General features: G+C 36.1%; 3 protein-coding genes and 1 long non-coding RNA gene across 5 annotated transcripts; 1 reads left to right on the top strand and 3 right to left on the bottom strand.

Annotated features, from left to right (window-relative positions):
- The first annotated feature begins 31128 nt into the window (after positions 1-31128).
- LOC104096770 (glycosyltransferase BC10) lies at positions 31129-35559 on the top strand. Its single transcript, XM_009603189.4, has 2 exons — positions 31129-32282; positions 34629-35559. The coding sequence occupies exons 1-2, from the start codon at positions 31716-31718 to the stop codon at positions 35268-35270; spliced, it is 1209 nt and encodes a 402-aa protein (XP_009601484.1). The 5' UTR covers positions 31129-31715; the 3' UTR covers positions 35271-35559.
- Positions 35560-35814: 255 nt separating this feature from the next.
- On the bottom strand, positions 35815-37786 carry LOC138894454 (uncharacterized). Its single transcript, XR_011409097.1, has 2 exons — positions 36574-37786; positions 35815-36206 (listed from the first exon to the last, which is right to left on the bottom strand). It is a non-coding gene; the product is annotated as an uncharacterized lncRNA (long non-coding RNA).
- Positions 37787-38098: 312 nt separating this feature from the next.
- On the bottom strand, positions 38099-41778 carry LOC104096769 (pentatricopeptide repeat-containing protein At1g10270). The gene is made up of 2 exons (XM_009603188.4): positions 39864-41778; positions 38099-39599 (listed from the first exon to the last, which is right to left on the bottom strand). The coding sequence occupies exons 1-2, from the start codon at positions 41656-41658 to the stop codon at positions 38431-38433; spliced, it is 2964 nt and encodes a 987-aa protein (XP_009601483.1). The 5' UTR covers positions 41659-41778; the 3' UTR covers positions 38099-38430.
- A 2485-nt stretch (positions 41779-44263) lies between these two features.
- LOC104096768 (uncharacterized) lies at positions 44264-52103 on the bottom strand. Of its 2 annotated transcripts, none has more exons than XM_033656284.2 (16): positions 51644-52103; positions 50000-50113; positions 49521-49580; positions 48363-48428; positions 48188-48283; positions 47513-47596; positions 47305-47423; positions 47124-47225; positions 46758-46874; positions 46301-46369; positions 46056-46122; positions 45625-45678; positions 45445-45537; positions 45257-45316; positions 45129-45167; positions 44264-44708 (listed from the first exon to the last, which is right to left on the bottom strand). In XM_033656284.2, the coding sequence occupies exons 1-16, from the start codon at positions 51659-51661 to the stop codon at positions 44580-44582; spliced, it is 1287 nt and encodes a 428-aa protein (XP_033512175.1). In that variant the 5' UTR covers positions 51662-52103; the 3' UTR covers positions 44264-44579. The 2 variants fall into 2 exon arrangements, with proteins under 2 accessions (XP_033512175.1, XP_009601481.1); XM_009603186.4 differs by lacking the exon at positions 51644-52103 and adding an exon at positions 51384-51583.
- Positions 52104-72089: the final 19986 nt, after the last annotated feature.

Raw genomic sequence — 72089 nt, 5'->3', positions numbered from 1 at the left:
GTCACTACTGCTCAGTCTTTATTTATTGTTGTTACTTACTGAATTGGCATACTCACGTTACTCCTTGCACCTTGTGTGCAGATCCAGGTATAGCTGGACACGGTAGCGGCTGTTGACTATTCCGGTTGCAGATTTTCTCAGGGATAGTAAGGTAGCTGCTTGGCGATCACAGCCCTGCTCTTCTCCCTCTTATCTTCCTTTAGCTGTATTTAGCTATTTATTAGACTATGTTAATCTCAATATTATCAAACAAGTTGTAGTAGATGCTCATGACTAGTGACACCCCGATGTCGGGCTTTTCTTTTCCGCACTTTTGTTTTGATTTGAACTCCTTTACGAAGGTTTTTATGTTAAATGGCCTTGAGATTATCTTTGAAATAAAAATATCGGTTTGTTTTGGAATATGAGTCGGCTAGCCTAGTTCCACGATAGGCGCCATCACAACAGGGTTAGTTTGGGTCGTGACAAGTTGTTACATCCTCCCCCTCTTAAAACATACGTTCGTCCTCGAACGTGCCAAGAATTATTTTGAGGACATTAAATTTCTGAGTGTATTATTACACCCATACTCGCGGTTGATTCTACGTCACCAAAATTTAGCATGGGTCTGACAACACCATCTTTCCTCATTTATAAACTTTAAAGCCAACTTCTTACACTCCAATTAATTTCAAAAGACCTTATTATCACATCAACGCATGGTATTAGTTTCAACAAGCTATAGGAACTTGTTCCTACGCACACATCAACGTATGCCCATAACCACATCTCTGGTCATAATAGTTGTTTATAATTAATTCCAGCATCTTCAATTAATCTCATATTAACTAAAATCTTATTTCAAACTTTCGCAACACTGACAGCAACACACGGGGCATGAAGACCTCATAATTATTTATCCGAATCAACGAGTCGCATTTAACACCACATGGGCACTCACCTTATAGGCTAAAACGTAATGTTTACAGCACGAATATGGATAAATATGCACAGAAATATATAAAAGAATTATCAAATAGGCCTAACAGGCATGACTCCCCATTAATACTATAGTTCAAATTAAATTTCACAAAGGGAGAATTTAAACTCATAAATTTTTCACCACAAGGACCTCGTCCTTATATAACTTTCATCGCGACTTGTAGCCTAGTTTAAATATTTCACATCATATAAAAATGCTAGGATCTCGTCCTCAGTGCTGAATCACAAGTATTTTGCACATCATGCCAACTGAATTTTTCAATTTCCTTTCTTTCTTCTTTTCAATAAATTCCGTAAATAATTTTCACAACATATAATGAACCCCCATACCGGTAGGGCATATAATTCATAAAATTGAACTCAATTATTCCGAAATCATATCAAAACCAACTGTAGAGAGTAATAAAAAGTCACTTTTGGACATATAGTCCTCAATGGTATACAAAATAAAAATGATAGACGCGGGCTAGCCTCATCAAATTTCCCAACAAGGATAACATATAAGTGATTCACAAAATTACGAAGCTCACCCATAAGCGGAGCATAATAGGAGGACTCGCCTCAATATTCAGAACCAAATCAAATTGAGAAAAACTATTCTTTTATAACAGATCAGGATTATACCTGTAACGACACCATCTGGTGTAGTGGCTTCAGCCACACCATAGCAAATATATCAACGGGCTGGGCCTCCCCCTTTAGGGCACCCTTTACCAGCCTGTCCTCCACCTCTAACTGGTTGTGCACGTGGAGTATTAACTGGAATAAAACTTGTAGCTTGAGTGTTATGATGATATCTACCTCTCCCAAGTCTGGGACAATTTCTCTTAATGTGTCTAATATCACCACACTCATAACAACCCCTCTGCGGGTTCGATTGCTCACACTGAGTCTGTGCCGGATAACTGGAATAACCATTATAGGAACCCCGTGTAGGTGGTGCATTAAAAGAACTTACTGGAACACCCCGAGTATTCTGAAATTGTTTCCATGACCCCGTTGATACTGAAATGTAGAATTATTAAGGACGCGGGAATACCGCAAGTCCCAGCATCATCCCATACAAATCTCAGCTCTTAATCATATGCAAGTTTTGGAGAACCTTTCAATACCACATAAATACATCTCAGGACAAAACTCATATAACACATGACCCCGCAATCTGATTGTTGATAGTGGACTCCCTTCACTTGGCGTGAAGCCATAGGACACAATCCGATGATCCACAATACTAATCTTCACCGCTCGTACGACACCTGTCATAAGACACCTCAAGTCATTTATTTGGTGCATGTCATCCTCATGACAGTTAAACTCGCTTCCTCCAGTGCCTTGACTGCTAGTATATACCCTCACTAAATGAAAATCCCATACGAACCACATAGTCTCTAATACCACCAACTATCTTTAGAACTACATCCACCTCGTGACCCTACCACGATTGTGACGATTAGGCAACTAATTAAACCTTCTTAAGATCGTACTTATCAACCAGATGTCAGAACTTGCTGCACCCCCATGTGCACAACTGAATGATCTCTCAATACTTCCGCATCCTCGATCTGGACGACACGTGGTAACAATGGTTGAGCAACCCTGGCTCCCTTATAACCCCTTTGTAGTATCACGAACCATTGACGCATAGTTGATACTGAGTGCGCAAATTCATGCACGAGTGGATGCAAAAGAACATAAGATATGTGCTTCAAGCTGAATAAATACCGCACGATAAGGAATGAAAGAAGTGAAATTTTTTCCTACTAGCTCTGTAGCCTCTCGAAGATAAGTATAGACGTCTCCGTACCGATCCGCAAGACTCTATTAAACTCGTTAGTGACTCGTAGAACCTATGAACCTAGAGCTCTGATACCAACTTATCACGACCCAATATCCTACCACAGGCGTCGTGATGGCACTTAGTCTTTAAGATTAGGTAAGCCGATTACAATTACAATTCAAGCCCTTTTTTTTTATATCTAAAGATATAATTTAATACACGTGTCGAAACCAACAACGGAAATAACTTGAAAAACCTCCCAAGACTGGTAATACTGAGTCACGAACTCTAACTGAATTTATGAAATGATCTCAAGGATCGAATATACACTACTGTTCGAATAATAATTAACAGTACAATAAAATGAAAAGACTCTAAGCCACTGCGACAACCAAGCAGCTCTACCTTGAATCCTTGCGATCAACACACTAACTCTGCCCGAGCCCGATATCTCCAGTACCTGGCTCTGCACAAAGATGTGAGGAAGTGTAGTATGAGTACACCACGGTCGGTACCCAGTAAGTATCAAGACTAACCTCGGCGGAGTAGTGACGAGGTACAGTCAAGACACTCACTAATCAATTAACCTGTGCAGTGTAGCAGTATATAATAATAATAATAATAATAATAATAATAATAATAATAATAATAATAATAATAATAATAATAATAATAATAATAATAATAATAATAATAATAATAATAATAATAATAATAATAATAATGATAATAATAATAATAATAATAATAATAATAATAATAATAATAATAATAATAATAATAATCATAATAATAATAATAATAATAATAATAATAATAATAATAATAATAATAATAATAATAATAATAATAATAATAATAATAATAATAGAAACAAATGGCAATGATGCCAACAAGAATAAATAAATAATGTAAACAATAAGGAAACAGGAACACCATAAATATTGCTCAAACGAATAAGGAATACAAACACATCCAATCAATCAAATCCCTCAAATATACGTCTTTTCAATGTAAGTACTTCAAGTATAAGTCTTTCAAATATAAATTTTTCAATAAAAATTCTTAAAATATAACCTTGTCAAATAAATATATATTTTGAATATACTCCCTTCAAATAAATTTCTTTCAACGATAATTCTTTCAAATAATATTTTTGGAATATAATTCCTTCAAATAAAAGTCACCTTGTGACACCTCATTTCATAATCATAAAAATATGGGTCTCAACCCACTTTCATATCTCCACGGCACCTTGTGCCCATATTTCCATCACAACTGCATGGACAACTCACGTGTCAATAATATCAATGTATATAAGATCCACATGATCAATTTATTTTCACTAAAGTGAGTTTATAATTTTTTTTAATCAAGTAAGAAATCAACAAAGAAATGAATTTATTTTAGAAATCATTTGGGTGAAGAAAATAACATTGCACTTAAATTAAAGCATCAGATAAACTACTGATTTGGATGTAAAACTATTTAATTAAAAATATAATAATAATTATTTTTATTTAAATCAACTCAATCATTGAAAATCAGTAAGAAATACCATAAATATACTTCTTCAGAGTCTCGTGCTAAAAAGCCAAAGTCAACACAATACAACTATGAGCACAAAACACATAATAATAAAGTGAACTAGTACATCACAGAAGAAGACAAGAATTTAAATATTAAATGAAATAAAATCACCCAAGACAAGAACATAAATAAAAAAATATCAACAGGGCACTCCCGAGGTACCGCCTCGTAGTCCCAAATCATAAATAAATTGACAATATCTCATTTCTTTATATCATCACGGGAGCCTTCACATTTAATTTTAAAGAAATTATTTTTTCCAAAATAGCATCCCGCGTTTTAGCCACCCTTATCACACTGCATGACTTCTAGTAGTTCCCCTACTAGCCATGCATTTCAAGCCACTGTTATCTCACCGCATGCGTTTCAACACCCTGACCTTATATCACCGCACGCATATCAATATCACAATATTTCACAAATCGCACCTCAAATGCCCAAATATCACAGCATAATACAACTTGCACCTCAAGTGCTCACATATCACAACATATCACAAATTGCACATCAAATGCTCAAATATTACAAAATATTATAAATTGCACATCAAGTGCTCAAATATTACAACATATCACAAATTGCACATCAAGTGCTCAAATTTACAACATATCACAAATTGCACAGCAAGTGCTCAAATATTACAACATATCACAAATTGCACATAAAGTGCTCAAATATTACAACTTTCCACAAAAATCAACAATACATTATTTTTCCACAATAAGGAGCCCATGGTTCGACCATAATATGCACAAAATCTTAACAAATATATCTGGGAGTGAACAACTCAACAAAATAATATTTCATATAAAAATCAAGGTGGCAATCACACCAAATCATCATATAAAAACAAATCCAACAAAACAAGGATTTAGGTAAGACAATTAAAGGATTTAATAAGTCTCAATAATTTCTAATTTAATACATAAAGGCGTCTAAGGATTTTAACCAATGTAATTTGCACATATAAACCAAGTACGTACTCGTTACCTCTCGTACATGATTTTCAATTACACAAATTGCACATAACACTCAATGCCTAAGAGAAATTTCCCTCACTCAAAGTTAGGCAAGATACTTACCTTTTTGAAGTTAGGTCGATATTCCAAAATAGCCTTCTTGCTTGAATTGACCTCCGGACAACTCAAATCTAACCAAATTAATTCAAATCAGTGAATACTAATTATAAGAATTAATTCCATATGAAAATACTAATTTTCCAACAAAATCTGAAATTTAACTCAAACATTGCCCGTGGGGCCCACATCTCGGAATCCGACGAAACTCATAAAATCCGACAACCCATTCAATTAAGAGTCCACCCATACCAATTTTATTAAATTCCGATAACAACTCAACCTCCAAATCTAAAATTTTCGTTCTTGAAAAGTTTTGCACAAATCTTGATTTCTTCCCTTTAAATCTGAAATAAATGATGAATATAACCATGTATTTATGAAATATAATCACTTTTGGATATAGGACACTTACCCAAGTCGAAGTCGTGAAGAAATACTCAAAATCGCCCAAGAACTTTGCTCCAAAAATCCAAAAACGAAATGAAGGAAATGACCATTTTTGGTCCTTAAGTTTCTGCCCATCCGTCACTAAAAGTCCATTTTCCGTCACTAAAAGTCCATTTTTCGTGACTAAACATCCACACCAGAACGTGCTTGCACCAGCAGTTATTTGTTTCACTAAAAAGACTCTAACTCCATCATACGAACTCAGAATTCGACGATTCTTATTCCTATGAGTCACAAATAATAATACGAACATAGTCGTTCAATCGAAACTCAATTCGAAGCTCATGTGCTCAATATGATACCAATTTCGCTCGTTAAACAATTAACTCATGTTTTGCGCTAAAAACCCAATCGTGACTTGATAAAATTAGACCAAACTTTCCAGATCACTCCTATAATTCATTATCAAAATCCTGAAAGTCTCGAAATCAAATTTCGATCTCTAGAACTAAAAATGGACCTTTGGATCATTACATGCTTATGCTAAAAACATCAAACTCTTCCAAAACTCTTCCCCAATAGCCTGTAATATATTAACCATAACTTCTTATACTTAACTCCAACTGCCAAACGGTTTAAATTTCTGCAAACTAGATACAAAGGGATACAACTTTTATGTTTTGCTCATCGCCCAACTCCTTATAGATTGCGAGATATAAGCTTCCAAAGTCAGCCCTGTGCAGCATAAATTTCTGGCGATGCACACTGCTGTAGCCAAAAAATGCAGTACCAGCTTCAGTCAATCGACTATAACCTTTTGTACAAATATCCTAATAATAAATGGTTTATCATTCTAGAAACTAGAATCAAAGGACTACAACTTTCATGTTTTGATAATTTCCAGATTCCTTATATATTTCGAGATATAAGCTTTCAAAGTAGGCTCCACGCATCAGAAATTTCTAGCAAAACTGTTTTACTAGCCTTCATCCAGTCGACCATAACCTTCTATACAAATGTCCAAATGATGAATGATTTAACTTTTTGGAAACTAGAATCAAAGAGCTACAACTTTGATGTTTTGAAACTTTTTAGATTCATTATAACTTTCAAGATATAAGCTTCCAAAATTGGCTCTACGATTGTACCAGTTATTGTCCAAAAACAGCTTCTGCAGCAGAAAAATTCTAGCAGCTCCTTTTGTGCGAAATCCATTCTGTTAACCTTCCGAAATCCACCGAGGCCCTCGGGACCTTAACCAAATATACAAACATGTTCCAAAATACAATACGGACTTAGTTGAGGCTTAAAACCATGCCGAACAACGTCGAAATTACGAATCGCGCATCAAATCGAATTATGAGTTTTCAAATATTCCAACTTCTATATTTTGCGCAGAAACGTATCAAATCAATTCCGATTGACCTCAAATTTTGAACAAAAGTCATAAATGATATAACAGATCTATAAAAATTTTCAGGACTGGATTCCGACACCGATATCAAAAAGTCAACTCCCCGGTCAAACTTCCCAAAAATTCAACTTTCGCCATTTCAAGCAAAATTTCACTACGGACTTCCAAAAAAATTTCCGGATACGCTCCTAAGTCCAAAATCACCATACGGAGCTATTGGAACCATCAAAATTCTATTTTAGGGTCGTTTATACATAATTCACCATCTGGTCAATTATTTCAACTTAAGCTTCCAAAACAAGAATTGTTCTTTTAATTAAATCCCGAATCATCCGAAAACCAAACTTGGCCACCCTCGCAAGTCATAATACACATTTCAAAGTTCCTCGAGACCTTAAGCCACCGAATGGAACGTAAATTCTTAAAATGACAAGTCGGGTTATTACAGGGAAGTTATACTCACCACATTCGTAGAAGGGGTTGTCAAGGATACGAAGTTCCAAGTGATAGATGCGGACACGGCGTATAATATAATTCTAGGAAGACCATGGATTCATGATATAGATGTTGTCCCATCCACATTATATCAAGTTATCAAATTTTCTTCTTAGTAAGGAATCCGTCAAATCCGTGGAGATCAGCAAGCTTCAAGAAGTATCAATTCAGTGGTGATTGCAAGCACAGTAACCAATGATGCATACGCAAAATATAAACTACAGAATTCGGTTGAGGGCGCTGTTACAAAGATCTCAACTGAAGACATGCCAGGAAAAACTGATGTTGATTCGAGATCCGATGTTATTCAAGAGCCAGAAAAAAATGAAAATATTAAGACAACTACTGAAGAGCTCGAAGCTGTAGTGCTATTTGTACACTGGCCAGATAGAAAAGTTTACATCAGAGCGAATTTAAGCCCAGAAATGAAATGTAAGTTTATTGAATTTTTACAAGCTAACGCGGATTGCTTTGCTTGGTCGCACTCAGATATGATAGGTATACCACCGGAGGTGATGACCCACAAGCTGAATAACGATATGTCGTACCCATCTGTCAAGCAGAAGCAAAGGAAGCAGGGATCCTTTAAAAATCAAGTGATCCAAGATGAGGTCCAAAATCTTTTAAAAATTGGGTCAATACGAGAGGTAAAATACCCTGACTAGTTAGCTAATACTGTGGTAGTTCCCAAAAAGAATGGAAAATGACGAGTTTGTGTAGATTATACTGATTTAAATAAGACTTGTCCTAAAGATTTATTCTTTTTACCGCATATAGATCAACTAATTGATTCTACCGCAGGACATGAACTTTTGAGTTTTTTAGATACATACTCAGGATATAATCAAATAAAAATAGACCCTCTAGATGAAAAAAAAATTGTTTATCACAGATAGGGGGCCTATTATTATAAAGTTATGTCATTTGGCTTGAAAAACGTTGGAGCCATATATCAAAGATTGGTGACTAAAATGTTTCAAGAATATTTGGGGAAAACAATGGAAGTCTACATTAACGATATGCTTGTCAAATCAGCACAGGCGGGAGATCATTTTCAATACTTGTCAGACACTTTTGAGATTCTCCGCAAATATAATATGAAGCTAAATCCGGAAAAATGTCCTTTTGGCATGGCTTCAGGTAAGTTTTTAGACTTTCTTGTTTCTAACAGGGGTGTTGAAGTGAACCATGCGCATATCAAATCTATCGAGGAAATACCATAATACTCACGAGCAATAAAGAAGTGCAGAGATTAACAAGCAGGATAACAGTCATGGGGAGGTTTATATCAAAATCGTCAGAGAGGAGTTTTAAATTCTTTTCAGTATTGAAAAAACAAAATCATTTTGAATGGACTTATGAGTGCCAATAAGCCCTCAAGTACCTAAAGTCGTATTTGTCAAATCCGCCTTTGCTAGCCAAACCAAAAAACAGTGAAAGGCTTCTCATCTATCTCGTTGTGTCAGAAGTGGCGGTAAGTGAGGTGTTGGTCCGAGAGGATATAGGTAAACAATCCCCAATTTATTATGTTAGTAAATATTTATTAGATGCGGATACACGGTATCCACACTTGGAAAAGCTTTCTTTAGCATTAATTATGGCATCTAGAAAGTTAAGACCTTATTTTCAATGTCATCCTATTTCTATGATAACTGCTTTCCCCCCTGAGGAATCTACTTCATAAACAGGAATTATCAGGTAGATTAGCTAAATGGGCAATATAACTCAGCAAGAATGATATCATATATCAGCCCAGAACTGCAATAAAATTGTAGGTTTTAGCATATTTTGTAGCGGATTTTAGCACGAATTTAGTTCCTAAAGCAGAAAATAAACTACAAGTATTTACCGGAGCTAATATGGGGACTTGGACACTATTTACCGATGGTTCTTCAAACATTAAAGGAGCGGGTTTAGGAATTATTCTGATTCCACCTTCAGGGGAAGTCATAAGACAAGCAATAAAATATTATCCAATTACTAACAATGAGGCAGAGTACGAAGTTGTGATTGTAGGTTTGGAATTGGCACGATAACTTGGTATAGAACAAATTATGATCAAAAGTGACTCGCAGTTGGTAGTTAACTAGATGCAGGGGACTTATGTGGAAAGAGAAACACGAATGCAACAATACCTGGAAAAGGTACGGGAATTGCTTAGACAATTTCAGATATGGAAGGCCGTGCAAATACCCAGGGAAGAGAATGCAGAAACAGATGCGTTGGCAAATCTCGCGTCTGTCGCAGATATAATAAATGCAGAAAATGCCATCATTATACATTTGTTCCATTTGGCACTCGATCAAGACAAGAGTGAGGTAAACTTTAATAATCTAACTTGGGATTGGAGAAACGAATTTATGAACTTTTTGCAGTATGGTATCTTTCCTGAGGATAAGAAAATATTACAATTGCTTCGACAAAAAGCCATTTGGTATTGCTTAATTCGCCGAAATTTATATCGAAAGATGTTTGGCGGACCTTTAGCACGTTACCTCAGTCCATCATAAACAGAGTATGTGATAAGAGAAGTACATGAGGGGCACTACGACACTCACATCGGGGGAAGATCATTGGTAAAGACGTTAATAAGAGCAGGATATTATTGGCCAAATATGGAAGAAGAAGCAGAAAAATTTGTAGCCAGGTGCGATAAATGTCAACGATATGCCAATAATATGCACCGCCCAGCAGAGCTGTTGCATTCAGTTATTTCACCATGACCCTTCATGAAATGGAGCATGGATATTGTAGGACCTTTGCCTCAAGCTAAAGAAAAGGTATGTTTTCTATTAGTTTTAACAGATTATTTTTCTAAATGGGTAGAAGCAGGTGCTTTCAAACAAGTACGGTAAAAAGAAGTGAGGGATTTTATTTGGCTAAACATTATATGTCGATTTAGGGTTCCAAAGGAAATCGTGTCTGATAATGGCCCGCAGTTCATAGGCACGAAAATCACAGAATTCTTTTGAAGTTGGCAGATTAAACAGATTACATTCGCACCTTACCACCCTGCGGCCAACGAACAAGTTGAATCGACAAATAAAGTTATTATCAATAACTTGAAGAAGAGGTTAGAAGAATCAAAAGTCAAATGGCCAGAAGCATTATCGGGGTGTTGTGGGCTTATCGAACAACAACAAAAACAAGTACGGGTGAGACTCCATTTTCACTTGTATATGGTGCAGAAGCTCTGATTTTGGTAGAGATAGGTGAACCAAGTACAAGGTACACATATACTACTGAGGAAGCAAATAAGGAGGAGATGCGATTAAATTTGGATTTATTAAAAGAAAGGAGAGAAGTAGCATTAATTCGAATGACAACTCAAAAACAGATGATTGAACGATCTTACAATAGGAAAGTTAATTTGAGATACTTCAAGATTGGGGACTTTGTCCTCAAGAAGATGTTTCAGTCGACAAAAGCGGCCAATGCAGGAAAATTAATCCCAAATTGGGAAGGCCCATACATGGTTCGGGGCATCGATGGAAAAGGAGCATAAGAGTTGGAAACCATGGATGGCAAGGTGCTACCATTGAACTGGAATGCAGTTCATTTGAAGAAATATTATTTCTAGACAAGGAAAATACCCACGGTCAGGTATCACACAAGTTCAATTTTATTTTGTTCTTTTGAATTTTACTAACCATTTTAGATGATAGGAAAAAAGCTGCCCCTTACCAAATAATGATATTAAACCCGAAAGGCACGTGGAATACTGAATTATTTACGGGGTAGGTTGCAACATTTCTGATGGAAAAAGGGTTATGCAGTCATCATCTAAATAATTATCTACGAGTCCCGTTCGTATTTTCCTTTTTAGGGAATGAACCAAAAGAAATGAGTGATCCAGTGTTCGGAATTTCATACTTTAAAGCTCCAACACTGGGGGGACTATGCATATAGAAGGAAGCAAAAAATCTTGAAGAAATAGTTCAGTATGAATCAAAAACCTTGAAGAAACCTTGAAAATTTTTAGAAGGAGTTAGAACTCGCGAAAAGGATGCAAGATATTCCATATTCCCACGAGTTTTAGGTTAAGGCGGATAATTTAGTCACGGAATAATAGACCCAAATTTATATTTGTAAATCTGCACAAATTCAAACAGTTATGAATGTGTTGTATGAACAACTATGGGAATGACGTATGAAATCTATTTGAAAGTTCAACACATAAAACTTCTTCAAATTATTTCTCTTTTCATGTCTACTTCATGCTTCGTATACTTGCACCAATATGAAGATGAGACGTCATCTTCATCAGTGTCGTTAACATAAAAGGGCTCTCTTTTATAAAAACCCGTGTTTATCAAAGTCACGGACTGTTAAGGCATTTTTAAATGCAAGAAAAAATGCTCAAATATTAAAAAGGCAAAGAGTGTAATATGCGGCAAAAGCAGTCGAAACTTTATATATTAACCTTGAAAAACATGGGTGATAATTTGTCATCAAATCCCAAAAAGACAGGAGCAGCCAAAAACAAATATTCCAAAAAGTTGTTAAATTAAGGGAAAAACAGCATTAGGGAGTTCCAAATAAAAGCCAACAAAAAAGTAAAGCTAAGGAAAAAGCTAAGGAGCGTAATCAACAGGAGCATCATCGACGGGAGAAGAAGGATTAACTTGGGAAGAAGAGGCTTGAACATCAGCTCTGCCAGGAGCAAGTCCATCTCCATTACCCTTGGAACCTTGGTCTTCAGGTGAGGAAAAGCTTTAACGTTGCTGAGTTTTATGAATTACTTCTTTAGCCCTAGCAATCTCAGCAGTAAGGTCAAAACCCTCATGGTTGGCTTCAATTAAAGTCTTGAGGCGAGTGTTCAGGAAAGCCCAGCTACCATCCAGTGATAACTTATCCTCGAGGGCCTCATAATCCTTCTCCCACTGCTCAATCTCAGCTCTCAGCTCTTCTTTTTCTGCTTCTGAGGCTTCATATGATGTCTTCAAAGGGGCGAGAGAACTTTCCAAGAACTGAATTTTATCTGTAGAGGTGTGGAGATCTTTCTGAGCTTGAGTAAGTGTCTGAACCAATTCACCCGCATAAACCTCTTTTTGATTAAGCATTTCTTTCAAACCCCTTATCTCTTCAGTAGCCTTGGAAAGTTGTTCAGCAAAAGAGGATTCCAGTATGTCCTTATCCTTCTCGGCCTGACTGGAAGAAACTTTTTCAATCGCTAACTCAGCGGAAACCATCCTCATTTGTTGCTCCAAAGCATTCTTCTCTTCTGCAAGAACTTCCTTTTCCAGTTGAAGACCTTCGAATTGTTCTTTCCAGTTATCAGCCTCGGTACGCAATTCAGCAATTTACTGGCCAGTCTAAGAAACTCTTTTCATAAGCTTTGTGCCAATCAAATTAATCAACAAAAAACGTAGGGGATAAGGAAGAATTATGGATGAGTAAAAAGAAGGAAGTGTAATTAAACTTATACCTTCAAAGAGGAATGAACAATGTCGTTCATTAAAGTCAGTGAGTTATGGATTTCTAACTTCTTCTTCTCCACGGGGCCTAGTAGTGGCTTCAACCACACATAGGCTTGACCAGATTTTCTTAATAAATTCCCGCCTTCAGGGACCTCAATTACAACTCTTTTCATCTCTTTTTTGCGGCTAGAAGGTTCGGCTTCTACATGAGAAGCAGCCACGGGAGTAACAACCGGAGTAACATCAGGTAAAGACACACGGGGGTTAATGGTAGATGGAACTGGAAGGGAAGCAAGAGAAAATTTTTCAGAAACAGTCCCAAAAGCTTCTTCACCCTCGAAGCCTCGAGCGAACAATCTATCAACAGAACTAGATAGAGGATTAGTAACATCTTCATCAGAAATCACTAAAGAAGCATTTTCTGACTCACACTCATCTATGAGTCTGAAAGGAATTGAACTTGATGGAAGGTCATGAGAGGCATGAGTTTCATCATCACAAACCTTGCATCTTCTGACGCGCGGTTTTCTCACCAAAGAGCCTTTTTCTAACTCCTCTTCATCATCAGAGCCACGACCGTCATTAGTTTTCCTTTTGGAGGAACGAGCACTCAAAATCCGTTCCTGGGAAAGACTCACAGAAAGCCTGGTTGATGGAACAGATGCGGGACTAATGCCACGAATAACAAACCCTAATAAAAAAGGGAGGATGAGAAATTTCTGTATGAACAAGTAAGAGAAAAAGAAGAATTATGAAGGTAAAAAGTACCGTGCGTTTTCACTTTCCAACCGAAATTTTGAGAAAGAAATTTCCAAGATCTTTTGTCCATAGGAGAAGCAGTTAACATCTTTTCTACCCAAGCATGGAAGTCGAAAATATCATCAAAGACTTCCATGGTTGCTGAAAAATGGGTACGTGATTACATGAAATAATTCAAGACGTATAAAAACAAAAAAAAAGAAAAAAACTTGCGTGCAAAGTTTTATTTTTCTGGCATATTTTCTTCACCCACTAATCCACTAGTGGGGGAAGCAACAAAGAGGGTGTACCAACCACGGTCTCGGTCATCCTCGGGGCTAACTAATAGTCTTTTACTTCTAGCCACGAGAGAAAAATTCCTTCACGAAATTACTTGGAGGAATAAAGATGAAGCAAGTGTCGAAAGGTAAAAAGGACGGAAACCAAATCCGATAAATAACGAAGGCACGCTACAACCCTCCACATGATGGTGCCAATTTGGCCAAGACACACATTGAAGTAACAACAAAACTCAATTATTACTAGATCAATAGGAGGCTTAAACCCTAAAGTAAAAGGGTAGGTATAAACAAAAGAGAAACCGGCATGATAAAAGGTGATTCTTTGGTTGGCACTAGGGACTAAAACTAGGAAATCCAGTTTCCAATGACATTCTCGTCAAACTAAGGAAAGAAGACCGGCGGTGATTAAACTCGGGTAAAGTTTAGCAGGGTTGAGGGAAGCTATAGAAGAGACTTGATTTCTCATGGTCTCATGGTCTGTTACAAAAGAAAACTCTTGAGGAACAATCTCAGCAACTGTAGGTTCACGCACGAGTTCATTTAGATCCCTATTTCTAGAAGAAGATCTAGGGTTTAGAGGAGCCCTAGGTCTAGCAGAAGATGGCCTAACAAAACTACTTTGAGAAGAAGAACCACAATTAGATAATGAACCAAGGCTACGAAGTCTATCGCCTCTCCTACTTCTAGTAGGTATGGTGGAAGGAGCAAGTTCATCAACGATCACAACTTTGTGAGGGTCTGGTGTCGACGAAGACATGATTATCAAAGGAAATACAGAAGAAAGGGTACAGAGATACGAAGAAGGATTGAGGTAATCTATATTGAAGAAGGAAGACTTCAAGAAATCAAAAAGAATAAAGTATTTATAAGAAGATACAATCGTCGTTAAAATTGCTCATTATGAAGCGTCATAATGGAACCGTCACTTCGTGACTGACGCAGCCGCAGAAAAAACTCTAAAAAGCACTGAGAAACTGCAGATCCAATCGTAAAAAGCCACGTGTCATGGACATTAAATGGATGTGACATACGTCGCATCAATTCTGAAGGAGATATGATGATATTCGAGAAACGGCTGCAAGGAATTCCCACCACAAAAACTTACCACTTCCCGAATATTCAGTTGAGAATATTCATAAAGTGGGGGGACTATCTATATTGGTGGAAAAAAGACATGACACGTGGACAATCAGTAAGCTGACGGGGAATGACATATGGAGCATCGATATAGCGACAAGTGGCACTCTCAATTAGGTGAATTAAGGATGCACGAAAGGCACAGGAGAAACACCCATGGGGTAACGTAGAGAAAAGAACCGGACCTGACAGTTGTCAAGAAAGAAACATGAACGAAATGAATGAAGGTTGCAAAGAAGGGAAGATACATGAACCAGAAGTAAATAAGGAAGGAGAATCGGAGCAGTTACAAGAAATCTTTAGTTATAAATGTGTCAGTTACGGTTACCTATGGTAACGGACAATTAATAAAATTAATGTCATTAGTGATCCCAAATTAGGTATGGGAACCATTATAATTATATGCTCATATATAAGGGCAGAAATTCCATTTGTAAGGGCAAGTTACGATTATTATTGAAATACATATTATTATTCTTTGCTTTACTCTTCAAGTTTTAAGCCTTGATTTTGGGAAGTGATTGTCAGTTCATCTCCTTTTTTTTTATCAATCGTTTTCATTCTTTGATATATTTTTTCTAAAATTGTTGGGAAAGTGAAGTAAATCTTTGTTATTAGTAACCCGTTTTCTTCTAAATATTGACTTTGACCGAGAAATCTATTTTTGGTTAAATATTATCCATGTAAGAGAAGTATTTACTAAGACTCCAAATGGTTTAAGAAATTAGCAGGCCCACCAAAAGCATAAATTCAAACAATAATGGACATCTATGCCTTGTGGTGAATATAGAACTGTAGAAGAAACTCTGGACATCTATGATACCTCTCTTTATTAAAACATTTTAAAGAAAATTATAAGAGAGTATAAACTTTTTAAAGAGTTCCTAAATGGCTAAATTATCAAACTATCAAGGAGCAGAAGAATGACAGTTGACTAAACTTTTTTACTGATGGTTTCCTCCTCCTTTCTTTTAAAACCGATAATGGAACAACCAATGTGACCTTAGAAACCTGTTTCAGCCGTTCTTTTACCAAATTCCCGAATATGAAGTGTAGAATATGGGTTCTGTACTAACAAAAAATGAGTGCTCTTAGTTTAGTTGTCGTCTTACTTATGCAAATTAATATTGGAATTCACATCCAGCAAAGGAAAAAAGGAAAAATCAACTTTTCAAAAGGACACCATCTCATCAATCATAATGACACTACAGATAGGCCTTTGAAATAATGTTTTATAATTCTCAGCAACCATAGTAAATGAAACGTCAAAACTAAATAGATGTAAGTATTTACTAATATCAATTAATCTCATGCGGTTAAAGCAAAAGTTGTTTCAAGTAATTTAACAGAAACTGGCTCATTGCTTTACCGGTAAATATGTAAATATGAAACACTGAGACAGCAAAAAACTTGGATAACCACCATATCATCCTCCATAGTTCTTCATGATCAATCTCCACTGCCTAGTGAGACTGTACCATTCATCAGAGAACTCAAAAAAGTTTTCTTTTACAGTAATCTAAAATCCCAAAATAAGGTAACTACTTCATGCAGGTGGACAACATAAATATAATAAGAATTGTGATGAAATAAGCAAATCTAAGCTATATTATATTTCAATCATATCAATTCAGAAGTCAGGCGAACAAGCCAAATCTCAACTATAGATACTTAAGAAAACATACATTTTACATCTTTTTTATTGTTTGGATGGTTCTAGCTTCATCCCTGCATTGGAATATTCAGATATCACAATTATTGTTTTTATTTCTACCTCAGTCGAACTTAGAGGGCTTGGCTTTCTATTTTGTTCCTCTCGCTAAAATGTATTCCTTTTCGATGTAGTTGCATGTATGCTGTTAGAATCTTTCCAAGATGATTTTCCAATTGAATTCGAAAGATTTTGTGAGAAAATATGTCTTGGACATGTTTAATGGAAAAGAGTTATTTCTGGAAGCAATTCTTAGAGCTAAAGTACTCAGTAAAATGAAGATGATATGAAAGTTTATAAAGATGATATGTTGCATGCTAAAATTGATTCACTCGTAGCTCACATAGCTTCAGAATATATGTAAAATACAACGATACAAATAAATAATTGGTCTATGTACCTTGACACAGATTGTGTCAAATATGTCCTCTGATGTCATGGACAGTATCTTTTCAGCTAGATCACCATAAATTACTGCAGTTGTCGAGCCACTATCATCAGTAAGATCAATTTGGTAGGTGCACCTACAATCAAAGCGAAATTAAATTTTTTACATATATGATATATTTTACTAAAAGAAAACTATTAAGCACGGCAAAAACATAATATCGAGGAACTATGTTGTCCCACATTTACAGTTTGTGCAATCAAATGCCCTTCTTTCCTTTGTTCACAATTTCTGTTTGCAAACTGAATATTCAAGCACATAAAACTTCTACATATCCTCTTATATATATTGATAGTTCTGGCTCAATGTGGAAAATTCCAATTTGTTAGGGGAAAAAAGTAAATGTTAATTATCGTGTTTTATTACTAAAAACTTGCATACGCCTAGATATAATACCAAACTTATAGCAGTTTGTGCTAGAATTTCTGCAATAGGGATAACTTGTGGCTGAACGGGAATCACTATGAGAGAGGTGGATGACTTTGAGACGCTTCTTGATGCATAACTTGAAAGCATGTCTTTGTTTTTTTTTTTTTCCCTATCAGCAGAACAAATAGAGTATTTAATATGTTGTATAAATGCAAATTAAAGTTAGAGAGTAATACTAAAAATCGTATACCAATTGATCAACTCCAACGCCCGTGGATAAGAATAATATATCTGTATTGTTTAGTTGAACCTAGTCTGAAGTGATAAACCTGCATATGCCACAATGTTTGTGTAAGGTTGTACGTTAAAAAAAATGTATGAGGAATAGTTTGAGAACACTGATATACCCTGATAAAGAGATTTTCCCATACTTTTTCCAAGTGTTACAGTATATCCTTCATTTTTTTCGATTTTCTCCTGAAGTTCATTTCCTTTAACATCTGCAAAGCCCTCCCCTATAGTGAGCGGGAACTGCTTTTTCCAGACAGTTTAGAAAATATAATACTAAATTATTGAATATCTATTATAAGGATATATGTATATCTTAGAAAAGTAAAGTTGGGGTATATATAATGTAAAAATATTGTACTGACTGATTGTCCGTGATGGTAATCTCCCGACACCTTTTGGGACTCGACCTGAGTATTTTGAATGGCCACAACGGACAATGATGATAGTAGCAAACCTGTTGTTGTATGTGAAAGTTGTTGGTATTTTAAGTTTGTGTAGCTTAAAGTGGGTGAATAAGAAATGGAGGAAAAATGAAATATTTGAGTTTCCCTCCTTGGCAAAGCGACATTGTCCCATATTGGAGGAAGAAAAGGCTTTTAATGGGTATATATATAATTGCTCTTCTTCTAGCTCTTAAAAAGTTAAGAAGAAGGCAAGCCTCGCGCCGTCATCGTCGTCGCTCGCTCGGCTCCGGCTATTCTGATCTTCTTCTTCTTCTTCTGCACAAAAATTTCAGTGTGTTTTACAGCCTTCGAGTGGCTCACTGTTCACCGGCGTTTTTGGTACCAACACTCCGGTGAGTTAAATCGTTCTATCCTGGGAGGATATATTCCAGCACCTCGGGTACTTGAGGGGAATAATTTCCTTAAGGACACACTGTGTATTCAATGGGCTCGATTTATTCCTATACTGTTTTTCCAGAATTTATTTTGTTAAACAAGTATTACTAACTTTCTGTTTTGTTTATATATTTCAGAAAGTTTAATTGTTTATTACAGCAATACATATTTTTAACAAAAGTAAGGAAATTATTTTATTATATTCTGTATTTTGTTTGTGGAGATTAAAACCTGTGTGGTTTTCTACTCCTTCTGAATTTTACTATTCTGATTTGAAGATATAAAAAACTTCATCACAGTATTGAAATTCATAAAACGATTTGAAGAACATAAAAACTTCATCATTTTCTGTGAAACAATATATAAAAAATTTCGGTTTTATTTATTATACATACTATTTTTTTTGTTAATAACAGTATTTGTATTTGTTCTGGTTTTGCCATTAATTAAATTCTTCTGTTGTTTACAGTGAGAAATGGTAATTGATAACGAAAATTCTTCTGCGACTGTTGTGGCAACGACGATAGCCTCGTCAAGCCGGACTGTTGTTCCACCGGCAGAAAAACCGAGGAAATTTTCCGGAGCCAACTTTAAAGGATGGCAGCAAAGGGTGTTCTTCTGACTTACCACACTTGGTATGCAGAAATTCACTAGTGAAGAACCTCCAGTGCCTGCTGCGGACATGCCGGACAACGAAAAATCCATGATTGTTGAGGCGTGGAAGCAGGCAGATTTTCTTTGCAAAGGCTATATCTTAAGCGCTTTAGAGGATGACTTGTACAATGTGTACAGTGCGATGAATACTTCGAAAGAATTATGGGACGCACTTGAGAAGAAGTACAAGACTGAAAATGCATGCTTGAAGAAGTTCGTGGTTGCCAAAGTTTCTAGACTATAAAATGATAGACAGCAAAACTGTTGGAACCCAAGTTCAGGAGCTTCAACTTATTTTTCATGACTTTATTGCTGAAGGTATGGTCGTAAATGAAGCATTTCAAGTGGCTGCAATGATTGAAAAATTGCCTCCTTCGTGGAGAGATTTCAAGAACTATCTTAAGCACAAACGCAAAGAAATAAAGTTGGAAGATCTTATGATTCGTCTCAAGATTGAGGAAGACAACAAAACAGCCGAGAAGAAGTCTCGTGGAAATTCAACGATCATGGGAGCTAATATCGTTGAGGAGACTACTCCAAAAAGTAAGAAGAGAAAGAGGTCTTCTGGACAGACTAAGGAGCAGAACAAAAAGAAATTTAAGGGCAACTGCTACAATTGTGGAAAAATCGGTCATAAAGCCCCTGATTGTCGTCTACCGAAAAAGTATAAGAAGAAGGGACATGCCAACATAGTAGAGAAGAATGATGACATTGATGATCTATGTGCAATACTTTCGGAATGCAACCTAGTTGAAAATCCGAAAGAGTAGTGGATTGACTCTGGAGCCACTCGACATGTTTGTGCTGTCAAGGAAGCATTTGCGACTTACTCTACTGCTGGTCTCGAAGAAGAGCTTTCCATGGGAAATACTGCAACGGCCAAGATTGAAGGTTATGGGAAGATATTCCTGAAGATGACTTCCGGCAAGGTGTTAACCCTCAACAACATTCTTCATGTTCCTACTATTAGGAAGAATTTAGTTTCTACTTCTTTGCTTGTTAAGAATGGATTCAAATGTGTATTTATTTCTAATAAAGTTGTTGTAAGCAAGAATGAAATGTATGTTGGAAAGGGCTACCTCACAGAGGGCCTCTTCAAACTAAATGTAATGGTTGTTGACAGTATGAATAAAATTTCAGCTTCTTCTTATTTATTGGAGTCAAATAATTTATGGCATATTCGTTTAGGACATGTCAATTACAAAACCTTGCGAAAGTTAATTAATTTAGAAGTATTGCCTAAATTCGAGTGTAATAAATCAAAATATCAAATATGTATTGAGTCTAAGTTTATAAAACATCCGTATAAGTCTATTAAAAGGAATTCAAATCCTTTAGACTTAATTCATACTGACATTTGTGATATGAAATCGACACCATCACGAGGTGGGAAAAAGTATTTTATTACTTTTATTGACGATTGCACTCGATATTGTTATGTTTATTTGCTTAATAGTAAGGATGAAGCAATTGAAGTATTTAAGCAATACAAGAATGAAGTGGAGAACAATTGAATAAAAAGATCAAAATGGTTAGAAGTAATAGGGGTGGAGAATATGAATCTCTATTTGCATAAATATGTTCGGAATATGGAATTGTCCATTAAACTACTGCACCTTACACACCTCAATCCAATAGAATTGCGGAAAGGAAAAATCATACATTAAAGGAAATGATGAATTCTTTATTAATAAGTTCCGGATTACCCCAGAGTTTGTGGGGTGAAGCTATCCTTACAGCTAACCGAATACTCAACAGAGTACCCCACAGCAAAATGCAATCTATTCCATATGAAAAATGGAAAGGAAGAAAACCCAACTTGAAATATTTCAAAGTGTGGGGATGTCTAGCAAAGGTACAAGTTCCTTTATCTAAAAGGGTTAAAATTGGACCAAAAAATATTGATTGCGTTTTCATTGGATATGCTACAAACAGTAAAGCATGTCGGTTTTTTGGTTCATAAATCCGATTATCCCGAAATTCACATTAATACGGTAATGGAACCAGATAATGCTGAATTCTTTGAAAGCATCTATCCGTATAAAACTGAATGTGAGTCGTTAAGTGAAAGACCTAAACGACCTTGGGAAGAACCAAAGGAAAATACTCCAAGTATAGAAGATCCAAGGCGTAGCAAACGTCAAAGAACATCTACTTCCTTTGGACCAGATTTTGTGACATTCTTGCTTGAAAATGAGCCTCAAACTTTTAAAGCAGCTATGTCATCTTCTGATTCAGCGTTTTGGAAAGAGGCAGTCAATAGTGAGATTCAATCAATTTTGGATAACCATACATGGGAATTGGTAGATCTTCCTCCGGAAAATAAGCCTTTAGGTTTGAAATGGATCTTTAAACGGAAAGTGAAAGCTGATGGTACTATTGACAAATATAAGGCAAGACTTGTTGTCAAAGAATATAGACAAAAGGAAGGCCTTGATTACTTTGACACTTACTCGCCAGTAACGAGGATAACATCTATTAGGGTGTTAGTGGCACTAGCGGCCGTGTATGGTCTTTAAATCCATCAAATGGATGTTAAAACAGCTTTCTTAAATGGAGAATTAAAGGAAGAGATTTACATGGAACAACCTCAGGGTTTTGTAGTTCCTGATAAAGAAAAGAAAGTATGCAAACTTATTAAGTCGCTTTATGGACTTAAACAAGCACCCAAACAATGGCATACCAAATTTGATCAAACAATATTAGCAAGTGGGTTTAAAATTAACGAGTGCGACAAATGTGTTTACATTAAAAATACTCCAGGTCATGAAGTCATTGTTTGTTTATATGTTGATGACATGTTGATAATGAGCAAAAACATGGCAGATATAAATGCTACTAAGCGGATGTTGGCTAGCAAATTCGATATGAAAGACTTAGGAGTTGCTGATGAGATGTTAGGAATCAGAATTCACAAGACTCCACAAGGTCTAGCATTATCACAGTCTCACTACATTGAAAAGGTACTTGACAAGTTCAAGTATTTGGATTTCAAAATTGCCAAGACTCCAATTGACGTGAGTTATGCACTTCAAAAGAATGAAGGTGAAAGTGACTCACAACTGGATTATGCAAGAGTATTGGGAAGTTTGATGTATATCATGAATTGTACGCGACCAGATATAGCATGTGTTATTAGTAAACTGAGTCGGTTTACAAGTAATCCCAATCACATACATTGGATGGCAATGAAACGAGTTTTGGGGTATCTCAAACATACCCAAAATTACGCTTTGCATTATAACAAATATCCCTCCGTGATCGAGGGATATAGTGATGCAAATTGGATCACTGGATCATCTGAAGTTAAATCCACGAGTGGATATGTTTTCACAATTGGGGGCGGAGCAGTGTCTTGGAAATCATTTAAACAAACATGCATCGCCCGTTCTACAATGGAATCTGAATTCATAGCTTTAGATAAGGCCGGTGAAAAAGCTGAATGGCTCCGAAATTTCTTGGAAGATATTCCATTTTGGCCCAAACCTTTGGCACCTATTTGTATACATTGTGATAGTCAAGCGGCAATAGGCAAGGCAGGGAGCATTATGTATAATGGAAAATCTCGTCATATACGACGGAGACACAATACCGTTAGACAACTAATCTCTAGTGGTGTTATCACAATTGACTACATAAAGTTAAGAGATAACGTGTCGAATCCACTTACAAAAGGCTGTTTATGGGTGAGATTGATAGTAGCAAACTTGTTGTATGTGAAAGTAAGAAAAATAGATAAAACAAAAGAAAGAAAAATAAAAAAGAGATGAACTTATGATGTAAGCGCTTACGTCGGCATTCTTATGATGTATGCGCTTACATCGGCATACTTATGATGTATGCGCTTACATCGACATTCTTATGATGTAAGCGCTTACATCGGCATGGCATTCAAATGCATATAAAAGGAGTATGCATTTTCATTTGCATATCATCCCTCAAGTTTTTCTTTCTCTCTTCAATTAATAAAGAACTATTCTTTGTGTGGCTGTGGAGTAGGAAAAAATTGTCGAACCACGTAAATCTTCTCTTGTCTTGTCTTGTGCAATTTATTGCTTTTCTCTTTTAAATATTTTTTTCTCTTCTATTAGCCTGACACGTTTCCCTACAAATGACTCCTAGTATATCTGCTAGTTAAAAGGAATTAGTATTTCAAAATAATAAAATATAATGAGGTGTATTTATTTATTTTATAGAAGCATATGTGTTTCATCATGCTAATATTTAGCACAAGTGAATTACCAATTTCTGTAGTTGGATGCAGAGTCATATGAGCAATGTGGTCAAAAGCAGTGATATTCAACTTGGTCGGTGGTGGCAATGGTGTGTCGGTCTCATCATTTGAGTCGATACTTTGTATTATAATTTTTTTATCAAGCACCCAATAAAATTTTTATATTGATGGTCCTTATAGAGTTGATGAAACTTTAACTAATGAAGTGGATATTAGATATATATGGAAGAGCTTAACCTTGTCGGCATAATATGGAATGGCATCGCCATACATAGCTCCTCTAATGTATTTGTCTTGCAAAGTGTCAATATCTGTTAGAGATGCAGTTAAATTATAATTATATAAAGTTAAATATATATTATGAATATATACGTAATTCCCTCTTCATCCTGTAAAAGAAGATTTTGAAATCAAATGTTTTTTTCTGGGGACTCTCTCGTTCTCGACTTATATCCACAATTTGTACCATACATGTTATTTGATTGGGAACTTACCCAAAAGAACGTGCAGGAAAACTAACACAGTTCCACCTAAAGAAGAGAAAACGAATACTACCGAGATAGTTGTCACTACAAATAAATTTTAATCATCAAGAAAGAAAACTTATAGAATACAAATTGTGCAAATGATGTCCACCACACAATGCAATATTCTTTTTAGATAATATCTCAACATAAGACTCTTGCAATATCTCTTCTTTTACATCTAATCTCAAATACCCTAAGAGAATAACCTCACAAGATCACTCCAAAGAAAGGGTTCACACAAGTGTTTTCCAACACTTAACTCTCATACAAAACACTCTTAATAAAGGAGGAAAGGAAGAAATAAGAAATGAAGGCTCAAATCTTGTTGGTGTGTCTAAAATGAACTAAGACAATTATTAGGGAAGGCAATTAGTTCATTTTAGACACACCAACAAGACTTGAGTATTCATTTCTTGTTTCTTCCTTTCCTCCTTTATTAAAAGTGTTTTGTATGAGAGTTAAGTGTTGGGAAGCACTTGTGTGAACTCTTTCTTTGGAGTGATCTTGTGAGGTTATTCTCTTAGGGTATTTGGGATTAATTAGAGTATTTATTCTAATTTTATACTCTTTTTTGTACTCGTATTGGTATAGTAAAATTGCTCATCTCCGCTTGTGGACGTAGGTCACTTTGACCAAACCACGTTAAATTTGTGTCTTCTTTATCTACTTTAATTGCCGTTATTATCAACTTTTATTGTCTTTGTTATTGTCATTATAATATTGTTTGGCTAAATTTCGCATTACCTGAGTTCCCGATCCTAACAAATTGGTATCAGAGCCAGATCTAACCGGGTTAGTTTAAATAGCCAAAATGACTCTAATAAAGTCTTATGTTGAGAAATTTGACCAAAGTGCAAACTTCGAAATGTGAAAATTAAAGATGGAAGCTATCCTAATTCAGGATGGCTTAGATTTGGCACTGCAAGAAAAGGAGAAGATGCCGGATAAAATGACGGACGAGTAGTTTGCTGTAATAGACAAAAGGGCAAAAGCAGGTATCATTTTAAATCTCTCAAATGAGGTTTTACGTGAAGTTTCTGTAGAAACCACAGCCAAAGGCATGTGGAAAAATTGAAAACCTTATATATGAAGAGGACGGTGAAAAATAGACTTTAACAATTCGTATGGGTGAAGGTACCCCTATTCTCTCTCATCTTGACACCTTTGATTCCATTCTTATGGATTTGAGTAATATAGATGCTGAAATTAAAGATGAGGATCAAGTCGTGTTACTACTTTGTTCTCTACCCCTATCTTTTAAGCATATAAGAGATACCATGCTTTATGCAAAGGATAATATCTCTTATAAGGATATTAAATCTATCTTAAAATCAAAAGAACAGATAGATAGTGATATTACTGGGGAAGCTAGTGGAACTCAAGCGGAAGTTAGCTTGTTTGTTAGGGGCAAATCCGACTCTATATCCAGATACAATAATTTAGAGTGTCATTATTGTCATAAAAAAAGGTTACATAATCTCTGAATGTTATAAACTGAAAAATAAAGAAAAGCATAAAGAAAGAAAAAATGAGCACAAAAATACTTACACCACCGAAACTAGTGTAGCAACTAATGAGATTGAGGGAACTATATTTTTAGCAACTGAAACTAGTTTCAGATCAGAAAATGAGTGGATTTTAGATTCCGGTTGTTCGTATCATATGTGTCCTAGCAGGGACTTATTTTCTACATATGATTCAGTTCCAGGTGGAGTTGTCCAACTGGGTAACAATGTTACTTGTAACGTTATTGGCAAAGGTACAATTCAGATCAAAATGCACGATGATGTGGTGAGAATTCTCACCGATATTAGACATGTTCCTGACTTAAAGAAAAATCTCGTCTCTTTGGGTACTCTAGAATCTCTTGGGTGCAAGTACACAGGTGAAGGTGGAGTTCTCAAAGTTTCTCATGATGCTCTTGTGATTATGAAAGCACACAGATCTGGTTCGTTGTATACTTTATTGGGATCCATTGTTATAGGCCCTACTACAGTTTCGGTATCAGACAACTTGTCTGATTTTGATGGCATTAAATTTTGACATATGCCCATTGGGGCTTTTGCGGAGAGGGTGGAGCAAATTTATTATATCAGTCAAAATTAGGCCAAGGTGGAGATTTGTAATATGGCCAATATTTTGGCTAATGGAGTCCATCTCACATAAGCATCTTTGCAAAGTGTAGACTTTGTTGGCAATATTCTTTGGGACCCAAAAATATTGCATTGTATGGTGGACATCATTTGTACAAGTTGTATCTCTTCTTTTACACCTAAGAGGCCAAAATTTTTTTGCCTATAAAAGGGAAGGCAATTAGTTCATTTTAGATATACCAATAAGACTTGAGTCTTCATTTCTTATTTCTTCATCTCCTCCTTTATTAAGAGTGTTTTGTATATGAGTTAAGTATTGGGAAGCACTTGTGTGAACCCTTTCTTTGGAGTGATCTTGTGAGGTTATTCTCTTAGGGTATTTGGAATTAATTAAAGTATTTACTTTAATTTTGTACTCTCTTTTGTACTCTTATTGGTATAGTAAAATTGCTCCTCTCCGCTTGTGAACGTAGGTCACTTTGACCGAACCACGTTAAATTTGTGTCTTCTTTATCTACTTTAATTATCGTTATTATCAACTTCTATTATCTTTGTTATTATCATTATAATATTATTTAGCTAAATTCCGCACTATCCGAATTTCAAATCCTAACAAAAAAAAAAAAAACTCACCAGAAGAGAGAAATTGCATAGAGTGAAATGAGAATTTGTCTGCTAAGAACAGTGAATATCATGTGGCTTTACGGAAAAGCAACACATACACGTGTTAAATACCCAACAAAATAAGTCTAAAGAGGGGAAAAAACAAAAAGCTAATGAAATAGGCCCATATTTACAGCCTTTATTCAGCACAAATTTATTGACACTTTATGTTACTTTTGGTACTATTACTAATGCAGTGTTCGTACTCACACTAATACAGTGTTCGTACTCTCAAAGTGCTGCTTCTAACTAATAATATATAAATATATATGTGTACTTCATCCGTTTTCAATTTAGATAAATTAGTTTGACTTAACACATAATTTATGAAAAAAAAAGACTTTTGAAATTTATAATCTTAAAAGCTTAAGGGGTAAAAGTTTTGTGGGGCCATAATATTTGTATGGTTATAAAAGTTTCTCATTAATGGTAAAATGGGTAAAATAAAAAATTTAAAGTTGAATTATTTCTAAATTTAGAAATGTGTCATTTATTTTGTAACAGACCAAAAAGGAAAGTAGCTCATCTAATATATATATATATATATATATATATATAAACTGAAACAAATTAATAACCTCGAGAAACGTATCAGAAGCTTTGTCATTATTAAATAAATGCTATCAAACTGGGATTGTTCACGTATTTATTTATACTCAGTGATTGCACCAAATTTACAAAGACATTTGTTTACTATATAAACGTTATCTTATCTTTTATCTATAATTAAGTGATATATATTTATATTTTAATTTATGCCTTTTTTAAATCAAATTATTTGCAAAGTGCTAAGTAATCCCGCAAGTGTTCAGAAGCTTGCAGTTAGAGCAGGCTTATATTTTGTTGAACTTAAGAAGAGTGTGACTTCAATAATTTTTTACTAGTAGTGAAACTTCCTAATTTGAGGTTCGGACATTAATTTCTTAATTTAAAAATAACATATACACATATAAAACTTGCATGAGATGTATTATAAACCACAGCTCAATAACAAACAAGGTTCGGAGAACAACATCTTCAATCCATACAGGACTTTCTTTAATATGACCTTTAGACTTTGTTAGTAATGGCCGAACACTAAAAAATAAGTAAAAACCCAGCTTAAGTTGGTTGTACTTTTAAATTCGTTCAATTCACACATGCAGGGTGATTGAGGTGTGTGCTTCGCGTAGGGTAGACTAGTAGGGTTGTGCATGGATCGAATTTAGCGCATTTCGGATCGTATCTTCGGATTTCGGATTGGATTATTATGTCTCAAAGTTACAAACTCATATGTATATTTTCTTTGTAAAAGAGGCAGTACAGTAAGAAAAATTCATGTTTATACAATTATGAGAGTACTATGGTGCCAATTGAGCTAAGTCCATCAATTGTAAAGGTAATAACTTGGAGAAAAATGTAAAGGAAGTACTAATTATCCGAATTAAAGTTTAGAATTTATACATGCCTTAATAATTTCGGATCGGATCGTATTAAAATTATACCAATCCGAATCCGATCCGAAATCCGAAATTTTAATAAACACAATCTGAAATTCGATCCAATCCAAAATTCGAAATCCGAAATTGAACGGATCGGTTCGAATTTCGGATATCCGATCCAAATGAACAGACCTAGGGTAGAGTAATTATTTTCAAAGCCCGGCCTTTCTGCCCCAAGGCAAGCATTCCAACCAAGCCAAGCAGAAATAGATCTTGAGCGTCTTGCAAAGGCATCTGCTTGTCTATTTTTTTTCTTGGGACAGAGTAGGACATTCCATATAAATCTTTCCGATCCGCTAGCTGGTGGTCCTCTCCTTACCGTCAAGTGGCTTATTTAACAAGTATTTTAAATAGTTTATCGAAAAAAATTGTTAACTTCTCAAATAATAATGGTGTTATATTATAAAATAGAAGAAGTAGAGTACTTAGAAGTTTGTTCAACTTACGATATTATCTCTAAGATTAAGGTTTCTTAAAGGATTAACATATGGCGTTCGGATCAGAGATTTGATACTTTGTGTTTTGATCCATAATTTTTAAACCACGTCTTCATTTAGATATAACCAAGAAAAAATGGATTTTGAAATAAAACCAAATCACTGTTTATTCCAGCTCTGTCTTTCTAAACTTTTTTTAAATGACTCGTGTAAATTGGTTCATCGGAATTCCCAATTATTAACTGCACACATTTATTAAGTTATAAAAAGTTAGGTAAAAAGTTCGGCCTCTCATTTATTACATTTGAAAAATACTCCTTCCGTTCACTTTTACTTGTCCATTATTAACTTTGCATGTTCCTTAAAAAATAATAAATAAAATATATAATTTATCATGATACTCATATTAATTGATGTATAGCCTTAATAGATTTGGAAAATAATTTGGAATAAGTAATTAATGCTAAGCGCAAAACAAAAAAAATAAATTATTTTTCTCTTGATATGCGAAAGTGGACAAATAAATGTGAAAATATATTTTTAAAATAGTGAACAAGTAAAAGTGAACGGATGGATGAAGTAAGTAATCTCATTAAATTGTCGATAAAAATAGAGTTGACTAGAGCTCAATTATATAGTACTAATAGCAATTTTTATGTTGAACTCCTATTCTCGTTGGGATTGGATATAGATGGAAAATCTATAGATCGTAGTAGTTCGCCAACCCACTCCCCCGATACGAAAAAAATTATGGTTTAATACCGATATTTTAGCAACAAATCTCGCGATACCTATATACATAATATATGTAGCAGTCACCCACCAGGCCACCACTTTTACCAGATATGGGTCCGGCTTCCTATAAACCCCTCCTAGGTTGTGGAGTTTACTTCGTTTCAGGCCATGTTATTCAGGCGGAATGGAGAAAGGAAAGGGACAAGGGGGCCGCATACCTCACCAGTATAGGCCTCATAACTTTGTACTCAATCTCCTTATTAGTATAGAACTCCATCCTTTGCAAAAGGATTCATATGATTACACAGTTACTAGGGAACTAATGAAGATTATCTATTAATTATCCTAATTTGTTAAGAGTTAGAGTATATCAATCCAAAATTTTGGTTACTTTATTAAACAGCCTCCTTTTTTTTACAAATAAATACACACAACTCATAGCAGCTGGAGATGATATCAAAGAAGGACAGGTGGACTTGCAATGAGTATGCTCCAGTAGTGGTAAAGCACTATCTAATTAATTAGGAACAGATTACATTAATTATTCTTCAATTAAATTATTACCACTCCCCTCCCTCATTTTGCAACCTCTCTGCATTTCCACAACTTTCCAGCCAGAAATAATCTTGCAAGTGGAATTCGTTTATTGTTGGAAAGTTTTTGTTATTTAAGACATAAAATTCTGTTTAGTTGGTTTTTAAAAAAGTTTTAAGAAACTTATTTCACCTTTTTTATTTTTTCCACTATGAAATTCTTTTGTTGAAGAGGAATTTTTATAAATAGTTATTGGGATATTTGGCATTTGAAATACGCTGGTATTATTATCTAAATTCGTATTGAATAGGTCCATTAGGAAGGTAAAATGCTCCCGTCCATATCAGAAAAGCTTTGCAATCCCGACGCTTGAACTAGAGAAATAAGTCGAGAGGGATTCCAACTATCCACCACATTCATAGATAATTTTATATTACTTTTCATATAACATTAAAATAGACATTTAAGATATAATTATTGTTCAGACATAAACAATAATTAAAAAATTCGCTTTTAGTCCCTGAAATATTTGTAAATTTTGATCGTTGTGATATCTGATTAGGCATATTGGTAAAATATATATGTACTTTTGGTCCATCTGCTTATGATTTTTTATAATTTGGTAATTAGTAACTGTTAAATCATTTAATTGCTCATGCATTTTATTAGCCTTGTACTAATAACTCCATATTTTGAGGAAAATATATTTATCAAAATATCTAAATATAACTACTGATAATAGTTGATTTATCAATAATTGAGGGATGAAAAGAGTAATTATCCGAATTAAATAATTTGATCCTCCTGTCCAAAATTCCTTGTTCAGTTTGGGACAAATGGCGGACAAAAGAACAAAGTTGTCAAAGCCATTACCAATTACCATGAGAGAAACGACCAAAATTGGAGAGGCGCAATATTCGAAGTGAAAAACAGCATTAAACTCAGTGGCAATTAAAACACTCCATTAATCTTCTCTCATTATATATATCGTCATCGTCAAATCACTGTGTCGAATTCTTCATCTTTTTTTGCCGCCTTTGCCCCTTCCCTTCGATCATTCCATTTTTTCTATTTCTGTCGATTCCGCTTTCCAATTTTTAACTCTGCTTTCCTAAATTAGCCTGTTTCACTTTTTCCCATTTTCTTGATTTATAGATCACAATCCAAAAGCATCAAGATTTCTTGTTTTGCTTCCTTTTCTTGTAATACAGTAGCAAAATTTCATCTGGGGTTTTCTTCAATTTCAAATTCAAAAGCTGAATTCACAATTCTGGGAACTGGGTTTCGAATCTTGCTTGTAAAAGGTTGAATCTGTAGATGATTCTAGAATCTTGAGAGTCAAAAAGTTAGATTTTTTTTTGGAGGAAGGAAAGGTGAAGATGAGGAATAAAGGGGAAAAGAATGACCTGGAGAGTAGGTTGCCGGTTTCAGTAACAAGAGATTCAACAGTTAGTCTTTTAAAGGTACTAACAACTTTGATTGTATTTGTAGTTGGAGTAGTTATTGGATTGACCTCAAGTTCACATATTGATAGGTACTTTACTTTTCAAGCTGAACAAATTATTGCAAATAATGCATTGGCTGATACAGTGAGCAGAGCTAATAATAATAACAATAATGGAAAGTGTAGTGTTTGTGAGAAGGAGGATTGTTTAAGTATGGAAAGTTTTGTTAGGCCAAAGATTTTGATTCATGGAATGTCTGATGATGAACTGTTTTGGAGGGCTTCATTAGAGCCTTATAAAGAGGAGTTTCCATTTAAGAGAGTGCCTAAAGTAGCTTTTATGTTCTTGACTAGAGGGCAATTACCGTTAATACCGTTGTGGGAAAGGTTCTTTGAAGGACAGGATGTGAATAAGTACTCTATATATGTGCATGCTTTACCAGGATATGTGCTGAGTATTTCAAATACCTCAGTTTTCTACAAGCGGCAAATCCCAAGTCAGGTATATATGATTCTTTGCTGACATGAATTTGAAGATTGTCTGGTTGATGTTGTTTTCATGCTTATTGTGTGCTAGTCTAGGAAATGCTTTCTTTTGTGCATATGTTATTTTTTTTATTCATAGAAGAATGTGTTAGTTTGGTTCTGTTTTCACATGGAATGTGTGAATGCATTATAGTGGAGAGACGACTCTTATTTCACACAAAAGATGCATGCTAGCTCTTTTCATTTTGAAAGGACACTTATGTTCTTTAATAGTGAAGTTCATATTAGGTGGGAAGTAAAAAAGGACATATCATTGTCCATCGACGATTTATAAGGTTGCTGAACTCTTTAATGAGCAGTTTAAGTTGATGCTTTAAGCAAGAGTGTAGTAGTTCCTTTGACGCAAATGTTGAATTTTTCAGTTGTCTGTCAGAAGTTTGAGGAAGTAGTTTGGTTTTGTGACAATATACATAAAAGAAAAATATGATGAAACATCTTCATATTACTCTTCTGAGATAAATTACTGAGAAGATGCTTTAAAACATTTACTGATGGGTGCTGTCTACTACCAAAGTTGGCTAAGATTTTGTATAAACTACTACTGTTTGAACTATTGAGCTGTGTGAAGTGTGATTTAGTTTTCTCCAAAATGACACGAGATAGAAATTATATGAGTTGATTGCTGATTCATTGCATAATCTTCAGGCTATTGAATTTACAATGGTGATAGTTGGAAAAAGCAAAGACATAACCAATTCTCATAGAGCCTTTTCATTCATTAAGATATAACGGAGAATGTCTAGTCAGTCTACCCGTAGATTTGATTTATCTGAAAACATGTTTTTCTAGCCTTAGAGGTAGTTCGGGGAATGATTGAGCAGCGTGTGATGTGAGTCAGAGGGATGCCTCATTGCTTGAATTTCCATTTTTGAGAGTAAAACAGTGATGCAGCAGATAAGCTATGCTTCTTATCCAAAATAAGAAAAAAAGTTATGTTAGTAATCAGGAAACTAATGGGGGATTTGGTTTTGTGTGTGTGTGTGTGTGTGTGTGTGTGTGGGGGGGGGGGGGGGGGGGGGGAACAATTATAAGTAGAAAAGTTATGGGCGTGGGGCTCCTACATTATGGGGTATTGTAAGTGTCAGAGTCTTGTTGCTAGGATCCGTTGAGATTCAACCTAAAGCTATAGCCGATATGGGCTCGGAAGAGTCTTTTTTTTTCTTCTAAAATTTCTGGGCCTATATCCCCAAAATAATTCTACTACTCCTGTGTGTTTATATTTTCTCTGTTGATCCCTGTGGTGATATCTAAAATCTCTAACTAATGCAGCACCACCATCTACCAGAAAATACACACTCACACGCGCATATTTGTGTATACATATCTGATACAAGTAAAACACATTTCATATATTTGACTGCATTCTGTAGATGCATGTAAAAAGAAGTATGTATAAAACCAGCTTCAGCCTCATAAACCGAATCCTGGCTGCGCCTCTATTTCCTTCAGATCTGATAAGAAGGAGATGTGAGTTTATTTTGGAACATGAAGGTTGCAGTCTGGTACATAATTCAAGTGAGGAGCTAAAAGGTGAACCTCCATTAGTTGCCGATTAACACTAACTCTAGCCTTATTCCTTTCACTTAAATCCTTGGGCTTACATGGACTTCTGTTAGAGTCAGCTAGTGTGGAAATTTGAAGCAACACCAATAGAAAACTAATTCGGATCCAGATCGATCAGAGCACTATTAACGCCTTCAAGTAACTTATTCTAGCTAATATCTAATTTATATAGATTCTGATTAATTGAAGTTTCCAGTTTGTTGGTTAAATTACTTATCCATGTGCAGTGCACATCAAGTGCAAAATAGTACAATTGAAAAAGAAAAAGAAAAAAAAAATCTTCTGGATGAGCTAATCAGTTTAGAGGAAGAAGAAGAGAAGAAGGTAGATGAGTTTATGCGACTGCCATAACTTTGAGTTTAATCCATTTATGATATTACCAACAGTCCTATCGGTTGAGCTTACAAGTTGAATGCATTTGAGTTATGTTACTGGAACCCCCTAAGAGAATACCGAGTTATTTGGTGTACTTATTAGATTGGGCTAGGTGTATGATATTGGTGCAGATAGGAAGAGACGTGGATCTTTCTTTCTTGCTTCTTCAACCTGTCAATCTACTAAATGGTTTTAGCTGGAGTGAGAAATCCTGCAGGATGTAGATTCAAAGTTGATGGACATTGGAATTGTTCTCTAAATGAACTAAGTGTTTTGAAATCCTGTGTTTGTGTGATGTGCAAATATAACAAGTATAACTCATAATTATCTAGCTAATACAACTATTTTTCTTTATATTTTTCAGCATGTTGAATGGGGATCAGTAACACTGGTTGATGCTGAAAGGCGGCTTTTGGCCAATGCCCTGCTCGACTTCTCAAATGAGCGGTTTGTGCTCCTTTCTGAGAGCTGTATTCCAGTTTACAATTTCCCAACTGTCTACAAGTATCTTATTGGATCCATTCATAGTTTTGTTGAATCATATGATGATCCTTCTCGCTATGGGCGGGGCCGCTATAACCGCCGCATGAAACCTGATATCAAACTTTCTGATTGGCGAAAAGGGTCTCAATGGTTTGAGATGAACCGAACTTTAGCCGTTAGGGTAGTTTCAGATACCAAATACTACGATATGTTCAGAAGACTTTGCACACCTGCTTGCTACCCCGATGAGCACTATATTCCTACTTTTATTCGATTGTTCTATGGACCTTTAAATGCCAACCGGACAGTGACGTATGTTGACTGGTCCGTAGGGGGTCCTCACCCTGCAACATTCGGCGCGGTTAATATTACTGAAGGTTTCTTACAGTCGATAAGGAACAATGGAACAGCATGTTCATACAACTCAGAGAAGTCACATATCTGTTACCTCTTTGCTAGAAAGTTTGAACCAAGTGCTCTAGAACCTTTACTGAACCTCAGTTCTAGCGTGTTGGAATTTTGAAGAGAAATTTTGGGAGATAAGGGTATCTTTTTTCACCCTTTCTTGTGATTGATTTTGATGTTAGATCTTTTGCACACCAGTTCAAGTCTGCATTATGAGTTATTTGACGCTTGTAGTAACATGATACAGAATTTCTTGGAGAGGATTTAGGTTCTTAAAATTGAGGGGAAATATGCAGACGGTGAAATTTGCCACTATTTTTGTAGTAGGGGGAATTATAACGATATTCAAGATGGTTTTGTAGCTTTTTTCGCAGTAAAAGTTGGTACCAGATATCATTCGTCGTTAATATTTTTTTCCCATGTAACCCCACGCCAAAGCTTTCTAATGTAATTATCTTAGAGGAAACAATGCCGTATTGAAGGAATTAACTAAGTCATAATTATGCTCCCATTTGGGCACAACAGTTCTCCTCCTACATTTCTATCCCACATTCCATAAAAGAAGGAGCTTTTTTAAAGAAAAAACATACGACCTTAAGATAAAATTGAAGTGTAATTAGTGAACTGCTATACCAGCAAGTGCTTTGATAGACAACCACCCAAAAATGAAGCGTCGTCTACATTGACAAACACATTCGTCTACATACTACTGGTAAGTATTAGTTGTACATGTTAGGAAGAGCTTAAAGGATAAGGCTGACTTTCACAAGAACACTGTTACATAATTCTGAGAGTATTGGACATGTCAGGAAGAGCTAAAAGTATAAGGTCGACTTCCGCCAGAATGCTGTACAGGATGTTGGTGGTAGCAGCTCCCATGCACGGTTGTAATAGCAGTCGGCTCAATCTACTAAATAACCAAATTTGCAAGCACACTAGTCTCGTGTGAGTAAAAATGAATTTCTTTCACCAATGATGCAATAAAGAAATATTGTACCAGTGTGGATGTGTTTCAACCGAATAACCTCAAATCCCCGCTCAAAAAGTCCTTCCTCTGGAAATAAAGAAGCCGCATGTCAGTTCAAGACTACTTCACATATGCTGAGGAAAAATTCTATGCTAAACACGAAATATCAAGGTGAGACAGTTGCAGTCTTGCAGATATCAGATGAATCTGGATCTGTGTACTAATTACGGCTTGCAAATAGGAACGGAAGCCATGATTTTTGTCGTTATTCTTTCTCTTTTTCTTTATCAGATAATGGTTGAAAATAGAAAAAGACACCTCTATAGAAACTAGTGAATACTTGGAAAGAAATCAGAATGTGAATACTTGGAAAAAGAGATTTCTGTAAAAATTGGATGAATGGGAGAATGAGGAGCGACAGAAACATATAGAGGAGGAGCAATATCGTGCACACCAATGTCAGTGCCCGCTTTTGCTGAAGCAGGACAGAGAACAGTGCACTTGTCATTCCCATTCTTTGGATGTTCTGCAGCTAAAACCTTACCAGCTGCTGGTAATGAAATCAAAAGAAGTTTTCAGTCAGTGACGAAAAACAGAATATCAGTCATATTTCACTTCGACACTTTCTGCAAATACAAGGGATCTAAATGAATAACAAATACAAGTGTCAGCCCCGATGCACATGTTTGTGGCGTATGCTGTTTTTGTAAAAGTCAAAAGAAAAAGTGAGAAGTTGAGTCACTACCCTTCGACTGCTTTGAAGACTGAACAGCTTCATCAAATATGCTAGCTGTACCAGATCCAACGACACCTACTCTGATAAATGGGGTCCCAGCAGCTTTAAGTAGCAAATCGGAAACACGAGGGAACCAGAGAGCAAAAGCAAATATAGATCATTTAGGCAGCTTAAAGCATTTGAGGTTTTTTTCAACAAATTAACTGTAATGGAAAGCATAGGTACACATTCATCTTTTCTGGGAACTAATTATTGTACCATTTAGTCCAACAACTTCAACATAAGTACACACATCACTGTAGACACTAATGATTTTTGCTTATTGTGTAGCTGACAAGCAATCTACTGAAGATCTTTTATACCGCTTCTATTCTTCTTCAAGGAAAACGTCCACAATAGAAGCTTCTATTCTTTGCAGGTTCTAGTGTCACATAAAGCTACATATCATTTCACTGGATAATCAAGACTTAATATGAGAACAAACATTAACATATAGGAAGGTTTTTGCATCTTGATACTATTGATTTTTCTTAAAGTTACGGAGTCGAATGAAACATCTTTCACAAGAAGTTAAAACTTTCTGAAAGAATTAAAAAAAGAGCTGACCAAAATTATATATTAAAAAAAAAAACTATCTACACAAGCAAGCAGCTCAGTGTCTTCTGTTTTACTGACAAGTCAAACTCTAAATTACTTAAATTTCAGAAACAAATCGAAAATGAATTATCGACAGTCAATGATACTGAGATATGGAAAACACATAATTTTTGAAGTGAGATATGGAAAACACATAATAAGCACAAGATAATGGATGATGATCGTAATGGTTGCTCAAAAAGAAAGCTTCTCACTTGGCGTAGAGACAAAGTGTTGGGGCTGACTTCTACCAGTCTGCCAGATTATAAAACTTATAATCATAATGAAGGTTGTGTTTACTTACCAACCAAGAATGTGGTGCAGCGGCTGATGTCCTGAGGAGTGAGACCCCAAAGGCTGCAACTCTAAGTCCCCAAGCAGTAATCTGCGGTCATTGCTGAACATCAACAAGAAAGGGACAGATGATTTACATTTTACATTGCCAAGTAGCAGCTTATCTACAACCCCTAATGATAATATATGCCGCTTGGTTCTTTTGCTCTATTACAGACATGTGAATGAGTAAGTGTTTCGTGGTTTAGACTATTTTAGGTACATTATTTGACAGACATCATCAAAATTTTAAAAAAAAATCACAACTGAGATATTGTTTTTGATGAGGCGAATTTTATTAATATGAAAGGGGAAAATTTCAGAATACAAGATGTAGAATAAATAGGAATATTTTCTCAGCAATATTACAATTTAATTCATTTCACCAAGGACAGGTAATTCACTTATGAGCAACTCAAATCACCCTAAACCCATCAATTTCTCTACAAAATTTGCCAATGATTTCTATTGATGCATATTAACCCATGATCGTAGCCACATCAACTATGACAGCATGTGACATCAAGAGGATGTTTCCTATTCCTGCAGTACTAATCAGATAACTGTAACAAAAGCAGGCCCGCCAGAGAAACTATGCTTCACAAATCACATTCTCCCTTGGCCTACCACTTGGGGGTATTGCTCGACGTTGTCCCCTTGGGATGATGCCTCTTTTGTTACTTGAGGACTTATATTTTGCCTAGGTACTTGTGTAAAGGCTGATGCTGGACCTTGCATTTCGAGGGCACCTCTAAATGATTGGGAAGCATGTGAGATTTCATTTAGTGGAGTATGAGCAGACTCTCTTTGTATGTCCATAGAATAAGGTGATGCCTTTTGTGGAGTCTGTGTGAAACCTGATGGCTGACCTTGCATTTGATGGTTTCCTCCTTGTCCTGCCATATAAGTGGATGGAGATGACCATTGTGGAACATGTGTGAAACCTGATGGCTGACCTTGCATGTGAGAAGCTCCTTGTTGTGACATGAATGAAGGTGGTGGATGACCTTGCCTTTGCAGTGATCCTTGTCCAGCCATGAAAGAGTGTGGTGGAGCTCCTTGTTGTGGCACAAAAGAAGGCGGTGAGGACTGCTGCACGTTTCTTGCAAAAGCTGATGGCTGACCTTGCATCTGCTGTGATCTTTGCCCATCCATGAAGGACGGTGGTGAAGCTCCTTGTTGACCTTGCATCTGCTGTGATCTTTGTCCATTCATGAAAGATGGTGGTGAAGCTCCTTGTTGAGTAAAAGAAGGTGATGATGCCTGATGCGGATTTTGTGCAAAAGGTGAAGGCTGACCTTGCATTTGATGTGATCCTTGTCCAGCAACAAAAGAGGGTGGTGCCGTTTGTTGCCACCTTGGATTAGGCACTGACTGCTGGCCTTGCATTTGTGATGATCCTTGTCCTCCCATGAAAGAAGGTGGTGAAGCTTGTTGCCAGCTAGGATTAGGCACTGACTGCTGGCCTTGCATTTGTGAGGATCCTTGTCCTCCCATGAAAGAAGGTGATGAAGATTGTTGCGATATGGAGCTAGGAGAATATGCTGCACTTTGCATTTGTGGTGATCCTTGTCCTCCCATGAAAGAAGGTGATGAAGACTGCTGCGACATGGAGCTAGGAGCATATGCTGCACTTTGCATTTGTGGTGATCCTTGTCCTCCCATGAAAGAGGGAGATGAATTTTGCTGCCACAATGAGTTACGAGCTGAAAGATGACTTTGCACTTGTGATGATCCTTGTCCCTCGAAAAAAGAAGGTGGTGACGTCTGCTGGGCTGCATAAAGACATAAAAGAATTGACAAGTAGCGAATGATCAGCGCAGCAGCTTTTGGGTATAGATAATGACCCTAGTGCTGTACAATGATGTGGATTAAATTGTTCTCTATGTTCCTGCTTGGCAGAAGAGGTTCTTTTTTGCCAAAAGTTGGACAAACTTAAAAAAATATAGTAAAGAATTATGTAAAATCAGCAATTACAGAAAAAGAAGAAGACAAAGTTAGGGAATATGGAAATGTGCAGAAAGGTGGGAATAGAGTACCTGGAACCTGAGAAGTTCCTGCTGATTGTCTAGGTATTTGTGAAAGCCATGGAACGTGCCCTCGAGGTGGCCCTGATGGTCTAGAAGATGGGAAGTAAGTCGGCTTTGTAGCAAAAACTCTTTCAATCTCCTCACGACGACCTTGGTTACCAAAAGCTTCTAACAGGAACTCCCTGAGGGCACTGGTGAGACCAACGCCATAGTTTATCATCTGAATTACTAAATTGGAACTCGCATCATAATTGCCTTCTCCACATAGTGCCCTAATCACAATATCATAAGTTGTGACATCAGGTTTTGGTTCTCTCTCACCCATCTTGGTCAGAATAGGCACGCACTCCGCGACCTTGCCTTTCTCAATCAAGAAATTAAACCATTTGTCAGCATAGATTGGAATGACTCTCAGCCCTGCCTCCACCATCTTCGTGTATTTCTCCAACGTGCCTTCAACATTCTCCATCTTCACATATGCCTCAATCATTGTCCTATAAGTTGTGACATCTGGGCTCAATGACTTGTTACACAACTCCATATAATATTTTTCTGCTTCCTCCATCATTTCTAGCTCACAAAGTCTCGATATCATATTATTGTAACCCGCAACGTCCATTGCAAAAGGTCTGGTCTTGAGGCCCTTCCCCACCTTCTTGAAGGTGTCCAAGGCCTCTGAAACCTTCCCTAACCTAAAACATTCATTCACCATTAAATTAAAAGTGTCTGAATTCACAGCCTGGAACGTTGGTGGTGTGTGATCATCTAACATGGCATCAAACAACACCCACGCCTCCGTTTCCCTCCCATGCCTCAACAACACCTCCAACAGCACATTACAAGTCGCAGGAACCATCCTATACTTTTTATCAAGAAGGGATCGATACGATTCCATCGCCTCTTTTACCTTCCCCTGCTTGAAAAACCAGTCCATAAAAGTAGCATTCACCACCCCATCATAAACAGTACACCTCTCTTTCAACTCGTCAAACAGCTCATTCGCTTTCTCTAAATTATCCAAATTCAGGAACCCTAATATCAAATTGTTATAAACTAGAGAATCCGCACCGTGTCCTTTATTAAGCATTTCCCTAAGCAAATCTACAGCTTCTGCTATACGGTCCGAATCAATTAATCCTTTAGTAAGATGGCGATATGTCACAGCAGATGGACTAAAAGGTGCATTTTCAAGAATATGACTGTATACTTTTAAGCCTTCATCAACTTCACCAGCTTCACAATGTGACACAATGAGATGATTGTATGAAACAACGTTAGGAATAATACTATACTGATTGAAAAAGTACTGAAACAAAGCCTTAGCATCACTGTATCGGCCGGCGCGATACATAGCACCGATGATAGCATTACACGTGAATACAGTCGGCCGTGTGTTTGAGAAAACGGCGTGACGAGCAACGGCAGCTGCGGATTCCAAATCCCCGGCGCGGATGAGAGACTGAACGCGATTGTGAAGGTTAAGCCGGTGGCCGGTCAGTGCCGACGTGGTATCGGGAAGGCGGGAACGAGGGTCGTCAGGTGAAGGCGGTCCCCTCGGGAGTGGATCACGACGGAGGGCGTTGATTGGTGGTTCAATACGGAGGCGGCGCTTGCGACGGCGGCGTTCGGCGGCGGCTTCTTCGGCTGAAGAAAATGCGTATGATCGCTGAGGGAGAAGGAAGTTAGGGTTTTGAGGAGGTGGTAGTTGTGGTGTTGGGTGAGGATGAACGGACGGTGTAAGTTGAGTTCTGACAGCGGCGGAGGAACGGCGGAGAGAGCGTAGGAGGATGCCATAGAGTGACATCGCGAGTAAGGTTTAGGTGAAATACTGAGAGTGGAAATGTGTGCGAGGCTTAAACCTTAAACCCTAGAGGTGGAGTTTAATTTGCAGAGAGACAAAAAGTGAAGAGATGATGAGAGCGTGGTTTAACGCAGGAAATGTTAATGTGTGGTTGATATAATTTTGGATTTTCTGTACACTGATCAGACACCGTTGCTTTTAGTTTACCCGTAGGTCGCTCATTCGTTCAGCGACCTATGTGGAAAACGTATAAATACCTAGTATAATTTTGTTTCAGAAAAAGCTGTAATTACTTGTAATTTTGGTAACATAAAAACGAAATTAACGATTAATCTAACCTAATGATTGAAAAAAAATACAATTAACAATGTACTTAGCATTATATTTATTTTGTGTCTACATAATAAATACTGTAGTATATACAAGTTATATGAAACACCTTTGTCAATAGGAATGAACTTATGAACATAGTTTGGGCAAAGCCGAAATTCGAATTTTTAAAATTTTTTGTTTGATTTTTCGGATTACGAATTAGATTTTGGATTTAAGGCTTGATTTGGCACTTTTTAGATATTCGAAAATCCAAAAATTTTTATATTTATATTTAGTCAATTATCAATATGCAAATAATAATAACTCCAATACCTTACCCATAAGGTATTATCTCGTATATTCAATATTAATTACTAAGTTACTATTAGAATACTTTTTATTTAGATATGGTTTTACTATAGCTAATTCTTATCAATCTTATTAATGTCTCTGTTATATTTCCTTAACGATGATTTCATTATTTGAATACTTTATTTAAATGATTGCAACGAGAATGATGAACTTTTTAGGCAATTTAACTTGACTATTTCATTTGGATGTTATTTTTGTAAGAAGAAAAAATATCTTAACTTATAAGCTGAAAGTCGAAAATTCGAAATATTCAAACCGATTAATCCAAAATCGAACTTAATCCAATCTAATTTGAGCTTATATGGATTAGATTTGTATTGATATTTTTTCAATCCGAAACCAAAAATCCAAACTGAAATTTTTATATCAATCCAAGCTGTCCAAATACCTACCCATATTTATCACTAGACAAGTCGACTTATTGTTCCTTTTGTTTATTTAAATAAAGCATGAGAAAATGCATTGCAATTCAAAAATAAAGGAGTTAAACAAAGTAGAAAAAATATATTAGTGCTTATGGATACCACTAGAGGTGATTAATTATGATGCGCTTTCATTTTCACATCACGACATGTTATTTCCTATCCAAAAGTATATCAATTTTTTTTTGGTTAATTTAATTATATTTTTTCATTTCCTAATCTCCCCCCTTTTTTCTACTTATGCACGGATTGTTAAATTAATCAAACTAATAGTTTGTTTTTGTTATTTTTAATATTTTTCTTTTTTAAGAAAACCTTAGATATATATTAACATGACTATGCTACACTAACAGGTCTTGTGTCATTCAATTTCAATTAACCTAACCCCCTTATATTACAAAACACAACATTTGAATATAAATACACTTGAAGATGAGAAATTTTGAATAATGTTGTACACTACATATTACACAAAGTCAAGCCATGAAAGTGAAAAACATAAGGGGTGTGTTTGGTATAACGGAAAATATTTTTCGTGGAAAATGTTTTCCGAGAAAAAATGTTTTCCGAGAAAATATTTTTTTGAAAAAAAAATAGTAATCTATTCATTTTCCTGTGTTTGGTACACAAATTAAGGAAAATAACTTCTCAAGAGTATTCATAAATAATTTAGATACAATAAACATGAGTCATAAACTTCGAACCAACAACTTTTCAAACCCACAAATTTCATAAACTTCTGAACCGCTAAACTTTCGAAACCGCGAAATTTCGAACCCGTAAACTTTATAATTTCTAAACCCGTAAACTTCCAAACACATAAACCTCTGAACTCATAACTTTGGAACTTATAAAATTTCGAACCTGTAAACCGAAAGATGAAAAAACTAAAACTGAAAATATATAAAAAAATATTTTTTTTCTCGGGGGAGGGGGCAGGGGCGCCGGGGGAGGAGGGTGCAGAAAAATAAAAAAATAGAAATTTAAAATTACAAAAAAAAAAAGTAAAAAAAGAAAAAACTTTTTTTTGTGCGGGGTGGAGAGGGAGGGGGTGGGTGGTGCAGGGAAAAAAATAGAAATTTGAAAATTACCAAAAAAAAGTAAAACATTTTTTTTTGTGCGGGGTGGGAGTGCAGAATTTTTTTTTTTTTTGCGGGGTGTAGGGTGGATGGTGACCAAGCCGCCGTCTATAGGCGAAGGAAAAAAAAAACTGAAATTTGAAACAAAAAAAAAAGCCTTTTTGGATAGAGGGGGTGGGGTTAGGTGGGTGGGTGAGTGTGGAGAAGGTTGAGAAAGAGTTTTGGAAAATGTTTTCTCTTCTTTTGATAAGAAAAATATTTTCCTCCATTGGAGTAAAATGAGTTCATAAGAAAAATGTTTTCCAAAACATTTAAGCCAACCAAACATGAAAAAATTGAAAATCCTTCGTACGAAACACACCCAAGATTTGCTAGATATTACACATATTCATTTTAAACTAGGCATATCACAAAATGTAAGAGTGCAAGAATTAACACCATAATGTTATTATTGACCCCCGGAAAGGTTATCAAATTGAATGTCATAAACATATACAGAACATTGGCATTATTCTTAGGTACAAAAAAAATGATAATTACAAATACACAAAATTCTCTTTAGAGCAAATTGGAAAGTCCAAAATATGTGAGAAAGAAAAATTATTGCTAATGGAAAAAAGAAAATAAAATGAAGTCTGAATTTCTATCAGTTTTGTGTGGTATTTATTTACTCTTGAGGCAATCAAACTTATGTACACAAATGTATAGATAACTGAATGTATAGCTTATGAGAATGTCATTATGTGTATGTGGATGTTCTTCCTTTTTCTTGACTTTGAAATGGATCAACCCAACATTGATCTCCCTTGGTAGCTTTACGCCACCTATCTCGAAAAATCTTCATTTCGATATATGATTGTCTTCTGACCTGCATAATGTCATTAAACACAATGAACATGAGAAGAAGGATTCTGCAGCAAAAAGCTGCTACAAATGCACAAGATTTCGTTGTCCAAACTAAGGGGAGCCTTGAAGCAACGGTAAAGTTGTCTCTGTGTGACTATAGGTAAAGGGTCGAGTTGTGGAAGCAACCATTATGCTTTCATTAGGGTAGGTTGTCTGCATCACACCCCTTGGGGTGCGGCCCTTCCCCGGACTTGCATAAATGCGGGATGCTTTTTGTGCACTGGGCCGCCCCCTTTTTTTTTGTGCACAACGGCAACTTAATAACAAATGAACTACTGGTGCTTCTGGTTAGTGTTGAAGGAAAATGTTGAAACAGCTATGCGTATCGCGTTAGTATGGACATCACAAAAGAAATGCTTTATGAAGTAGAATTTGAACTTACCAAAGACCTATTATCAAATTTCTCAAAAGATGGAGTGGCCTGCAATTCCAAAAGAAATATTACATTCATAAGAAATACCAAAGGCAGAATATTTATGTGAATAAGTAGGTAAGATATGCGGATCATACCAATGCATCAGAATCAGTTAAGTTCTTCCCTTGAAGTGAATGATCTAATTCTTTGTTTACCTACACAAATTAGAAACTGAAGTGTTACACAAGCCAAACACTTATCATCATATTGCCCTATAGTGTTAAAATTTCATCAAAAATTGTGCGGAGAGGATCAATAATCAATGAAGGGAAGAACTACTTGCCATTTCTACATCTGAATTACCACCCAAAGAAGGGACAGCCAAATGAGTTATGTACTCTGCATCAACCACACCAACTTTCCTGGTACGATCACCCTGGGAACTAATAACACATATTACTATCATGCCAAAAGAGACGTGAAACAGGACAAAAGTAATTTAAAACTTCTAATTAGGATTTGCCTGCGCACAGTAGCCGAGCTTCATATCCAAGCCCCATGCATGGATCAGGTCATTCTGCAGAGAAAGAACAAGTAGTTTAAGCCGAGCAAAAAGAGGAGCTGCAAGTTTATCAGTTACACATTACTAGTATATCATCACTGAGCAGGTCTTTGTGAGGATTAAAAAGGTAACGTGATATGCTATAAACATAAGGAGCAATTAGATAATCATGTTCTTTAGTGTACACTTTTTTTAACCACATACACAATCATGAAGGAGATAACTGTAAAAAGCAAAAGAAATGGGAAATAACCACAAAAAAAGAAAGATAAAAGAGTGGTTTGCAGTTCCCGTCAAGCTAATTAGTAAAAAATTTGGGACAATTGTATTCGTCAATTCACGAGTCAGCTGATTAGCTTGTTAACCATTGGATATAATAAAAGCTCCGGTACCTGAACCATATACCAAGCACAACGCCAGGCAGCTTTTGAGAATACAGGAGCCATCATTTCTACCCACCTGCACAACAGATTTAATATAAATGAAAAGACAATGTTGTTTTTATTTCTAACCATAATAAGACATCTGAGCTATAAAGAAAAGGAGTTTCAAAGCAGATAGACTTAGTTCGGAGAAACTTGTTATCACTTATCAGATAATATTAAATTGAGAAGAAAACAAAATTGCAGTTGTTTACCCCACGCAAGGAGGTGCTGTGCTGTTGTTATCACACCTTTGGCCACTTTTATTTAATCTGTAGAACCTCCTATCAAAGCGAAGAAATTACCAATCAGCTTTCTGAACAAGACAATGTACATGCGAAAGCAAATAGACAAAAATAATATCAGGAATTTAACTTTTTCCCAAATGCTAGAGCCTAGAGCGAAGAGATGTCCCTACTGTAAAGCCGGGTTGCAGGAAAACACACTACATAGCGAATATAGGTTTAACAGTATTTTTTTGATTTTCTAACTGGAAAGGAACTTCCAGTTTCAGTCTCAGTATCTCAAACTCAAACGGGGTTAATCCTTTGGTCTGTGAGCTTGTTTCATGAGTATAGAGAATGGGGATGCTTCAGCTACGAGTAGTTATTCAACTTATATATGATTAATTTACTGTCCCATTAAGTGAACAATAAAAAATGTGTGTCTAACCTGTGCACCTTGGATCTCCCTCTGCGTACAGTAATATGATGATGTACCTCTGATTTACTAGCATCAAGTGCTGGCTGTGATATCTCCAGCCCTTCTTCTCTAACAATAGATATGTACCTGAATAAAGCATTCGCGGTGAGAATTTTATTTTATTACAAACTAACCTAATCCTTGTAGGTTATTTCTTGCATGTAACATTACATCACAAAACTTTTTCTTTGAATCTTCTCAATCATCAATCATTGTTAACTTTTTAGTATGAAAACATAAGCTCAGTAATCAAACTGTTGTCACTTAAGCACCCAACAGTTTCTCTACTCTGAATTCCGCAACGATATAGAAGACAGCATTGTAAGACAGACTTACTTTTCCGGATGAAAGTTTTCAACTCCAAGGTCCTCATCCCACAAGAAAATGTAGTCGTACTCAGAAACTATATCTGGGTGTAGAAACCTCTTCGCAAACCACCTATTTGCAGAGTTAAATGAGTGAAAAACTGCAGGCAACTCCAGTAATCAATAACAAAGTTGATTAGAACGAACTTTACCATTTTGTTTGGTTCATAGCAGAGACATGTAAGACACGACTACTCCAATCCAAATCATTCCACTCATCCACCACTCCATCATAGTGAAAAAGCATCACAACAAAGTCATGTTCAAGAAACTGCAACAAGTTACATGGGCAATTTAAGAAGCAGATATTAAGATGACATTCAAAAGCTAAACAGGAAGCAAAAGATTAAGAATCATAACCTTCTTAACAATTTCGTTCACCATCTCTTTTTGCTTTATTCCAACTGCAATCCCCAACAAGTTAACTGAATGTGGAGACTTCTTCTGAATATGAAAGTAATGCATCATAACAATACACAGAAGCATTGAAAAATACCAGAAAGTAGCAAGTAAAATAATTCAGCTTGTGGACAAGGGAACTGATACGGTAAAAATTCATGAAAATTTAAAGGTCTAGAAGTTTTGCCATATTTCTTGACAACCACTCTTTGGTTTGCAGACCAAAATTATACACAGGATATAGCACCATACACACATATGTAGGTACATATACTCACGCATACACACATTAAAAAAAATATCGTGTGTCTGAGTGATCACATTGACGAACATATTCCTTCTGGCCATCCACTTTACCACCTAAGGATAATTGTGCCCGGCCTTCATGACCTTCCTTGACCATCATAGTCAAGACTGAAAGCTTTCCATGAAAATTCATCAAAAAGAAAACCTAAGGCTTTCCAAACACATCAACCGATGAAACCCAAGTATTTAAAAAAGCACACAAAAGGATGGAGTATACATGGACGATCCATGAAATCATAATCATTCCCATGCAAGGAACCAAAGATTATAGATAATCAACGTAAATGCCAAAAAACTCATGGATAATCATAGACGGAAATAATTAGTTACCTCAACATCTCCCCACAATGGTCGCATTTCCAGGTTCGAAGTTTTAGAAACAATTCCTTCTGGGAGTGCCTCACTCCCTAGCGGCCTGCATTTTTTCTGTGAGTAATAAAATGAGAACCTTCAAAGAAGCCAAAGATCAAAAACCAAATTAAATAATAGTAGATGCTCCTCAAACCTGGCATTTATTATTTTGCATATTCTCTGTCACGCGACTCTCTTCTTTTTCCTGTCTCGGTGGTACCTAATTAATGAAGTTCAGAGGTTAATTCACGGTGAATCCTGCAACTGTAGGACTATATATCCCAAATCAATCGAAGTTAGACTAGTCTCGACCAAATTACTTATGTTCCTCCAGATACGTCAATTAAACTTGAAATCTTCCATCTCAAAGGTGAAGTCCTAAAGAGAACTAGACATTTTGCTGCATAAAAGAGAAATCTCTAACTAAGTTGTGCCTCTTAAGCTTTGTTCTAATATATTTAACCCTTTCCAGAAACTAAATTAAAGGGGCATGACCCATTAATATAAATCCAAAAGCAAGTAAAATAGACTTTCCATATTTTCGTCGAAGGAACTCAGGAAGAGCAAAGAGAAAGACTTTCACAACACCCTCTCTTCAAATACTCAGGAGTAGCAAACCACTAGAAGAACATTATGAAGTCTAATGCAAGTAATAACAAAGTCCTACAATCAAACAAATAGTTCATATGGTAACATAAAAGAAGAAAAAACTGAAGCTATAGAACACAGAAAAGCTAAAACCCAGTCTATACAATGTTAGAAAGGGAGGACATGAAGGAGAAAAAAGCAGTAAGCCTCACTTTCAATTTTAAGAGTTTCTCACTTCCTAGTTGCAGTCTTTCAGTATAGTTTAGAAACTCTTGTATAGTTTAGAAACTCTTGTATAGAAAAGTAACAAATTGAAGGGGAAAAGACTATGGCCAATTCAGGATTTAGGAAGTTGGACACTTAGAGAAAGCAATATCGAAAGCTAGCCCATACACCTTTCTGGACAATTTGGAATGAAAGGAATAGATATTTCAAGGAAACTAGAAGAGCTCGACAAACTTGAAGAAATGTTTTGCTTCATTTATACTTTCAGTGCAAGGAAAGAACAAGGTTTTGCATAGATTGTTGCATCGCCGTGATGGGCAAGAATGCCTATACCCTACCATGGTGATTTAATGAAATCAATCTTGGAAAAAAAAACTCAGACTAAAACCAAGGGTTCTCAATGATGTAGATTTTGGTGAGTCTAGCCAGAAATAGGAAGAGTCGAATTCAGAAAAGCTAACAACACATCAGCAAAAAGCCGTCTTTTGAAGAAACAAACCTCGCATTTTCTGCATTGTCCATTCTGCTGTGCATGGTTCACTGTCAAACCTGAAAATGCCTACAAAAATTAAAATTAGTAGTTAAAGCATTTAGCACCAAGTACCTTTTTTCTGTGATATTAAACAAAAAGCTGAAACATTACACCAAAATATAATGAATGCCAGTTTGTTATAAAAGGAGCAACATAACTGCTTTATCTACAAACCTAAATGTCCCTAACTAAAATTCCGAAATGCATCTGACCAGAAAAATATATGATAGTCAATCCGTTGAAGATAACGAAATTTTGATGTCAGTTCACTTGATTTTGCAGGATGAGTGCAAGTGATACCAAATTTAACACTTCAATAAACCAAATCATTCAAGTAGGCAAGGAAAAAAATTTCTAGAAGGCGATCTGGTATCAGGTAAATTATACACGAATTAAAACGGATAATAGTGAAACCACTCAAACTGAATGTAATAAAAAAATTGTACCCTGAAATCCTTAGCCATCAAAGCACTTCCGGTGAAGTAGACACCAAAAATTAAAGCAACGGTCATGAGGAGGCTGCAGATACATGATCTACTTTTAGGATCAGGCACAGAAACCTGAAACAATGGAATGAGCACAAGATACCTCGTTAAATAGGAAAACGAATTTCATAATCTGAAATGTTTAGCAATGACAATGAAGTATTAGTTTTCTCCCCATCCAAACTACATATCCACTTTCGTGAACTGAAAACTCTCAAGTACTGTTGTGTAATGAATAAAGTTATATGCTGCCCAGTTTTTCCTATTAACTTTAAACAGACAAATTTTAAGTTTACCTTTCATAAAAACGAAAAAAAAAAAAGCTTTAAACAGACAAAATTTTAAACTCTCATATTTGTAGTCATACAAAGTCAACCATGGACATTAAAACCAGGATAGAGAGAGTATCTTGATGAATTTTTAACTCATATTTCTATTTTGTTTAACATAGTAGAATGAGTCTCCAGGATGACTTGGTGAAGTATCGCATCTTAGGTTAACGCCAGTTTAGTAGCACACCGTAGAGGTTTTACCAAAAAAGTCTTACGAAGTGTACATTAATTTACCGCACACAAACTGGAGCTTCAAGAACTTAGATCTTGTGAGAGACAGAAATTGCTCAAGCAAATTGAAGTGGTTTTGAAGAGGCAGTAGATTGTATATCTGATTATCCAATTGGTTTTGACCCCCAAGCTTATGCTTTTGGCTATTGCAAGCTTAGAGAATGTTCATTCAAATAACAGAATCAGAGGGAGTACACCCTAACCTTTCCTAGAAAACTATTACTAGTACTGATTATCTAACAAAGCTCAAGTTATGTTTCATAATCCTAATGTCATTATCCATTATCTAGTTTAATTAAGTCCAAGGACCAAAATAAAAGAATTAAACTCTTAAAAAGTTTTAATAAAAACCTAACGAAAATAATTGAGTTCTCAAAGCTAGAATTCACAACACAATGTGATCCACTAGGAGACAATCTAGTTTTCCAGATGCTCAAATTCACTTTTGCTTCTTCAGTACAAAGTGAAAGAAATAGAAGCGGGACCATAACAAGAACTGCCTATTCCTCCCTTTACTTACAAACATGTAAAATGGACACAAATTCGGATAGAAAGCGACACTATTGACCCTTCTTCTTATCATATCAATATATAATTCTAAGTTGCCCAATTCAATGCTTCTCATTTTCCTTCAAAATCCCCATAATTTTGAAAAAAACAAAAAATTTCTGGAACACTTAAATAAACCATGTACTTCCACAATAAGGACCTTCAATTTCCCAATAACTTGAAACAAACAGAGGAAAACAATACTTCAAAAACTTTTTTTTTATAAAAATGACATTTTTACTGTTGTTTACTCTTCCCTTGCTTTTCACCAACCCCAGAAACAGCATTAACCATGTCAAGTTGTCAACCAACAAAACAAAAGTACTGTAACTACTTATGCATAAAAAGACACAAACAACCTCAAAATGATTAATAAAGGATAAGTTTGAACTTGAAACTGTAACAGTATGCAACTTGAAAGTCCCCAACCCCTTCTCACCACCCACCCACTAATCCAAAACAACTCCAGTAAAGAAGAAAAGAGGCTACTTACAGTGTTCAAAGACTTCATCTTTGCATTAATGAAGCTCCAAAACAAGTCCACACAAGGGGTATTTGATACCAGATATGCTCAAACGAAGCAGAAGAAAGAAAGAAAGAAAGAAAGAAACGAAGGAAGGACAAAAAGATGGGCTTTTTAAATTTGGAGCTTTTCAATCAATAGAATGAAGAAAGTTCAATAGTCCTTATAGAAAAGCAACTGATCAAAATAGAACCCAAAGTCTATACAAAGAAGGAACAAAAAGGGTGGGTATTTTGCATATTCAGTCACTTTCAAAACTGCTCAAACGCTGTCCTTCCCTCTTCCCCCCACCTTCAAACCTTTAATTTCAAAAGAAAAAATAAAATCCCACCATTACCAATATGTATAGGTGTTGAGATAAAGAGAAGAAAGAGAGTGTTTTTTAATGAAGCAGAAGACAGAAGTACAAGAATTCAACTAAGGATATTATGTCCTTTTTAATAAAGAGAAAAAACAAATGATTCTTGAAATGTTTGAAGCCGAGTTACACGGTGGAATTGTATTGTCGTGCTTAGACGTGACCAACCTGTCTTCTCGCGAGTAGTAAAACCCATCTCTACTCGCTACAGATAATTGCCACGTAATCAGTGGAGCCCACTGGCGGTCGTGGAATAGTTATTGTCTTATGTTATGCTAATCCATTAGTTTAATTTAAGTAATCTCTTGCTTTAGAAAAAAACGTTAATGGTCTTGCTAAAATGAGAATTGAATTAATGGAATTTGTTAGAAGGAAAAGGATGGTAATGTTTTTTAATGTAGAGATATGACAGTTGGATAGAGTTAGTAATATTTCGAGGTACAAATTTAAGAAAAATGACATTGTATAGTCGTCTTCAAATAATAGTCGAATATATATATATATATATATATTTCTTTTCTCCATGTTATATATAAGTAATGTAAAAAAATTCTATATTTTTTTCGGCTATCAAATATATATAGTTTGCTAAAAGTGATATTTGCCCTACACCTTATTGTTCTTTGATGTTTATGGAATACTGTATTTGTTTGACATATAAGGAATAAGTGGAAATTAATATTTTTAATTGGATATTATTGGTTTGGTTTGACAAATTTTCACAATCTTGATTCTAATTCTAAGTAAGTCGCAGAACCCTAATATATAAAGGTTTTATTGATTTGATTGAAGATTACTAAAATGATTAGTTATTAAATAACACTGCAAAGAAAGGTATAGTGGTCTAGTGGAGCTAACGTGACTTTGAAAGGCTTCAATTATTGGATTAAATAGGAATAACATGGAAATAATTCTGGAATAAGGTGGCGTGATCTTCTTCTTCTTTGTTTCCTTAAGAAGGTCTTTCAATCTTAATAGGTGGCAATTTGTTGTAGTAATTGTTAATTTTGCTAGTGTATAAAGTCCACTTTCTTGAATTTCTCAATATTCTTCCACTTTAGGTCAGGTTATTAAATTTTCTAATTACCTACAAATTTACTTTCTATTTATTGATTGATTCATTTGTAGTTAGTGGATTGACATAACAAAAAAATTTAACGTGGTGAAAACTAAAAAAGTGGAACCAATCATAGTAGTTGACCCAAAATTCTTGAAATCCTAACATGGTTTTTCATCAACGATTGGATTTCATATTTAATATTTTAATTATCTCAATTTCTCCCATGTGAAAATGGATTTGTTAACAAAAATTCAAGCAAGGGTCAAATATTCCAAATGCAAAGAACATAATGTCCATGTGACATGAATGATTGCCTTCTGTTTACAAGGCACTATCTTTCCCATTTCCCGTAATTTATTTTTCTATAGCAATTTACAAATTTTCAGCAAGTGATAGTTATTGTAAAACTTACCAAAAAGAAGATATCTCCTTTTTAGAATTCAATATGTTATAGGTAATTGGCTTTTCGATCATTAGGAATTAATGGACTATTGAATAGTTGAGGTAGACTTTGAATATTAGTGGATGAAAGATTAAAAACAAAAGGCACTAAGAGGTATGATAAATGGTCAATAAAGCGAGTGAATAGTGAAAATTATAGAAGACAGGGTTCAAAATTTAAAGACAAAAAGTTAAAAAAAGAAAATTATAGTGGTCAAAGTTATCCGACGAGAGATAACACAATAACCAAAGAACTATTTGAGTTGCATACAAACTAATTTTGAAATTCAATCTTAAATATTATTTCTCGTTATCTCATACTAAAAGGTAAAAGTATAAACTTTATACCAATTACTCCTTTAATTCATGGTCAACAATCCTTTTAATAATACATGATCAAAATATTTGAACATTAATTTTAATAATAAACATGAAACTTGTGGTTTTATGATGATGCTAATGTTTCAAAAGATTCCACTGACAAATCACTGTAATGGAATAATTGTAAGAAACATGTGAAGCCTCTTCTCTTCTTTGTATTGAAACCCTTATCTTTATTCTAACTTTTCCACTCCTTGGTTTTTAAGCAAGAAATATCACATTTCTGTATTGTTATAGATTCATACATTACCAATAACCAATAGGTTTTTTACATACATAACGACGAGGTAAACTTTGACATTAAAATATCTCTTTACACTCTTGGTTTAAATATTTAGATTTAGCATAACCTTTTTTTATAACTGGATTAAACTTAGGAAAAGAACAAATGAAAACTTAATTCAGAGACCATTTTATCTATAATAAAGGATCCAAATTCTAAATTCCGTCAACTCAAAAGAGTCATTAGCTTTGGCTTTCATTATGCTAAGATAATCTCCGCGCCTTTCTACTTTTTAAATTTGTTTCCTTCAAAAGTCGCCTAAATATTACATCTATTTTTTACATTATAAAAAAAAGTAACAAAAATGCATAAAATTGTTATTTTTTGTATGCCTACACAAATAAATGGAAAAAGGATATTTTTGTTCTTCGAAAATGATAAATCATTGCAGCACACTTACGATTTGAAGATTAAAAATTAAAATAGTAACCAAATGTTGCTTGTGACGAAAATTATTATTCACTCCGGTCCACAATAAGTGACTAGTTTGCTTTAGGCACGTTCATATCCATTAAGAAAATATTAAATTTTATACAAAAATACCTAGTATGACCAAACTACCCTTAATTAAATATTAACGTGAGGAGTAGAAAAAAATTTTAGAAATATGCACATAAGAGTAAAAGAATAAAAATAAATTAATTTTTTTTTGATTACATAAATGAACACTTATTTTTAACAAAAATAAAAAAGCAAATTAGTGTGGACATGAGAGAACTTTGAATGGACAAGGCGTGGAGCCATTGAAAAAGAAAAGGACGAATCATGTGACAAGTTGACATTAAAAAAAGAACACAATTACCTTGTGCGAGTCTAATACTCATATGATACTATGAATATTACGTACATATAGGGCCAAGTGATGAAAATATTCATTCAAAGAAAATAAAACAGCTTTTGTCTTTTTTGGTCTAATTATTGTTCTTTTAAGGATTACAGCTTAAGCTGGGTGTTTTGCTTGTAGTTTTATAGCATGTCTGTCAGCCATTTTAGATTATGAAAAATCAAAATTATCAAGAGTAGTCATAATATATGACTGATGACTTTCACATAACTAAAGAAGTAAAGCAAATTTATTTTCAAGAGATTTAATTACAGTATTTCATAGTTAGTTTCATTGGCATTGCAAACAAATACTCTCTATTTCAAATTGCGTTTAGAATAATAAACGAAAATGTGAAAAGGGGAAATAGTTAATTGTGAGATACCAAGTTTTCAAACAACTTACAACCCTATTGGTTTATATTAAAGGTGGTGAGAAAAATATTTTCTTTCAAAAAAATAAGTAAAGTTTACTGGAATGAGCACTATTTTGAGTGTGATAAGATGTTAATGGGTGGTCCTTCCCACTAGAGTACTATTATTCTGGAATACTTCAATATATTTGTTTGGGATGTAAAAGTAAATAGCAAAGATAATACTAGAAATTTTGAGGGACTAATAAGGTTGGTTTGATGTTTAGGCGATAGCTTTTTGGTATTAGAAATCCACTAATTTAGTGCTTCTATCAAATAGGGATGGCAATGGGCAGGGCAAAGGCTTAATGGGGCACGGCAGAGCAATGCATAAATGGGACGGGGCAAGGCGGGGCGGATCAAATCTAAAAAATTTAAGATATTAAATGGGGCAGGGGAGAGCAGGTTTACTCTACAACTAAACTTCCATAGTTCCAATCACTCAGACGTAGAAACTAAGCAAAAGCAGCTTGTGTACGGGTAAAATCGAGCTCGATACTTGATCGAGCATCTGAAACAATAGACCAGGCTCGAATCATCTATTAGAAATCGTAATTACAGATGAAATCGAGCTCGATATTGAGGTTCGAAATTCGACAAGACCATCAGATTTGCCCTCGAGTTTACCGAAGGCACGACCGATCCTGCTTCTAACGGCCTCGGAGAAAACTTTCGCCAACTCATCCGACAAGGATCCGTGATTCTCGCTATTAACCAATCATTATGGCAGAAATCACGGGATTAAGTCAAAAAAAGAAGCCAACGGTCTGCATAATTTATTATAAAATAATGTCTTAAAAACTTCATATCCCTGAATATATAAAGGGAACTTAGTAATTCATGGGAGTACAATGTAACATACTTCAAAGAACAACATACTATGTTTTCAGCTTTGTTCATATTATTATAGCTTCAATAATATCACTGTTAGAGTATGCGCAACGGAAGCAAGCATACAATTCAGGCATCAAATACATGTAAACTAGACAATGATATAATTACTCGATTAGAAGCACTAACTTCTTGAAATCGTTGCACAAATTCTCCACACAACAAGAATCCAGGGTTGCAGTCTTCTGCTATGGTCCTAGGAAGACCTTGGATGAATTTGCTTTGAGTGGGCAAGAACAATACAGCTCTAAAAGGTCAGTTATTGGGTAAAAATTGTCTTCCTTAAGTAGACACGTTTTCAGCCAAAATTAAGGCTCTCAAAAACGTGTAGGATTCTACTTGCACAAGTAGAATCCTACTCTAACTCTACCAGATGACTTTTCTCCCAAGTCACTTTTTACCCAAGTCAGTCCAGGTTTTACTAGGCATAGCAGGGACCACAGAAATAATAAGAGGCTACTAATTATAGTATTAATTCAAAATTTTACATGAATTAATTTTTACTATAATTAATTACAGTTTATTCCACTAAAAACTACAATTGAACTCCTCAATGTAAATTTCGAAAATTCACTAACACTTATTTTAACTCCCCATGTTAAGATCCCAAATACCAGTTAATTAAATTAAATCACTGAAATTTTAATTTAATCAACTAATTAAATCTTTTATAATTTCGCTTAAACTATTTCATGTGACGGATACAAAATTCACCGGTTGGGTTTTCACATGAAAACTTATAAGCTTACATGAAAGGGGTATCATCAAACTCAAAACCAAGTCATGGATTCTATCAACTACTAATTATTATTTCACAAATGTTATTCGTTATTGTCCAATCTATTAGGCATACACCAACTCTGAATAGAGTTGTACCTTTTGATAAATCAAAACAATAAACAAATTACATTAATCATAATAATTATATCAAGATTAGGAGTATAAGCTCATTTTAATGAATTAGAGAAGATATTTTATATATATTCAGTACAAAAATATCTTTTCTCTACTTGGTCCATTCAATATACACTAAGTATACTAGCAGAAGAAGTTGGAGTAAAACCACTCCCATAATCAAGACAAATTATCCTATAATCTTGTACTACAATCATCAAGATATTTTGTCCAATAGTATCTTCGATTGTGAACATAGTTTATTAATTATGTGAACCGACAATTTAATCTTCTGTGCATGAGCTAAGACTCCATACACTAAATTGTCTACGACATAACTAAAAGGACACACATGTAATAAATGATCTATTTAAAAAGGTACTTTATTGAATTGAATAAATTAAATAAGCAATTGTTCCATAAAGAATTAAATAAAATACTATGTCTCAACCGTATGGTTAATAGTATATCCAAACAATCACAACTAAATTCTAAGGAAGTTAACCTTGCGAGGCTTAAGTTGTTCAATCTGCATGGTTTGCATTTATTTTTCTATTTATTCTTCTATATTAAGTCTCATTTCTTGCTCCGTATTAAATTAGATCATGTATCTTTAAAAGTGAGTATAAATTCAATTGTTATCCTATTTTGGGGGTAAACAGTTTGGCGCCTACTTTGGGGCTAAAGATATTAGTGGTTATTTGATACAATTCTCCATAACACACACTGCTTTACACTTGCTCTTTGAAATGTCTTTGATTTTAGGCTAAAAATGACAAACTCTCAATTAGCACCTTTATATATCAACAACGAGTCCGGTCATCAAGGTGAGAATAACAACATGGCGCCCGGCAACGCAGGGCCACCCGCTGATGTCTTTGGAATTCGGACAACGGATCCGATTGATGTAAATTCGCATGTGGCCATCAAAGCGAACTTGTCTACCGGCCCTGAAAATAGTGTCCGTGGTGGAGCCTGATCGGCAGCTCGAAACACACAAAATATTAAAGAAGACGGGATCAGCCTACGCATGATCTTCGAAATGATGCAAGCTCAACAGGTGGCGATAGCTTAGTTGCAGAGCCAAACCCAGGCACTGAGCAGGGTTGAGCCCGATCCGTCCCAAGAAGTCACTCGTAGAACGAAACCGGTCGTGGTAAGATCGAATGAACGAGAGTCGGGGATTAACCCAGAAATTATAAAAATGCTCGAGGAGCTGACAAAGCGGGTAGAATCAAGGGAAAAGAAGATCGAAGCGAACGATAAAAAGGTCGAAACCTATAATTTCAGGGTAGATCAAATCCTAGGAGCGCCCCCGATATTGAATGAACTCGATTCCACGAAGTTCGTGCAAAAACCTTTTCCTCCAAGCGCGGCCCCAAAACTGATCCCCAAGAAATTTTGTATGCCCGAAATATCTAAGTACAACGGAACGACCGATCCAAACGAGTATATGACCTCTTATACATGTGCCATCAAAGGAAACGACTTGGAAGACGACAAGATCGAGCATGTTTTAGTGAATAAATTTGGGGGGACCCTGTCAAAGGGAGCCATGATATGGTTTCACAACTTACCTCATAATTCTATTGATTCATTTGCTATGCTTCTAGACTATTTCGTAAAAGCGCATGCTAGTGCCATCAAGGTTGAAACCAGAAAATCGGACCTTTTCAAATGAACCGTGCCCGCTCAAATCACTCGAGCCGTAGCACTAAACATGTATACATGTACAACTATTATGCGCAAGAATAAAAAAGAAGAGCCTTCTTTGCATATAAATATCTCGTTCTCAAAAACGTTTCTTGCATTTCTCAAGGAATTCCCTACACCCAAAAATATTGAGCCTAAGGGAAATCTTAATCCGGGTTCGAACATTCACTCGGGGACAACTGATCTTAGGGGTGGGTATAAAATCCGAAAAATTAAATTCCGAACCGAACCGAACCGAATTAATTTGGTATTTCGATTTCGATTTTTTCGGTATTTCGATTTATTTCAGTAATTCGGTACGATATTGGGTTTTTGATATTTCGGTACCGAAATAGTTTTTTTTCCAAGCCCAATTTTTTTTTTTATTTTTTAGCCCAATAACCTTAAGCCCACACCCCAAAAGTCCAAATTCTAATATGAATTTCCAGAGCTCAATCAAGGTATAAACTTCGAAATTTTTAAAGTCAATAGAATTTGTAGTTCTCAAGTTGTCACCTAATTGTCTGCTCATTGCAAAGGCCCAATGGTCAATCTTTCCATATACAAACGATTGACGTTTAAACAAGTTTTCAGTGGTTATTTTTATTCACGAACAAAAGGAACTATAGTCAAAATTTGGTTGTTTTTCAAGGGACTAATTCTAAAAATACGACTCGTTGTTTTATGGTATGCTAACCTTTTTTTTGGCATTCCGAAACTTCTTAAGTCTTAATATTCCATTATGCCGCCGAACACATGCTTTGATAGGGCCAAACTGATGGATCCATGTTGCATGTAATAACTACTATTTGTAATTTTGAAATATTCCAACTATTGGAAAATTTTCAAAAAGAGTATTATTAGGATTATTCATATTGTTGTTAGCAAATCGTTTTATATTTGCCTTTGATTTTAATGGAGTTCCAACGTGAACTTGGTGAATTGTTAATGTCAAAATATATCAGGAAAAATGTTAAAATTTATCCTTTTACTTTTGATTATGGTTCAGAATGATCCTCTATTATGTTTCAGCTGGGAGCTCTAGACAGTAAAGATTTGGTTTAAACCGAAACCGTACCGAACCAAAATAAGAAATACCGAACCGTACCAAAATACTTTGGTACGGCATTTGGTATACACAATTGATAAATCGAATGCCTAAATACAAAACCGAAATCTCAAGTACCGAACCGAAATACCGAATGCCCACCCCTAACTGACCTTAAACAATTTCGAGCATTCCGAGATATGAAATCACAGGGGCGTAAAACCTATTAGGCAATGCCCGAATTTCAAAAGGCCACGGCCACCCCTACTCGGGAACAGTTATCTTAGGCATGCCCGGATAACTCGGGATGACAAGCCCATTGGGCAATGCCCGAACTGAAAAGGCTACAACCATATTAACATGGTCGAAGACATCCGAGACTCGTAACAAAAACAAGGCCTTCGAAAAACTCTTATAACCGGTTCTAAAGGCTACCCTAAGCAAAGCTATAAACCTAAACTATTTTGGGGAAAAGTTTTCGGTAACATCGACTCCCTACAGTACCTTAAACACAAAATAATGTTAAAGGCAAGGTTTGTTCGAACCTTCATACATAACCTAATTATTTCATGCTAAAGCATCTCGACCTTTGCGAACGTAAATAAAGCATAGGAAAAATTTGAAAGCTATGAAAGGGAAAAGACTTATATATATATATATATATATATATATATATATATATATATATATCAAAATTTATTTATAAGGGCTTAATAGCCCCGTTACATGTTATATACAAAGGCCGAATGGCCTCAACAAAGACAACAACAACAACAACAACAACAACAACAACAACCCAGTATAATCCCACTAGTGGGGTCTGGGGAGGGTAGTGTGTACGCAGACCTTACCCCTACCCTGGGGTGGAGAGGCTGTTTCCGATAGACACCTCGGCTCCCTCCCTCCAAGAACTCCCCACCTTGCTCTTGGGGTGACTCGAACTCACAACCTCTTTGTTGGAAGTGGAGGGTGTTTACCACGAGAGCAACCCACAATAAAGAGATAGTACAAAAAACAAAAAGGTTCTAAAATGGCATAATCTTCACCGGGGAATACGTCATCGCCTTTGGGGTCTTCGCCACCATTGGACTCACCCGACTCTTCATAAACCTCCTCGGGGTAAGCCAACCTCTGGGCCATGTCTTCGCATATTTTGGCATTCTTGATTTTAGCCAATATGTCAAAATTTGAGCTTGGACCCCCTCGAGGGCCTCCTTTCGGGATTCCCACCTCGCGTGCTTGACCATGTTTCCCGCTTGCTCCTGGATAGCCACGACATCGACCTTGAATTTGGCCACTTTATCATCGGCTTCAGTCTTGGCCACGACAACCTCTGACTTGGCCGCCTCAAGCTCCTTGGCTGGATTCTCTTGACTAGAAACGACCGAGTTCAGCTGATATTGGAGTGCTTCGATCGTTGTGGCCTCCACCAAGCATCTCTCCTTTATAGCCCGAAGTTGAACTTCAACAGAAGCCAACTATGCCCGGGCAGTCTATTTTTTCGAGGCCATACGGTCTATATTTTTCTTCCATTCTTCGGCCTCGGCCTTCACCGCGTCCACCTCTACCTGGAGCTGCCCGATCTGGTCAAGTCTCTTTTGAGCCTGTAGTTTCGGGTCGTTAGCCAATGTGCCTGAATCATCATCACTAAGATTAAATATTTATATTACCTACTCGACCAAACCATCAAACTCCTTCCAAGCCACTTCTAACTCGGCGTAAGTATCCTTCTTCTCAACAAGCTCCCGAGTCTCGGCCTCGTGACGTTTGAAATCCTCCCGGTATCGGAGAAAGGCCTCATGATGAAGCACCAAGTCCAGCGAACACAAAGGACGATGTTAGGATTATTCATTATTGAATCTAAGTATATAATAAAAGGACATTCAAAATTACCCGATTCAGCGCATGTTGAGCTTCGTTGAATAAGCAAGGAGCTTACACCTGGCTCATTTTAGCTTGATACTCTTCGGTCACCAAGCAGCGAAGGTAACTAGAAATCCCCACTGGGGCAGAGAGAACTCGGTCGTACTCCGGAACGGACATAAAAATTGTACGTCTCCGAGTAGGATCAACACTCGGAGCGAGGAGTTGGTTCACTAATTTTGGGCTCGAAGAAGACCCGCCAGCTCTCGGGAACGGTATCTTTCTTGGTACCGGTAAGTCGCCCAAACCGATAATATCCTCAGAAGCAGTAGAATCCAAGCCGTTGAATTTATCATAGAATTTGTAAACGAAAGCGACCCAGAAAGGTCAATCCCCTCAAGCGCCTCCTTGGGGACATTATCTTCTGAGCGAGATGTACCAGTCACATTTTCTTTTTCGACCTCGCTGGCTCGAGGCAAATCGATCTCGACCCTCCCGGAGACTTCAACCACTGCTTCTTCTACGACCTCCATAGCTTGAGGCATTTCGGAGCTGCTTCTCACGCGGGCCACCAACTCAGAATCTTCTTCTTCTTTAGACTCATCCCTCAACCGAAGGAGTGAGTCCGATGAGAGTTCTTGGGCGCTGGCTTTCTTAGGTTTATGCGCCAACCGCTTCCTCGGTCTTTTCTTTTCAGGGACCGAGGAACTTGGAGTTTTTCTTCTTTTCTTTTCTTTTCTTTATCCTGCTTCGGAGCAGGGGGGTCGATGTATATGTCATCATCGGCTGATGGAGGCCTCATCTCAACGTCTTTTGGTAGACCTACAAAGAGAAAATTGAACAATTCAGAGATCGATGATGTGAAAATAAAATCGAATATAACTTAGAGAAAAAATTCTCACAGTGATTACGGGCCTCCCACCGGCCCTTCGAGTTCTCACGCCATAAGCGCTCTGAATAAGGTCTCTGTGTCACAATGTCCTTGACCTACTCTTTGTGTTGAGGAACGGGATCCGGCATCTACGCGATAGCTGCATCATCAAATAACATCAATGAGAAGGGACAAAAAAAGGGAAAGCAATAAGAGAAATCTTGAAGAAGAAGTTATACTTACGATTTATATTCCATTTTTCATGAAATGGCATATCCGCAGCCGGGGTCAAATCTGAGGTCCTCACTCGAACGAACCGTCCCAACCAGCCCCGACCCCGATCCTCGTCGATGCTCGAGAATATGGCCTTAGTGGCTCGATGTGCGAGCTTGATTAATCCACATCGGTAAAGTCGAGGGCTATATGTTACACCCTATATTTTTGTACGTGAAAGTACGCCATAAGTAAATTGATGGAAGCTTGGAAATGAGATATTACACATTTTCGTATGTTAAAATTTTGTCGTAAGTTAATCAATGTAAGTTCGGGAATGAGATTATTTTGAGATTATAAGCATTATGCTACTTCGAACAAGTGATGAGTAAATTCGCGAAGGTGATAGGGTAAGCAAATCGAAGAAAATAAATTTCATCAAAATTTGACATTTCGGGATAAAATACGGTCTAAGGTATAATACCCCGTATTATGGACTAGTGCCATACAAGGTACTACATGACCATGATAACAAGGTGAATAAAGCGGGTTAAAAGTGAGTAGCATTTTAAGTAATTTGAGATAATTCTTAATTGTGTGGATAATTGGACAATTATCGGTCAGTGGGTGATTAACAGGATAATCAAGAAGATTAATGAATAATTGATTATGGGATAAGGCCTAAAAGGCCCAACGCGGCAGCCCACTATTCAAATTAGTGACTCTTGAATTGAATTACTAGGTGGCACTTTTAGAGGGCCTCTTGGCTAAGTCATAAAAGGCTTCTTAAATCCAACAAAACACATGTAAAATAATGATAAAAAATTCACAAAATAGAGATGCTTACCTCATTCCATCTCCAAGTAACGATATCCATAGCAATATACATTGCTTTAGTAAAACGAAATTGTTAGTAATGTGAGTTACTTCACAAAAGAGAGGTGCTTAATCTAATCTGCAAAGTGACGGATCTCCAACCAAGAAATTCATACGAAGTTATACTGCGTAATAGCAACGAAATTTGCAATTCTAAGGGAGTCCGATATAATCTTTCTCAAGAACATCATACTGATTTTTCCCTACTTCGATCCGCCGTTACGTGTCTTTTTCTCAATTGACGGGTGTTAGAGGGATTGTCAAGCGAATTGGCTTAGGTATGTTAAGGCTATCCCTTCTTTCCTTTTGGCATGATCCATATGATACAAACGAAAAGTGCAAATGCACAAATTCCATAAATAACTCTATTCATAGAAATGCTAGAGATGCTTATGATCTATTCCCCGTGTGTCCTATTATTCTATCATATGTTCATGGGTCTCAAAAAATACGTAAGTTGTTAAAGTTTATTTCATGATATTAATCAGAGGTATAATGGTATTATGACGTTTTGAGAGATTTTATTAATGTATTTCATATGCATTTAATTCATTTATACATGTACATTGACCCATGACCAGATGGCGTTATATACGCGTATATTATATGTATATGGGATATAGAAAAAGGTTATAGCGTTATATACGCAGCACCACATGATCAACTGGTATACGTTGATGATTTGTCCACAGTGGACGAGATGATATGATGTGTTTCCCTCATAGGCTTGATGATGTTATGAACGCATATACCTATACATGGTATGACATTTATATGCATATGCATGACAATATAAATATGAAATGATTCATAGAGTAATTCAGACTTACATGTTGAGTCTTTTACTCCATGTTTCTCTCATATCTATTACTTACTGATTTTCATTCCTTACATACTCGGTACATTATGTGTACTGACGTCCCTTTTGCCTGGGGATGCTGTGTTTCATGCCCGCAGGTCCCAATAGACAAGTCGAGAGTCCTCTAAGTAGGCTATTAGCTCAACGAAAGATGTTGGTGTGCTCCATTTGCTCCAAAATTGCTTGTTTGGTCAGTATGATTTAGACGTGTATTGTTTGATATGGCGGGGCTCTGTCCCAGCCTTTATGACAATTATGTATTCTTAGAATCTTGTAGACATATGTCATGTACATAAATGATTGTATGGCCTTGTCGGCCTATGTTCAGTGTACGAATGGTTATTTTGGTCTTATAGGACGTATGTCTTATGTATAAGTTGGTATTTCATGTTGTATTCTACTTATCTCACGGCAGCCTCTCCGGCTCAGTTATCTATGATAGTATGATATTGAAAAGATACGTTATGTTGGTATTCGGTTGAGTAAGGTACCGGGTGCCCGTCGCAACCCATCGGTTTGGGTCATGACAAAAGTGGTATCAGAGTAGTTATGTCCTAGGGAATCTACAAGCCATGTCTAGTAGAGTCTTGTTTTTGGGTGTGTTGTGCACCACACTTATAAGCAGGAGGCTACAGGGCATTTAGGACTGTCACTCTTTCTTCGTACTCTAGATCATGTGGTAGAGCTCAGTTGTAAGAACTCAATCTCTTCAACTCTATCTTATTCATAATACGACGATGCCTACCTCTAGAAAGACGGTTGGTAAAGGATTGAATACGGTTGTGGAAAAGTTGAGTTAGAGGAACTCGATTTTACATCATGCTTGTGATGAGTAAATGTAAGGTCTCCAGCAGATCATGTGTGTACTAAGATGTGTGAGCTTCTTGTTAAGGAGCCCTAAGGCATGAATATCTATCCACCCATATGGTGAGAAACGACGATAAAATCAGAAGGTACAAGCTTCAACAAGTAAAAGAATCAAGATGAAAAAGGGTACGAGGTACCCAGTTAGTGAAGATTATTATTATTTACCATTCAGGAAGGGAGATATAAGCATTTTGAGTTACCTTCAATAGTGATATATATATATATATATATATATATATATATATATATATATATATATGTACAATTGGCCATACCCATATCAGTTATGCTATATGGGAGCTAACAAATATGGTTTGAGAGAAAGACAAGATATCAGGATCCGACTGGGGTTAGAGTAACCCAAATTGGTGAATGGATTGTTTGCGTTAGTTGACATTTCTGAAGGATATTGCAAATGTGCTAATAGATCTCCTTATGAGACACCCAAATGGTGCACTCTAAAATAGTATAGCTGGATATGAGTACTACAAAGATAGGCACTGGAAGCCTTGAAGGGATAAATATTACCTTAGTATAGCTCCCGTCCCTAGTGGAGAAAGAATGTTAGGCAACCCGAAGAGCGAGTAGATGGACCAAGGGGAGCTAAAAGGCAAAAGAATGTCTTGTTCGAGTTTTCAAAATAAAGTGATAGACATAAATGTTAGCGAGAAATAAGAAGAGAGTTAATGAAGCATTATGAGTAAGATGTGATACATGGATGACAACGGTAGATCAAAAACATGACAGTATTACAAAGTCTATAGTCAAGTGAAGGAAAAGACGAGAGATGACATGCCTCTAGACAACAAAAGAATATAGGCCATAAAGTCATATTCTTATTTCGAGAAATAAGTTCGTGACTCCAACGCGACTACTAAAAGGAAAAGTTAGACCTCAGAGTAATAGAAATCAATATGGGCTGGTGGACAAGATAAACTAAGCATGAATTGGGGACTGAGTGATTTGATAATAGTCGGCATCATGAGAATTTCAGATTGCATTCTGACGATAAGAGAATGGACGACAGAAGAATAACCCTTAAAGGTCATTCAGGAAGACGTTTCCCTAAAGCAAGCAATGGGAGCAAAGTTAAGCTTAAGGGACTATGTGTGCTAGTTATACTAAGTGTCACCCTCGCGAGTAAGGAAATTTGTTATCCTTGGTACAAAAGGGTTATCGCGAGGCGAGTAAGGGTTATCTATGAAGTGAAAAGACGCCAAAGATGAAGAGGTAAAACATCTATAAGTAGATCGTCGTAGCTCTAACTCTTAGTACTTCCCTAAAGGGGGGGAAATATAGAGTAATGTGGCATTAAGTCAGAATTAAGTGGTTCTAGTAACTATGGAATGGTAAAGGAAGAATGCGATAAAAATGAGAAAGGAATGATATTACACGTATTCAGCTCCTACGTATATGCTACGATTCCAGAACATTAAGCAAGCACGACGTCAAGGAGAGGAAGTAAGGGTTCCGACCCGGGATGTTATTGATAAATAAAGAGCCAGTGCAAGATGTAAGTTAAGACAATAGAAATAACCCAAGAAAGATTACGCGGAGTAATGATATGAGAATGGGCCAACGAGTAGTTAGTAGTTGATTCAGGAAGAGCCTAGTTATGTCTAGTCAAGAGGATACAGACAAATTAACAGATCGTGCAAGATAAATATAGTAAACCCCAACATGGGGAATTCAGTCTCGCAGATATGACATCGTAACCTTGAGAAATATTAAGATATGATTTGGGGTAGTTAAAGGTGCCGTATAAGCGTTACAGAGGTAAAAGAGAGTGAATTTGGGAAGACAATTAAAATATCAGCTCAGAAGCAATCCTACGAGCACAAGGGCATGGAGGTAAGTAAGTAAGGATAATTACAAGTAAGAAAGAACATCAAAATTCCGCCGGGTAAATGATGTAATAAGCTCGCAGCCTTGTAAGAATCAGAGGGTCCTCCCTAAGTACTACAATGAAAGACTAGATGAGGAAATAAGGAAGAAGGCTTCAACCTAAGCACAACGACTTAAAGAGGAAATGGTCTTGTAACAACAGTATCACAACAACATTGTATGCACTCCATAAGAAAGTGGCACCTAGCGTGGCTAATGAGCGGGAAATGAAATCAAAAGTAATATTCGAGACCATATGAGTTGCACAAAATTCTGACATGCATGGGAACTAAGATAAGCTAAGTATGCACGCAACAAGGGGGGCAGAAAGACCATGAAAAGTAATTGCCTACGTTTAAAGAAAGCTTATAAGGAACGAAAGGAATTATTCGATCAGTGATCCAGAGTTAGTTACGTCATGAACACACTTACGATTTCGGAATATTATGCATGCAGTATATATACTAACATTCATACTACCGTAGAAAACTCCGGTATAAGTTAAAAGGAAGAATTGAGCTCAGGGTATAAACAAATGATTGAATTGTTAGAAGATTGTATCATGGATATTCTATGGCACCCATGGAAGGCTAAAGTAATAACTAATACCAGGAGCCGTAGATCGGAAGATAACTCAAGCTTACATGAAGGCTGATCAGAAAGAAGAGGAAACTAAAGAGTTACATTAACTACGTAAATCAGAAGTCTGATTATTGGACCCAGGAAATTATAGAAATCGTGATTGAGAACATTGCAAAATCACTCTTAATATAAGAGGTACAAGAGAGATAGTACAGTAGCCATATTCTATAATGGCTCTACGATAAAGCCAGTTAGAAGAGTACCAACCTTATAAGAAGTCAGTATGAAGCTTCCACCGGATTATGTATGCACCAAATGTGAAAGTGTTATAATAGAGATTCAAGTTATGGATGTGAATTATACCTATATGGAAGGGAGGTCATGAACGAGATAGAAGATATGATGCGAGATTTTAAGGTAAGTAAGGTAAAGGTGAACAACGTACGAGATACTCAAATGCAGAAGATCGTGAATAGTCCATACTTCAGATAGAAGGCCGGAAGCGTTGGGATTCAGTATCTAGGAATGATAGCGGTGTCATTGGTGGCATATCTTCCAATCTATGGATTCTATGTATCGAGAGGCCTACCTAAGAGAGTAAAGGAGAGTTAGAGACGATGCGATGTCTTGCTTGATGTCCCAGAATAATATAAGAAAATCTATGATGCAAGCAAGTTGAAGGAAGATTGCGAATAGTATAAATAGGAATGTGTAGGTTGCAAGCTAAAGTATGGTAGAGCGACAAGGTTTTAAGAAGACATTAGTAAGGATAAGGAAAGGCGAGTGAGAAGGCGACGAGAAGGGATAAGTCCTTGGGATTAAGCCCATGAAAACAAGAGAGTTGATGGTTTGTCTAAGTTATACAAAGCTCAGTATAGTCTGAATGAACTCAAAGGAGTCTAAGACTAATAACATTTAAAAGAGAAGGAATGTTGCCCTGGTAGTAGAATGCAGGTGTAATTGTGATAGATGAAAGATGCCGTTTGGGCCTGCGATTAAGCAATGATTTCATGAATTGTACAGGATTAAAATACCCACGTAAGGTAAATCACATTGGGATGCTATGAAATACGATTATGGAAGTATAGTATTGTATCGCCCCTATGTGGATCAGGAAAATTACTTCAAATGTTCCACGATACAACGTGAGCCCTAGTGATTACATAAAAGGTTAAGTTATCACTCGTAGATTATAGATCAATATTGAGGTGAATCAACAATGGATGGATAAAAGTTATAAAGTATGAGATAAGATTAGGCCATCATTCCTAAGATGAACAGTAATGAGGAAACATTAAAGGACTTAGACTTATACATATATGATAAGCAGCAAAAGAGTAAGACCTTAGTAACGATAAATCGAAGTAAGAGTTATGGTACAGTATGACCTACCTAGATGCAGTAAAGTCATACGGATGGATAACCGGGTCTATGAAATAAGATATAGCAATATTCGTAAGTTCAACAAAGTGCCGAGCAAAGAACTTCAGTGTACTTATAGATGCCCAGAGGGACATCTTGCCAAGCTCTATATATGTTTACAAAGTGAGGCCTAGATATTGGCTAAAAGCCGGAGGAAAAAGGAGAGAAGAGTCGCATAGGCGCACTTACAAGTTCAGAGTCGTACAAGTTGCATGATAGAAGGTAGCAACAGTTACGAGATTGGAAGGATTCCGACCACAAGTCATGGTGTGAGAAAGAGGCCTAAAGGGGGGAATGCCCCTGCCTTTGGATTTATTCACATAACAGTTGCCTAGATGGCAAGGAGAGTACTAAAGTATTCGCAAGAGCTATAGGATATCATAATGATAAGTGCATCGGTCAACATTCAAGGACGAATGTTCCAAAGAGGGGAATGATGTTATACCCCATATTTTCGTACGTGAAAGTAAGCCATAAGTAAATTGATGGAAGCTCGGAAATGAGATGTTACATCCCATATTTTAGTATGTTAAAGTTTCGTCGTAAGTTAATCGTCGTAAGTTCGGGAATGAGATTATTTTGAGATTATAAGCATTATGCTACTTCGAACAAGTGATGAGTAAATTCGTGAAGGTGAGAGGGTAAGCAAATCGAAGAAAATAAATTTTATCGAAATTTGACATTTCGAAATAAAATACGGTCTAAGCAATAATACCCCGTATTACGGCCTAGTGCCATACAAGATACTACATGACCATGATAGCAAGGTATATAAAGCGGGTTAAAAGTGAGTAGCATTTTAAGTAATTTGAGATAATTCTTAATTGTGTGGATAATTAGGTAATTATCGGTCAGTGGGTGATTAACAAGATAATTAAGAAGATGAATGAGTAATTGATTATGGGATAAGGCCTAAAAGGCCCAACGTGGCATCCCACTATTCAAATTAGTAACTCTTGAATTGAATTACTAGGTGGCACCTTTAGAGGGCCTCTTGACTAAGCCATAAAAGGCTTATTAAATCCAACAAAAGACATGTAAAATTATGATAAAAAATTCACAAAATAGAGATGCTCACCTCCTCCCATCTCCAAGTAACGATCTCCATAGCAATATACATTGCTTCAGCAAAACGAAATTGTTAGTAACGTGAGTTACTTCACAAAAGAGAGGTGCTTAGTCTAATCTACAAAGTGACGGATCTCCAACCAAGAAATTCATACGGAGTTATACTACGTAATAGCAACGGAATTTGCAATTATAACGGAGCCCGATATAATATTTCTCAAGAACATCATACTGATTTTTCCCTACTTCGGTCCGTCGTTACGTGTCTTTTTCGCAATTGATGGGTGTTAGAGGTATTGTCAAGAGAATTAGCTTAGGTATGTTAAGGATATCCCTTCTTTCCTTTTGGCATGATCCATATGATACAAACGAAAAGAGCAAATGCACAAAATCCATAAATAATTCTATTCATACAAATGCTAGAGATGTTTATGTTCTATTCCCCATGTGTCATATTATTCTATCATCTGTTCATGGGTCTCAGATAATACGTAAGTTGATAAAGTTTATTTCATAATATTAATCACAGGTATAATGGTCTTATGACGTTCCGAGAGATTTTATTAATGTATTTCATATGCATTTAATTCATTTATACATGTACATTGACCCATGACCAGATGGCGTTATATACGCGTATATTATATGTATATGGGATATGGAAAAAGGTTATGGCGTTATATACGCAGCACCACATGATCAGCTGGTATACGTTGATGATTTGTCTACAGTGGCCGAGATGATATGATGGGATTCCCTCAGAGGCTTGATGATGTTATGAACGCATATACCTATACATGGTATGACATTTATACGCATATGCATGACAATATAAATATGAAATGATTCATAGAGTAATTCAGACTTACATGTTGAGTCTTTTACTCCATGTTTCTCTCATATCTATTACTTACTAATTTTCATTCCTTACATACTCGGTACATTATGTGTACTGGCGTCCCTTTTGCCTGGGGATGCTGCTTTTCATGCCCGCAGGTCCCAATAGATAGGTCGAGAGTCCTCTAAGTAGGCTATTAGCGCAACGAAAGATGTTGGTGTGCTCCATTTGCTCCGAAGTTGCTTGTTTGGTCAGTATGATTTAGACGCGTATTGTTTGGTATGGCGGGGCTCTGTCCCGGCCTTTATGACAATTATGTATTCTTAGAGTCTTGTAGACATATGTCATGTACGTAAATGATTGTATGGCCTTGTCGGCCTATGTTCAGTGTATGAATGGTTATTTTGGTCTTATAGGACGTATGTCTTATGTATAAGTTGGTATTTCATGTTGTATTCTACTTATCTCACGACAGCCTCTCCGGCTCAGTTATCTATGATAGTATGATATGAAAAGATACGCTATGTTGGTACTCGGTTGAGTAAGGTACCGGGTGCCGGTCGCGGCCCATCGATTTGGGTCGTGACACTATATATGCACATGAGGTGGTCGATAGTAAATGGATACCCCTCTAGTTTGCTCACGAAGAAACGCAGGAGAATTACAATCCTCCAAAATGAGGGGTGAATCTGCCCGAGAGTTACCTCGTACCTTTTGCAAAAGGCTTTGATGACTGGATCTAAAGGACCCAGCGTGAAAGGGTAAGTGTAAACACTTAGAAAACCCTCCA

This window comes from Nicotiana tomentosiformis, chromosome 1, assembly GCF_000390325.3.
Source record: "Nicotiana tomentosiformis chromosome 1, ASM39032v3, whole genome shotgun sequence".
NCBI lineage: Eukaryota > Viridiplantae > Streptophyta > Magnoliopsida > Solanales > Solanaceae > Nicotiana > Nicotiana tomentosiformis.
The sequence above is the reverse complement of the archived record's forward strand: the minus strand, read 5'-3'. Positions and strand labels throughout refer to the sequence as shown.

What these genes read in the sequence shown, in the direction of transcription:
- LOC104096769 (XM_009603188.4), bottom strand. Translation starts at nt 41,658, where the DNA reads ATGTCACTCTATGGCATCCTCCTACGCTCTCTCCGCCGTTCCTCCGCC. An exon ending in AGGAACTTCTCAGGTTCCAG is followed by an intron (nt 39,600 to 39,863) that starts GTACTCTATTCC and finishes GTCTTTATGCAG; the next exon opens with CCCAGCAGACGTCACCACCT.
- LOC104096768 (XM_009603186.4), bottom strand. Translation starts at nt 51,437, where the DNA reads ATGCTGTTTCTGGGGTTGGTGAAAAGCAAGGGAAGAGTAAACAACAGT. An exon ending in ACAGCACCTCCTTGCGTGGG is followed by an intron (nt 46,123 to 46,300) that starts GTAAACAACTGC and finishes TCTGTTGTGCAG; the next exon opens with GTGGGTAGAAATGATGGCTC. An exon ending in TAACTGATTCTGATGCATTG is followed by an intron (nt 45,168 to 45,256) that starts GTATGATCCGCA and finishes TTGGAATTGCAG; the next exon opens with GCCACTCCATCTTTTGAGAA.
- LOC104096770 (XM_009603189.4), top strand. Translation starts at nt 31,716, where the DNA reads ATGAGGAATAAAGGGGAAAAGAATGACCTGGAGAGTAGGTTGCCGGTT. An exon ending in AGCGGCAAATCCCAAGTCAG is followed by an intron (nt 32,283 to 34,628) that starts GTATATATGATT and finishes TATATTTTTCAG; the next exon opens with CATGTTGAATGGGGATCAGT.